Raw genomic sequence first — 72,089 nt, 5'->3', positions numbered from 1 at the left:
ATTAGAATGGGTCAATATTGCTGTTGTGTTAACATTAACGTCACTTGTTGCTTTTAGACATTTCTTCTATGTTGAACTCGAGAAACTAGAGAGAGTTGTATGTGTGTTTATATTTATATTTTACTCATATTTGTATATTTATATATTTTCCATGCATTGCCTTCTTTTTTTCACTGTGGTTGGCATCATGTTCTTTCTGAAGCGTAATGGTGTATGTACACATTACAAACCTCTTAGTCCGGCTTTTTTGTTCTCCGGAGCTGTCCGCGGTTCTGATTTTTGAACGACTACGTGGGAGCCTGTTTGGCTTATTGTCGGGTTTCTGCTTTTTTCTTTGTATTAGCGCTGCCATTGGTCTGCATCTTTTCCATGCGTGGTTATTTTAATTACATCCTTTTAAATATATTTGTTATTGAAGTATATTAAATATATTCATTGATTATTTATTATGCTAAGAGGTTTCTGGATTTTACAAAATGTAAATGTATGCAATTTTTTTACTATATAATTTTTTTACTGCTTTCCATCTCATTCATTAGTGTATTTTAGTAGTATAATGGTGCAATGGTTTGTGTTCACATTACAACCTTTGTTCTTTGATCCGGTTATTTCCCTGTCTCTGAGCTGTCCACGGTTCTGATCCTCGGGCGGCTATGTAGTTGCACAGCTGGTCTTTTACGGGCGCTGCTTTTTTCTCTATAATAATGCAGATATATGTTTCACACATTTTTAGGCTCATGATACTTGTAATTTTAATTTTATTTATTCTAATTGATTCATTGATTATTCATTACACTTACAGGTTTTCGACCTAACTAAATGTACACATAAGTAATTTTCATCTTTAGATCCTATTGATTAATTATTACGTATTTTGTATCGCTTCTTCAGACATTTTCCAGCTGCCCCTACTATAGTAATTGTCTTTTCATTTAACGGGCAACTTTTTTCGGGCATTTCCATGTATGGGCTGTCTTCCCCGATTTTTTTATTTTTTTACTTTTTTCACTTAATTTATGTATTTTAACTAATTTGTTAATATTACTATGTGTCAATTTTAGTGTTTGTTTAAACATTAATGTGATTTGTTATTTTTAGATACCTTTTCTGTTTAACTGGAGATTTGTGTAGTTGATTACGTCATTGTTGCCCCCTGACCCTGATCACATTGGCGGCTTTTTCATCCGGCGTGGTGCTTATAAATCTGCCATGTTTTAACCGCATTTCATATGGCCTGAGGAAGATGCCGGTGCGGCATTGAAACGCGTAGCCTACTAATAAATACTATCATTAATTTCTGCATTTTCATTGAGTAGCAGCGCCGTGGTTATATCCCTCTTTTTTCTACCTCAAAATTGCTTATATTGTTTGGAGGAATGAAAGTTTTCTTTGACAAAACCTGTGACTGGTGGGAATATGTAAGGCTGGGTTCACACGTGGCGGAATTTCACTTAAATTCCGCTGCGGACACTCCGCAGCGGAGCCGTTTGTCCATTGACTTCCACTCTAATTTAGCAGTGTTCGTTTAGACGATGCGTAAAATTCCGCTGCGGAGCATAGGCTGCGGAGCGGAATGTGGTGTCCGCAGCATGCTCTGTCTGTTGCGGACCAGTGGCGGACTGGTTGCGGACTCATTGCGGAAGTTCTCCATTCACTTCAATGGAGATTCTAAATTCCGCAATGAAGTCCGCAGATGTTATGTGTGGTGCGGATTTCGTGTCTGGTGCGGTGCGTATTTCCTGCCGGAGCAGGATATGACATCATTCAGCATAGAAAAGGAAGACGCCATTTTCGGCTTGCAGCCTGCCAGGGATTTTTGAAAAAGTTAAGTGACAACTCTGAACCCAGGCTGCAATGTCCAGGTATAGACGAATGGACATGGAGGTTTCGTCCCTCATAAATCTGGTAAGTACATGTATATGTTTGTGTCATGTTGTTTCAAGATGTCTACTATGTATGGATTAACACTAGCAGCACCTGCAGAATGTCCATATTCTTAAGGCAGATCACCATGTAACAGCTCCACTGTGATTCCAGAGTACCAAGCAAACTGCAATATGCCCTTTTTTTTGTTTTTTATAGGTGCATAGTAGGCCCGAAATATGGGACACCTCTATAGCTGCCTATAGCGACCGCAACGCCCGTGACGAGGGATGGACGTTCGTGTGCCGCGGTCTGTACCCCGAGTGGGACGGGATGCTGGAGAGGGAGCAGGGAGTGATTGGTAAGTTTGCATTTAGTTTGTAATGCAGAGAGGTGAAAACACTGTTTGCAAAGGTTGTTTAGCATCATTAGCATGCTGCCAAAAATCTGCACTAATTTCCTTTCCTGCCTTGCTAAACCATACCCAAACTAAATCCTGCCTTACACACTCCATTTAACGACCTCAAGTACCTTTTGCAAGCGTGGACAACCATATGCACATTTAAATGCATGGCCAGATGTTTGCCAGCGTATTGGCGGCGTCGTGGCATGCGGTGTAAAATAGGCGTGAAAAGCCTATTTTTGGCATGGCAAGAGGTCGTGGGAACACAGCCGTAGCCATAGCTGCTGGCTACTCAAGTTCTGCCCCAATGATGTGGTTGCATTGATGATATCTCCTCACGACAGGCCAGAGGACGCAATTGATCTGTATACACCTGACTTCATCCCCTATGCCCTAATTTTAAAAACATCCTTCCTTTTCCAGAAAATGATGTGCGCAATAGGTGGAGGACAGTACGCGACCGCTTCCGCAAACAGGTCTCAAAGACACCTGCAAGTGGCTCCTCTCCTTCACGGGGCCCTGCGATAGCCCACTACGAAGAACTGGCTTTCCTGATTCCCTGCAGGGAGCTACGAAGGTAAGTCTCTATTCGCACACACACCTGGGTTAAAAGGGAGCGCATGAACCATGTGATTCAAAACTAACGGAATGCCATTTCTATTCAGTGCAGATTACATTCCACATGTTTGTTTTCCTTTTGCCAGTGTTGTCACGAAAATGTCCCTTGACCGTACACATTATCACATATCACTCTGTGTTGCTTATGTAACTCATTCTCTTCATGACGAGAGTGCGTCTTTAGTTCCCCCCCCCCCAAGATTGGTGTCAGATCGTGTGTGTGTGTGTGTGTGTGTGTGTGTGTGTGTGTGTGTGTGTGTGTGTGTGTGTGTGTGTGTAGAATGGCAAAAGGATATGTTAACGAGATTAGCGACTGACAAACTGTCTGAGAAATGTCTTCTGAATCCCCCAAGTCAATGAGCGTTTTTTTCCCTGCAGAACTCACGGGAATGTACCACCCCGGACGCCACAAGGGAGTGCACGTGGCCAGGTGCAGCAGCAGCCCGTGGCAGACTCGTCAGCAAATGTGGCTGAGGAAGATGCGCCCTACCAGGCAACCCCGGCCCCAGCAACTCCTCGTGGCGACACCTCTCCAGCCCCCACGGCAGGAACTTCCCGACCGCGCCAAAGAGTGGGTGGCCGAAAGCGCCTGACACCAGCGGAACAAAGCGACACGGTAGAGGGCCAAGCCTTACGCATGATTCGGAGGGTGGAGGCCGAAGACGAATATCACAGTTTCGGTAATGCCGTTGGTGGCCGCTGTCGCGGGATGGAAACTACTCGCAGGGCGGCATATATGACGTGTGTCTTCGCCCTGGCTGATATCTTTGAGGCCCCCCAGCCCCTACCCGATGTGGGAGATCTAATTTTCCATATGCGCACATTAACTGGCCGTAGGGCTGACACGTCTGCCGCTGTGCCGCACGCCCCACCTCCTGCCTCTGCACCCTCCCTGCAGCCCGATCCCTATTTTTCCCCCTGGACTCATGGACATCCCTCTGGTTCCACTTTCCGCCCATACCCCAATGTCCCAAACCCTTTGCCCACCCCATACTCGTCCACTCTCCCACCTCTTCATATCCATCCTCCCACCTCTGCGGCATACATGCCTCCTACCTCAACCTCCTCCTCTGCCCCCTCCTCGCATCCCCAATTAAGCCCCCCTCGCTTCCACATCTTGTAGTAGGTTTGTGTTTTTGTTTGGTCGCTATTGTACCAGGGATTGAATGTATGTTACAAGTTGTTCCGTGATTCTACTCAGGGCGTATATAGTTGTGATGTGCATACGTTCCATAAAAGTTCCGTTTAATTGATGACTCTGACTTGTGTATTTGTTGTTTTTGATGGGAGGAGGCCAAAATGTGGAAGGGCATCAAGGGGACGATAGAGATTGTTCACGGTGTGGGCGTTTTCATGTAGTAAATACTGTGTGGTTTGATATGCTATGGTGTGCTCAACCAAGAAAGGCAACCTATACATCATACTCCCTATTCAGACATGTGATTACTCAAATACACACACTTAGGCCAAATCCAAGTAATAGTGCATTATTTTATTGCAAAGGAAGCACATCCAACACACAATTTTCCATTCCATAGGAGTATCATTGACAGAATTGCCTACTGTTTGGACATGAAACGGATTACTGCTGGGTAGGCTGCACCCCGCCAACACAGGAGTATTGCCAAGGTACGGCCCCTTCAGAAGTCATGAAATAATCCGAGTAAATATCTCGTACTCGTACACCACTACTGGCCTGACCAACAGAACCCCAGTTAATGGCACTGCCAACATAGGACAGAAGTGAGTCCCCCTCAATTTCTTGACGGTATTCCTGGAGGTAGTTATGGAGGACACAACATGCCTTGATAACCGCATCAATGGTGGTTTCCTCCAATTGCATGGCCGAGGTAAAGACCCGCCACTGATTTGCCATGATGCCAAACGTGCACTCGACGAAACGTCGTGCCCTGCTCAGCCTATAATTAAAAATCCGACGACGGACATTCAGTCCCCTTCGTGGGTATGGGCACAGCAGGTTAGGGCTCAAAGGAAATGCCTCATCCGATACCATAACGAAGGGGACTGGACGCGTGGTTCCTGGAAGAGGTGTCGGAGGTGGTAGAGACACGTTATCCAGGAGAATTTGGAGGCCAATCTGGGATGCTCGCAGCACCCGTGAGTCCCCAGTACTACCATAGGCACCAACAGCAATGGCAACAAATTTGTAATGTGCATCAGCCACCGCCATCAGGACGACCGAAAAATACTTCTTGTAATTAAAGAAGCGTGATCCTGAGTGCGGTGGCTGCTGCACCCTTACATGCTTGCCATCAACTGCGCCTATGCAGTTTGGGAAATTGGTGACATTTTGAAAGCCAGCTGCGACATTTAACCAAATCTCTGGAGTGGGGCAAGGCATGACAATGGGCTGCAACTCTTCCCACAGAACTTTGCATGTGCTCTTCACAATTTGTGAAATGGTGGATTTGCCCACACGAAATTGGAGGTGCAGGGATGCATACGTCTCGCCTGTGGCCAAAAATCTGAAAAAAATAAACATCAGTCATTACATTACATCCCACTATTTAGGAAGAACAACATGTAGGGAGACTATAATACATATGTTTGGGGAAACAAGAAACGTCCCCAATCTCGCAAAATGCACAATAGGGAAATTGATTGTATGTTAGATGACACGCAGAAATGTGGCAACTTACCGCAAGGTGATGAGCAACCTTTCCTCAGCAGCAATCGCCATCCTCATCACGGTATTCTGCTTGGTAATGTGTGGCCTGACAATTTCGAGCAGCCTGTCAAATGCTTGGATGCTCAGCCGGCAGAATCCCGTAAATTTGTCAGGATATCTAGACCAAACCACAAAGAAGATTAACCTAAATGCGGGGTAAACAGCCTAAGTGGGAAACACATGCCAGCATTTACACACACCATGTGGTGTGCACGAATGAAACCCTTCGTCCGTCTGTCCTACTTTTACGGAGGTTTGCCCCAGGTGTGGTCCAGACACCAGTAATGAATGTGGTATGCTCAGGATAGGCCATCAATATATCATCCCTCTGGGTCCTCCACACGAGACCGTCAGCAAATAGCTGTTTGGAAGCACACGCTGTGCTCGGACGACTGCTACTACCCCTTGATTTCCTTGACTTGATTAGACTGTCAATCGCCAATACACATGTAGTGTATGTAGTGACTATGCAATCTTTCTCAGATGCACTTCAATGGGATAGGCTTTGAATTCGTGGGATTGTCCAATGCAGCTGTGTGAGCTATTGAATTGTGAGTAACTTAAGCCAAAGAAGGGTATCCGAACACTATGGACCCTTCACAGCAACTGATCGGTGACAGGGACGACTGTCCGAGGCCAAGCGCTGATAAATCAATGGCCTATCCACTGCACAGAACAGCGCGTTTGCAAGCCGGGCCAACACTTTACTCTACACCCTACTCTCACATATAGCAGCCAGGTGAGTAGAGGTGAGCAGAGACTCATTCCAAAACATATGAAGCATGTTCTGTTAAGTTACCCAACAGAACAACAGGGGCAGTGACAATGAAAGATTGTATCCCAAATATATACCTTCTTAGATCGCAGTAAAGAAGTGCAAAATGACCTTTGGTTGATCTTTCAGCAAACAACGGGTGAACCCACAGTCGGACACGGCCTCGTTCTTCAGCCTGTGTGCAAATAATGATTGTGAAATCCAAGAAACATGTTACTATATCATTAGCAGACAGAAACATATACTTTTGCATAGGACGTGTGTAGGTGACTAAATATTACTTACACGTTGCCTTTGCCGACGACGGACAATGCTGACTATGGTGCGCAGCAGCAGAATCAAATATTGTCGGCGTAATTGAAGTGGTCGCTCCTGGATGTCAGGCATTATCCCACACTTCGGACTAGGATACTTCTCCTGCCAGATTGACTTCTCTTTCTGGCCACACTTATACATGCCATGGGTGTGTCCAGCACGTCGTCATAGGAACTGAACTCACAAATGATGTCAGTTCCCTTTTTGGAAGACTTGCCTTTGAAATCCGCACCTAAATCCGCAACTAAATCCGCAACGCAATCCGCAGCACTTTGGCAAAATCCGCAGCGTAATCCGCAATGCGGATTATGTGCGGCATTGATGCGGACAGTGTCTGCAGAAATCCGCCACGTGTGGTCATGCCCTTAAAGTTGAATTTCGTTGTTTCTTTCAGGCAAAAAGTCGTCAACAGGCGTGTTAGAGGAAGAGAGACTTCAGAGAGATGCAGCGTCAGCTGCAATCCCTACAAGACCTTTAATGTGGCTGGGACGTCAGGAAGGAGCTGGAGGAAGCAAAAAGGGCCTGAAAAGGCACTGAGGAGGAATCCAAGCGAATTGTCTTTCGTTCCAAGGTGGAGAAAATTACTTGGAGAAGGGTGAGAAATGTAACTCGTTCTTTTTCCGGAAACTCCATGCCGGCCACACGCCCCTGAAGGAACTCCGAGATGAGAACGGAAACATGCATTCTGGGAAGGAGGTGGTGTTGGGAGTCGTCACAGACTACTACCGAAGCCTCTATTCCCCGAAAACCACTGACCCCGAAGCCGCCGATAAATTCCTGTCAGGTATCACTAATCATCTTGATCCTGCAGGTACGGAGGCTATGGATGTTCCCCTGATGGTGGATGAACTGCTTTCTGCCGCTAAATCCTTCAGACCCGGCAGGACCCCGGGCAGTGATGGTCTCCCAGCAGAGCTCTATGTAGCGCTGGGAGACTTGATCTGTCCAGACCTGCTGGAGCTCTATGAGGAGATTGTGGTGGAGGGAAGAATGCCACCGTCCTTGAGAGAAGGCATGATCACAATTTTGTATAAACAGAAGGGGGAGAGATGTGACCTGAAAAACTGGCATCCCATCTCTCTCCTGAACGTGGACTACAAGATCCTCGTCAAAGTATTGGCCAACAGACTGAAGGTTGTCATCGGACGGATCATCGGACCGGACCAAAACTGCGGAATCCCTGGCCGTAGGGTGGCCGACAGTCTTGCCCTTGTGAGGGACATGGTGCATTACATGCCAAGCTGCCATACACATGCGGCCCTGGTCAGTCTTGATCAGGAGAAGGCTTTTGACCGGGTCTCTCACGAATTCATGGTTAAGGCTCTGTGTAGGCTACGGCTTGTCAGGATGTTCGGTTTGTATGTTAACCTGCTGTATTCTGACATTTACAGCTCGGTGTTGGTGAACGGCTGGAAAACGGACCCCTTCCCTGTCCTTTCAGGGATTAGACAAGGCTGTCCTCTTTCACCTCTCCTTTTTGTTTGTGTTCTAGAGCTCTTTGCAGAGGCTATCCGGCAGAATGAAAAGATCAGAGGGATCACCGCACCAGGTCCAGGACAATTCGACGTCAAATGCTTTCTGTACATGGATGATGTGTCGGTCTTTTGCGCTAACCAGAGTTCGGTGACTGCACTCGTCCAGATCTGCGAGGAGTTTGGACGCGCTTCAGGGGCAAAAGTCAACTGCGGCAAGTCAGAAGCCATGCTCTTCGGAAAATGGTACCTGCCTTCTCCTGCCTCCTTCCCATTTACCATCAAGCCAGACTTAATCAAAATACTGGGAGTCTGGCTCGGGAAGGAAGGTGCAGCCCTAAAGTCGTGGGAAGAACGCTTGGCCAAAGTCAACAAAAGAATCGGACTGTGGAGCCTCAGACAACTCACTATTGAGGGCAAAGCAATGGTCCTGCGTAACGAAGTCTTGCCTGTGCTACAATACACTGCACAGGCATGGCCCCCCTCTTGCCACTGTCTCGAGGGCCATTACCAGGACTTTGTTTCACTTAATCTGGGGCTCGAAAATGGACAGAGTAAAGCGGACTGTTATGTACAAGGAGCCCCGCAAGGGTGGGAAGGGTATACCCGACATCCCCACTCTGCTGCGGATCGCTTTTGTATGTGACTGTGTTCGTAGGACTCTGAGGACAGCAAACGGCTCTGCGGGCAAGGTCATGTCCCGCTACTTCCTCCATCCCCTCTGGCGAGGTTTTGGCTGGGACAAGTGGGACAGGTCCTTCCCTTACAACTGGCACACTCCCTGGTTCTACGGAGATGTTGACCGGTTTGTGAGGGAGCATTAGCTTGAGGGTCTTAAGCCCAACTTGTGGAAACCTAAGACGATCCACAGGAACATCAGAGCAAAGGACTTGCCGGAGTCTGTTCCAGGGCTTCATGCCGACACGTTGGAGACTGTTTGAACTAACGTGTCATCTGGCAGGTTGACCAATGGGCACAAGGACCTTTCATGGATGGCCCTCCAGGGAGCACTGCCTCTTATGTCATTCATGCATGCCCGCAACCTGTGCAAGACCCAATACTGCCCCAGGTGCCCCTTCACGGAGGAAACATCTTTGCACACTTTCTGGCAGTGCCCCTTTGCACAGGGTCTGTTGAAAGCCTTGGAACACGAACTCAAGGACTCAGTACCCAGGAACAGACTGTCGTACCGCTCGGTACTTTATGGACTATTTTCTGGGAGTAATACGGATGGAGCAATCCAGGAGGCCTGGCGCCTTATGAACTGTTTTAAGGACGCTGTATGGTTTGCCAGGAATCGTCTGATTTTGCGGAGAGAGAGTGTGTCCATCTAGGACTGCCGCAGGCTGATCCACAGCCTGCTCAGAGACTATTCCACCTGGGACAGCCCGGACGTCGGAGGAAGAGGACTGATACTCCCCTTACCCCCCACTCTCCCTTCTTGTGTGGTGTCTTTCAATAAAACTTTGGGCCTGTGATTCCGCCCCTATCCCTTCCTACCCACTCCCCCACCCCATCACTTCTCTGTTCTGCTTTGTTGTTTGGCTTTAGTGAATGCAAGAATGTTAGTGTAGCATGTGGTGTGATGTATAGCATAGCCTGTACTATTTATTATACTGTCATGTTATGTTTGGCGACTTATTTATTATTTCCTGCTTCATGGCTTACGCTGCGTCGCAGTACTGTTTGTATGATGACGATTGATTGTCAATAAAGCTTTTGCAATTAAAAAAATCTGTTCTTAGTTTAATATCTGATACGTCCCCTATCTGGGGACCATATATTAAATGGATTTTTAGAACAGGAAGATCGAAATAGAGCTTGCTTTGTCCACTCCACGCATTGACCTGGTATTGCAGTACCTCCAGGACCGATGCACTCCTTCCTAAAAGAGTGACTAAAATTAGATTTGAAAAGTGCTTTTTGTTTTTGTTTCTTTCTTGCTGATTATATCTGTCCTTTAATCCCATTATTTTGCCTGTTATACAATGCATTTATACAATGCATGTTTTGTAATGTGTGATAATGAATGACCCAATTATTAAATTACTTCATTAATAGTAGTGATGTTTATTCGTATCAGTACTGCCTTGGTCTTGGTTGGGATGTGCTCTGGTACCCTCTCTCTCGGCCTGGGGGGGGGGATCGTTCCTCCTTGTGAAGGACTTCACCCCCCGCTGCTATTTGGGAGAGAGGCTTAGTCCAGAGCAACAGGCTGCGATCCCTATACCCCTGTGTAGGTTTTGGCAGATAAGGGGAGTTGTGTTCAACGTTACGTCAGCAACTACTTTCCAAAAATTTGCCATGGATTAAAGTCCTGGCGAAATACCGGCTTATGCGTGGATAAAAAACTTTATATGGATTATCCTATCAGAGGATAAAGCGATGACCTGCGGCTTGAAGCTCGTGGTGGAGACCGTACTGGTTGACATTTTCAACATCCAAAAGGGGGAGATCCTAGCGGTACAGGACTATCCAAGGAGAAGGATTTATGATATTACGTTTATATAGAATGGAGTGCTCCAAGATCTGCTGGCGGCTTACATGGTAAAAAATTACCCGAGACTGGACGGTGTTCATTTTGTTGAACATGTTTTGGACATCACTAAAATTATTGTTGTAAAAATGTAGTGCCCTTTCACCGAGCTAAAAGAAGTGATGTCCTTTATTTCCCCCTATTTTAAGAGCGTTATATGTCTTGGCAAAATTATGAATGAGGTCGGTGTATGGACCTCAAAATGGTTATTCCTTGTTACGTGTTTTAGAGATGCCAGCACTTCAGGGGTGATATTATTGCCGCCAGCACGTTTTAAATTAGGTGACACAGCAGGTGACTTATTTTTCACGGACGCCTCCATTCTGTAAGAAGTGTCAAAAGTACGGTCACACCAAAGAGTTCGGCGAGAGCACATGTAGGAACTGCGGCAGCTCTGAGCACGACAAAACTTGCCCTCTGGGGAAAAGGTGTCGTTACTGTAGCCGAGTTGGTCATCTTTTTGCATTTTGTCCCCACAGATCGTTATAACCCGAGGTCCGGCCGAGGCGTCCCGAGCAGAGAGCAGGCCAGACCGCCCCCCAAAAGGGAGGGGAACTGCAAGGAGAGCAACAAAATGAGATGGACACTTCAAGCAGACCCCCCCAAACAGGTGACCCGAAGGAACAGAGAAAAAACAAGCAGCGTGCCAGTTATCAGCAGACGAATGAGCCCCCCCAGGAAACTGGGGTGCAGGGTAGTTCGGATGATGCTGATCCTACTTGGCCGCAAGCGATACATGGTCAGCCTGTACCTGAGGCAGAGGACCCGGGCAGAGCAGCAGCAAAAATGAAAAGACGTAGGGCATACTCGAAGGTTGCAGCGGGGGCACCGAAGGGAATACCTGTGGATGCAGGGAAACCTCTTGACGTGCCCCTGAAAGTACCAGCACAAGGTCCCCCCCCCCTCCTAGCCAGTGGAGGGATATCGGGACGGCGACCTCCGAGGTAACGAGAGCCCCTGAGACGTCTGAGAGCAAGGTTCCTGCCCCTATGTTAAAGGAGGACACTGCAAAAAACGCTCCTGAAAGAGTAATATTGCCCGTGGGGTCCGTCTGGGATCCTCTCTCAATAAGGGCCTCAAGTATGGTGGGGGGTAGGCTGAGTGATGGAAGTTCCTCTCCTACCTCCTCCTTGCCCACGTTTGACTCTAAAGCAGGGGGCTACGCGAGTTCCAGTGGGGTCTCTGGCAATGCTGAGGACTGCTGAGGCCACCTCGGGTAAGATTACAAAGACTGTCTCTCTCTTTTCCTCATGGCAGATTTATGTGGCTTGTCCTTTAACGTGAGAAGTGTGCATTCCCAGACAAGAAGAGCTGCCGTGTTTGATTACCTTTCTATTTTTACTGCGACAGTTTTTTTCCTACAGGAGTGCTGCATACCACACCGCACAAACTATAAAAAAATATGAAGATTGGAGACTCGGGCCTTCGGTGTGTTCCGGGTCTAACGAATCTAGAACCCAGGTGTCGCTATTTTTTTTAAAGGAAACGTTTTAATTGACAGTTTTAAAGACATTTTACCAGGCAGAATTTTAATGGTAAAAGCTTTTATAGACGGTATTAGATATCAGTTTTTACATTTTTATGGTAACCCCGACAAAAATGAAAGAGCAAAAATGCTAGAGATTTTACCCCTTTTTATTAACGATGCAGAACTAGATTTTAGCAGGTAATTTTAATTGTTTTTTAAACGGGGGAACGCCCGTTCTCTAACGCAGTAAGTAGGAATTATGATAAACCCTCGTCAATTTCAAAAGATCTTACTGTTGATTTTAAACTTACCGATGTTTTTAAAAAATACAATATTAATTTACCAGAAGAGGACAGCGTCACCTGGAGCAATGTGAACTGTAGCTCCAGGATTGATTTTTTTGTTCTTATCAAGTAATGCCTTTTAAATGTGATACTAATTTTAACGTCTCTTCGGACCATAAATTATTATATTTTAAAGCCAAATGTAATAATCAAAAGAGCACGGGGAAAAAAGCCTGGAAAATGAACGTTTCCTTTTTATCAGATCCGCAAGTTATATCTGATTTTATCACCTTTTATAAGGGCTACAGATGGGTAAGACATCCCAATATGCCCATCGCCACCTGGTGGGAGAAAATGAACATAAAAATAAGGCATTTTATTAATTAAAATTGGGATGGAAAAAGCCAAGGAGAAACGTGATGTTTATGCAATTTGAAATACTCGTCCTCAGACCCAATACAAGTTCAGAGAACAGGGTATGCTGGTGGACAAGGACATCATGGAGATTAAGAAAGAGATCTCCCAGTGCCTGGAGCAGAGAGGTAAAGAAATGATCTTTTGCTCTAAGGTGAAACACCTCGACGAGAATGAGACCTGCTCCAGGTACTTTTTTAAGAAAATCACAGACAAGCATACCCTGTTAGATAATATAGACCGTAAAACTGACACAAATAATATTTTAAAAAAGGTGCACAGATTTTATGCAGATCTTAATAATAAAAATGTTGCTTTTATGGAAGACTCATTGAAGGAGGTTGACACGGTTTTAGATCCGGTTTCTCAAGAATTCATATAACAGGAAATTTCAGAACAGCAGATTTTAGAAACCATCAAGAGTTTTAAAACGGGTAAAGTCCCTGGTCCGGACGGTATACCCCTAGAATTTTATGGCACATTTTATGGAGTTTTAAAGGAGGATCTACACTCTCTTTTTACTCAGGTTTTTAGATCAAAAGCCCTCCCGGGATCCTAGAACAAAGGAGAAGTGTCCCTGCCATATAAAAAGGGGGACAAGACAGACATACAAAACTGGAGGCCTATTACACTATTGAACTGCGATTATAAAACCATGACAAAGATATGCGCTAACAGGCTAAAAACAGTGGTGGATAAAATCATACACTCCAGCGAGGTCTGTGGGATTCCCGGGAGGAGTATATGGGGCAACTTAAACCTTTTAAAAGATACTATTAGCGACATGAAAGCAAGAGAAGGTAAAATGGTGGTTTTAACTATAGACTTCGAAAAAGCCTTTGATAGGGTGTCACATTTTTATCTTTTTAACCCCTTAAGGACGCAGCCTTGTTTTGGCTTTAAGGCTCAGAGCCCATTTTTTAAATCTGACATATTTCACTTTATGTGGTAATAACGTCGGAATTCTTAAACCTATCAAAGCGATTCTGAGACTGTTTTCTCGTGACACCTTAGGCTTTATGTTAGTGGTAAAATTTGGCATATATATTCAGTGTTTATTGGTGAAAAATTGCAAAATGTCGAGAAAATGTATAAAAAATAGAATTTTTCAGAATTTAAATGCATCTGCTTGTAAAACAGATGGTTATACCACCCAAAATAGTCACTAGCTCACATTTCCCATATGTCTACTTTAGATTGGAATCGTTTCTTGAACACTCTTTTATTTTTCTTGGACGTTACAAGGCTTAGAACATAAACAGCAATTTCTCATATTTTTAAGAAAATTTCAAAAGCCTTTTTCTTAAGGTACCTGTTCAGTACCGAAGTGGCTTTGAGGGGCCTATGTATTAGAAACCCCCATAAAATACCCCATTTTGAAAACTAGACCCCTCAAAGTATTCAGAACAGCATTTAGAAAGTTTATTTAACCCTTCAGGCATTTCACAGAAATTAAAAAATAGTAGAAGTGAAATTTGCAAATGTAACTTTTCTTGCTGAATTTCAATTGTATTAAAAAAAATTCTGTAACACAGAAACACTACTAAATATGTATTGTCCAGATTCTGCAGTTTTTAGAAATGTCCCACGTGTCTCTAGTGCGCTCGTGGACCGAAACACAAGCCCCAGAAGCAAAGAAGCACCTAGTGCATTTTGAGGCCTCATTTTTATTAGAATATATTTTAGGCAGCATGCAAGGTTTGAAGAGGTGTTGAGGTGCCAAAAATGTAGGAATCCCCCAAAAGTTACCCCATTTCGGAAACTACACCCCTCAAGGAATTCATTTATGGTTGTTGTTACCATTTTGACACCACAGTTTTTACACAGCACGTATTTGAATTGGGCTGTGAAATTAAAAAAATGTAGTTTTTTCCAATAAGATGTCATTTTTTATCAAAATTTCTTATTTTCACAGGGAACCAAACACCCCATTTTGTTGCCCAATTTGTCCTGAGTGCGGCAATACCCCATTTGTGGTGATAAACTGCCGTTTGGGCCCATAGGAGGGCTGAGAAGTAAAGGAGCGCTATTTGTTCTTTGGAGTCCAGATTTTGCTGGATTGGTTTTCGGGTGCCATGTCGCATTTGCAGAGCCCCAGAGGTATCAAAGCAATGGAAACCCACCAGAAGTGACCCCATTTGGAAACTACAGTTCTCAAGGAATTCATTTATTGGGGTTATGACCATTTTGACCCCATAGTTTTTCCACATAACTTATTTGAATTGGGCTGGGAATTCAAACAAAATAAAATTTTTCCAATATGTCGTTTTGGCGGAAAATTTCTTATTTTCACAAGAAATAAAATACCACATTTTTTTGCCCAATTTGTGGTGATAAACTGATGCTTGGGCCCATGGGAGGGCTCAGAAGGAAAGGACCACCATTTGGCCTACTGGAGATTTTCTGGTGCGAAGTCATGTATGCAGAAGGCCCTGAGGTACCAGTACAGTTGAAACCCCCAAGAAGTGACCCCGTTTTAAAAACTACACCCCTTAAGGCATTAATTTAGAGGTGTAGTGAGCATTTTGACCGGAGACATACACCCTATAAACAGTAATGTGTGTTCCCACGGGTATGGCAATACCCTACATGTGGCTGTTATCAGCTGCCTGGGCACGCAGCAGGGCTTAGAGGGGAAAGACGAGGGGGGATAAGCTGTGCGGAGTGCATCAGAGTAAGTAAAACTGGGGTAGATTAAAAATCAAGGGATGTATGATACATTTTGAAGCACTCTTTCATACGGAGCCTTAGTTTTTCCGGACACGTGTCACATTGATATATTGTGTCCTTCCTTATCCCCCTCTTATAGCAGACTTTGTACCTCTTTTGACTTTTTCCTTTCTTGCCAGTGTGGGGAACTTCTCCTGGAAAGTGTTGCCCTGGTACGATGCATGTAGCCCCGCTTCCAGAAGTACTGGGTGCCCCCCCTTCTTGGTCCCTAAAGATTAGGTTCTTGATAACCACCTCTTGAAATTTCAGGAAAGTTCCCCTCTGGCCTGTACATCGACGTAGCACGTACACATTGTACAATGCCATCGGTATGATGTGCACGGCCAGCTTCTTATACCACACCGCATGAAATAAGCCTGCAAAGAGTTTCCATTGAGTTCAATGAGAAATACACTGTGCTGTTCAGCTGAGGCTTTGGGTTTGTCCACACAACTTGTTTTCAGCTGTTTTTCGGGCTGTAAACGCCCCGAAAAATGGCAAAAAATACGGAGGTTGAACGCCTTTGTGAAAGTGATTAGAATATGTTTAAAAGATGACATTTTGCATGGACTCCATCTTGTCTGATAGGCATCTATTTTGGATCGTTGGAATCCATCTTGTGGCCTGAAGGAGCCATCTTGAGATTAATAAGTAAAAACTAATATATTAATCTAAGTCAGCAGTTGTCTTGAAACAATTCTATATGTTCTTGAGTTGAATGTTTTTATTATTCTTGTAAGGAGAAGATAAATCATCCTTGGTAGAATGGAGAAGGACATTGTTTACCATAAGGGAGGGGGTCAGCCTTAAAGAAGGGCTTTGTTTAAATTATTTAATGTTGCGTATCAGCCATCTTATCTGCAGTCTCCATTCTCTAGTGAGATAAGAAGTAGAGACACTTTAACTTGTGCATCTGAAGTGTGTCTCCCCCATGTAACAAGGGAGAGGCCACCTGGGAGACCTTGAAGGGTGAAGAATCATTATAATGCATTAAAATATTGTCATTGGCTGAATCAGAGTCATTATCATATTGTAGATGATTGGCTGAAATCAAAGACAACACCTTTTCTGTCATCATACTTATATACTTGCTTGGATCAATAAAGATCAGAGGAGTATTTTGAGCATACCAGCAGTGTCTGTTTTATTTCTCCTCCACTATATATCGATAACCAATAACCACTGAGATTATTTGGACCTGAACAGGTGTACTGATACAGGTGTTGATTGACAAACCTACCTAAATCTTCAGTCTAATATACTTTTGGCCGAACCTGAATCGACAGCTTTGGTCCCCTAAAACTGTGATCGGTACATAAGGTCATTGGTACATAAGTGAAACATCAAAACTGGTGAGTAAGGAGCTTATTCTTACAAATGTTTCACTCATATCTTTGACGCCTCGTATTAGCTATTATTGACGATTCAACCTCCTGGACGCAGTCACCTGTTCAGAGGTATGTTGGTAATTTTTAAAAGTTTTGTGTGATGAATGATTGCAGACATAGCATAAGTGAGTTGATGGTATGAATGTTGTAAGAGGATGGTGCAGGCAATGCAAGTGTTCTGTGAGAGCCAGAAGTGAGGGTGCACAGAATTGTGAGATTGTTTCAGTGTATGAGGACTGTCAGAAACGCAGTGTAGGCGTCTATCGTACTGAGCGCAGGTTTGATATGAGTTATAACCAACACAAGCGTTTTTGAGGTTGTGAAAGGATTACAGCTGAGCCAGTTGGAAAAAATTGTACAGATAAAGAGACCTAATTTCAGAGGTCCACTTGTGTGTTCTTCAAGTGTGGTCCCTTATACTTGGTGGGAAGGTGAAGAAGATGAAGGCTTTGTAGAATAACGCTGCAATTAATTGGTGGTTGCTGGATTTTTGTTGTATTGTTATAGGTGTGGTGTTGGTGATTTTATTTGTTTGGCTGATGTGGAAAATTGTTAAGGATCAAAGAGAATGTCACCCGGTTGCCCGTTTGTTCTTTGACTGCGGAGTGTCGGGGACGCCCGACGAAACGTACAGTACATGTCCGTAGGCAACACAATCTGCAAGTAAGTGACAGAATGCGTCCGTAGGTCACCGGTTCGATATTTGTAGGTAATATCCTGTGGTACGGCAAGGACTTCTGCGGTTAAGTCTTGATCATGGGAAACTCAGGGACAAGAGCAACAGGGGCAACATAGTGGCATACAGCCAAGGAAATTGTGACAACTAAGGCAGGGAAAGACGCTATAACAAACAGTGGAAAATGTTTAAAAAGACAGGCATGTTGAAGGATGTTGTTTGGATGTGCAAAAGAGTAAAGATTTCATAAAAATGAATAAAGGTTGGTTTAGCAACCATGGGTTAACTGACAAAGCAGACACATGGCTTAAGATGGCAGAGGTGGTGATTACTGGGGGATGTAAAGAAGTTGACCAGAATGGACATTATATTTATCAATGTTTTAATGACGGAACAGACGGTGACTGTAAGTTGAGCGGGGAAATTGCTGGCGCACCCCCTCCTTATCAGACACCAGGTGCTCCCAATGAATCTGGGGGGCCAGTGAGCTGGACCTGTCCTCATTGTGGACAGCAAAACCCGCCCACAGTTGAATATTGCAGCAGCTGTGGGAGCCAGAGACTGGATAGGTTACAAAATGTGTAGGGGTGTTTCCTATGCAGACTAGAACCCACCGTTTCCAGATACCTGACCCCAATAACGCCGGACAGCAAGTGATAGTGCAACACAATTATGACCAGTACATGCTGTGGTCACCTAGTGATCAGTTGTCAATGAGTAACAGTCTCCCCGACCCAAGAAAACAGTCAGTGATGTTTTCCAGACGACTTGCAGGTATCCAACGTACATACCGTTGCACATGGGACGGCTTAGAGGGATTGGTTATTGTAAAGGGGGGGGGGATTCACTAAAAATGCAGATTAGGGGACAGAATGGAGCCCCTCATGACAGACAGACTAAGGCGAGTGGACGAGAATACTTTGCACTTTCACAAGTCTGGCCAGGACTAGAACGAGACAAGATACTTGATTCATGGATGGCTATACAACAACAACAACCAGATCAGGGGGTAGAATAGTTTTGTTGTGAGATGGAGATCAAGTGGCAGGACCAGGGGTATAGAAATTACGTCAATATTCTCAGAGAAGCTATAATGGGGGGGAATTAAGAAGGAAATCAGGGAGATCATTACTGCTAGACCGCAGCTTTGAAGGTGGTGGCTTTGGGGCAAAGCAGGAGATGAGGAAGATTACTAAAATCATGGTGAACCAGCCTCACAGAGGCAGAGGTAGAGGCAGAGGTGGTTTCAGAGGAGGAAGAGGGGGAGGTGGAAAAACAGATTACAGTAACGTAGAGTGCTAGCGTTGTGGCGAAAAGGGACACTTTTCCGCCCAGTGCCAGGCAAAGGCTACAGAGGCATCTGACTTGCCAGCTTCCACGGAAAAGGAAGCTGGCAATCTGGATGTCAGCCTCTGCCCAATGTATGTGATATCAGACAGTGGGCCCACACCAATGGCAGAGGCAGAAGTGAATGGTACTACCCTTCAATTCTTAGTAGACACCAAAGCAGCCAAATCTGTTCTGCAGACCACGCTGATATCACCGGACCTAATTTCTGCTGATTATCTTACATGTGTTGGGGTTGAGGGGACATCTATCAGTAATCCCCTGACTCTGCCCCTTAGAATAAGACTACATGACACACGGGAACTAGTCACTCGGTTCTTGGTATCAGACTCTGTGCCTTACAATCTCCTGGGCACAGACATATTAGGAGCAATAGGTGCCTGTGTTGAATTTACATCTGAAGGGATACAAGTAGTGAGACCCCTGGTGGACAATCTGTCTATGATAGCAACTTGTATGGTACAACTCCCTGAAACCTTCGCAGATGCATTTCTAGAGGAACTAGAGGTTGTCCCATGGAAATAATGGGCGAGGGGGAAACAGGATGTGGGCAGGCTGCAGGTCTCACCTGTGCAGATTAAACTCAAACCAGGGTGTGTGCCCCCATCTGTAAAACAGTACCCCCTTAGCCAGGCCCAGAAAAATTCAATAGCTAAAGACATTCAGGAGGTCCTCAAGGTGGGGGCCATAAGATGTACCTCGCACTAATACACCCTTGTACCCAGTAAAGGAAAAAACTGAAAATGGAGAACCAGTGACATACCTTATGGTACATGACTTGCGGGCTTTGAATGCTGTAACTGTGAAAGACACCCCCCTAATGCCAAATCCACACACACTGCTGGCACAAATACAGTTTTCCTGTGATAGATCTGGCAAATGCATTCTTTTCTGTTCCATTAGCCGAGGACTCCCAGTTATTGTCTGCATTTACACATAAGGGACAACAATATTGCTGGGTTGTGCTACCACAGGGGGCCTGCAACTCACCCACCCAATTATCCCAGTCCATGAAAGCAGTCTTAGACGACTGGGCTCCCTCAGATCCAGGTACTGTCCTCCTACAATATGTGGATGACCTCTTGCTGTGCTGCAGAGACAAACAAACCCGTCAAAAAGAAACTGTATCTCTCCTGATATTCCTGGCAGACAGTACTTGTGTGTGTTCACCTGTTCTCTGGTTGGCCGGAAGCCTGGCCGGGTAAGACAGCAAATGCTAAAAACACTGCCAAGAAACTGATGAGTGAGGTAGTCTGCAGGTATGTGGTACCTGAGGTGATAGTCAGACAGGGGTACACACTTCACAGGAGAACTGATGCAGGAGGTAATGGCAAGCCTAGGAGTTGAACAGGCATTCCACACACCATATCATCCACAGAGCAGTGGGAGGGTGGAAAGACTGAATGGCACACTTAAGTTGAAAATTCTAAAAGCTATGGAGGAGACTGGCAAGCCATAGAAAGAATGCCTTCCCATAGCACTCTACTCTGTGAGAGTTACCCCTAACAGAAAGACAGGTTTATCTCCTTATGAAATATTGTTTGGTGGCCCCCCCAAAGACAGGCTGATATTTTCCACAACAATTGCAGGCCCAACATGGCAGTCCGACCGCCTATCTCACCCAGCTACATAAGTGTTTGACTGAGACTCATAAACATGTGTTCTCCTCACACAGGTTTGATGGTCCCTACCAAATCTAGTTGGTAACCTCGACTTCAGTCAAAGTAGAAGGGAAACCCACCTGGATACACGCCAGCCACTGAAAGTAAGTTTTAAATTCTGAAGCCAAGGATGTTGTATTTTCTGCTGGACTGTTTTCTGGTGATGTTGCCCTTAGCAGGAACTCTACATGACGTTTTAAAGGAACATTGGGACAATAAGTTCATTAAACATCACCAGAAGATAGTGGAACTGACTAATTTGATTGCTGGATCTCTACTCATTCTCCTATATCTGCTAAATCCATGCCCTACCTTGCAGTTCCTGTTCCAGAAGAAGAGCTGTTTGCATCTTGGTGTTGGGACATGAACCAATTGTACCTAGGAGGAACCTATGGTAAAACTTCGGTGGCACTGCCAGTAGCAGGGTGGGTGCAAGACCTCTGGTGGCAGGTTAACTTGACAAATCGGGTTGGGAATTGGTTTGATTTAAAAAAAGTAGATGGGATATGGCGTGTTGTACCCATAAATTCAATGCAACAGGTGGATTAGAAGTTAGTTTTTCTGCTCAAGGTAGGAATGCACTGGGAGTGAGGGAATGGCATGGAACTTGTTCTCCGCGACATATCCATGATCCCATGTGGTCCAAGATATCTAACTTTTTACCAGTTAATGAAACCTATTGTGAATCTATTGGAGCTTATGTGTGGCGTGTGGCAGGTTTAGAGGAGGTTGAAAATTGTGGACCATTCCATTATTATAGTCCCATGGCTCCCAATACAAATGATTCTTGGTGTTTCTTTAATGATTCTACACTTTTGATGCATATGGTACATGTACTAACCAATGATATATTTGTAGTATGTGGAGATAGATGGATCCCTCAGGGAGCTGAGGGAACGTGTACTTTGGCCAGACTTGAGCCTGCTACGTGGGTATGGGAGGATGAAAACTTCCCATATGATAATCTCCCGAGGCACATGTTAGCTAAACGGGAAGCGAGACCAGAAAAAGCATAGCCCCTTATTCATGTGCCGTGGCAGTAAAAGTTTGGCTTATCGCTAACAATAGTAGGCTTATCAGTAAAGAACGCGCATAATATTGAAAAATTAGCTGAAATATTTGACAATGTAACGGATTATGTGTTTGATGCTTTGAATATAACCTCTGCATTTACTAGGCAATTAATATTAGTAACTAATCAACATACAATAGTACTAGATTATACATGTGCCAAGTAGTTGGCCCAGCATGTTGTCATTAAATAGACCCTACTGGCATTATGCAGGTCAAGCATGATATAGAACAAGCTAAGAAAATAAAGGAAGAGTTCAGGAAAGCCAATTCTAAAGATGATTGGAACCTGGAGTAGCTTGATGGTGGTCGTCATGGCTCTATCCCTCTAACTGGTTTAACCCCTTCAGGACGCAGCCTGTTTTGGCCTTGTGGCACAACCAATTTTTTCAAATCTGACATGTGTCACTTTTTGTGGTAATAACTTGGGAATGCTTTTACCGATCCATGCGATTCTGAGATTGTTTTCTCGTGACATATTGTATTTTATGTTAGTGTAAAAATTTGGTCGATAAATTCCATATTTATTAGTGAAAAACAACAAAATTTAGAGAAAATGTGCAAAAATTTGCATTTTTAAAAATTTTAATGTATCCGCTTGAAAAAAAAGATAGTAATACCACACAAAATAGTCACTAGTTAACATTTCCCATATGTCTACTTTATATTTGCATCATTTTTTTGAACGTCTTTATTTTTCTAGGATGTTACAAGGCTTAGAACTTTAGCAGAAATTTCTCACATTTTTAAGAACATTTCTAAAGGCCATTTTTTTCAGGGACCAGTTGAGTTCTGAAGTGGCTTTGAGGGCATTCTATATTAGAAAGTCCCCATAAAGGACCCCATTTTGAAAATTTAACCCCCTCAAAGTATTCAAAACAGCATTCAGAAAGTATTTTAACCCTTTAGGCATTTCACAGGAATTAAGGCAAAGTAGAGGTGAAATTTACAAATATTTTTTTTGCCGAAATTCATTTGTAATAAAAAAAACAATCTAACACAGGTTTTACCAGAGAAACGCAACTCAATATTTATTGCCCAGATTCTCCAGTTTGACCCCATTTTGGAAACTACACCCCTCAAGGAATTTATCTAGGGGTATAGTTAGCATTTTGACCCCACAGGTTTTTTTTTCAGAATTTAGTGGAATTAGTCTGTGAAGATGAAAATCACCTTTTTTTCTGTGGAAACATAGAATTTTTTAATTTTTACAAGGAATAAAGGAGAAAAAGCCGCCCAACATATGTAAAGCAATTGTTCCCGATTATGGCAATACCTTGTAGAAGGAATTTTTCTAGTTAGTGAGCATTTTGACCCCACAGGATCTTTTTTTTAGAGCCAAGGTGACCAAAAAAAACAGCGATTTTGGCGCTTTAAATTCTCTATTTCTTACAGCGTTCACCGTGCGCAATAAATTGTGTTACTTTATTCTGCAGGTCGGTACGATTATGGCGATACCATATGTGTAAAGTTTTTTCAAGTTTTGCAGCGTTTGCACAATAAAATTACGTTTCTATAAAATAATATATTTTCTGAGACACCCTATTCTAGGCCGTAACTTTTTTATTTTTTAGTAAAAAAAAAGCTGTGGGAGGTCTTGTTTTTTGCGGGACGGGTTGTAGTTTTTATTGGTACTATTTTGGGGTAAATGCGACTTTTTGATCACTTTTTATTCCATATCTTGGGAGGGGTGGTGACCAAGAAATAGCGATGCTGACATAGTTTGCCGTTTATTTTGTTTGCGGCATTCACCATGCGGGAAAAATAACATTATAGTTTCATAGTTTGGATCGTTACGAACACGGTGATACCAAATATGTGTACTTTTTTTTTACGGTTTCATTTTTTTTCCTATAATAAATGACTTATTATAGGAAAACAAACTTTTATTTTTAAACTTTTATAAAACATTTTTATCAACATTTTTTTTTACTTTTTACACTTTGTTTTTTGACCTGCAGCTTTGATCGCTGCTAGAATACATTACACTGCCTGGGTAGTGTAATGTATTCCAACCGTCAGTGTGACGTCACAGTCACAATGACTAAGTCTACGAGGACCAGCAGAGGCTGGTCCTCATAGGCTGACATACATGGCAGACCCGGAGGTGTTGCCTGGCCTCCGGATGCCATCACAAGAATCAGCAACCCCCACAATTGCATGGGGGCTGATGATGTGCTACAATCCCCCAAAATGTGATCGCAATCTAGCACCACATTTAACGGGTTAATTCCCGAAATCAGCGGCGATGAGACGCTGATCGGCAACACTGGAGTGTCAGCTGTCGGGGACAGCTGATCTCCCAGTTCCCAACGCACACCTTTGACGCCGACCGTGTACATTGGGAACGACACGGACTTCCTGTCACTGACAGGAAGCCTAATGCTATAAACCCCTAAAATTCGGCCATTGCAACCGATCACCAAATTTAAGGGGTTAATTTGCCGAAATCAGCGGCAAAGGACCGCTGGCCGGCAAGAGTAGAGTGTCAGCGATAGCTGACCTCCCGGTTCCCGGTGCACACCATCGCCGACAGTGTGCACCGGAAACAACACAGTAACTGTACGTCCTCGTGCGGGTAGGGGTCAATAATAGCAAGCGATATATCGGGTATATCCCACCAGATATGATACAGCAGCCAGCTGCACACATTAGTGTAATAAAGTACCACAGACAACAAACTGAATGGTCAGTGGCAATCTGACAATGATTTCCACAGCAAGGTGAAGCAGGACCTGTGATGCACTTTATGTCAGTAACATCTGAGATTTATTAGGAATGTCTTGCAGCGGAGCTGATATTCAGCTATGAATTATAGGAAACAGTCAGCAGGAGCAGTATTGTTGGAGAGCATGTTGCCAAGCTGGGGACTGTTCAGATCGCTGCTCACACGCTATGCAAGTGCTGCTATTCAGCTGTGAGCAGGAATCCCTCCTATACATGTGCATGGAGCTCAGCTTCACAAAGAGCTGCCTTTCCCTCCACTCCACGTAAGCAGCTGTGCTGCTATTCAGCTGGAACTTAGACTCTCTCCTGCGTCTGTAGCTCAGCAATAATAGGAACAGCTCGGGAGAAAGCTGCCCCTCTCCCCACTACACGTGGTTGCCAAGCAACAAGCCAGAGACGCAGACAGCAGGTCTGCTGTGTGAATTACTGCTCACACGCTGTTTGTGAGCTGCTGCTGATGATATTCAGCTGTGCCTCAAGATCGCACTGGTCTCTGAGCATGTAGTCACGTGAGCGGGGCCAGTTACCCTGCTTGGTGACCGCTCTGCGGCAGCTATTACCAATAACTTTCCCTTCAGGTTGCTATTGTCTTTCCCTGCTCTAAGACCGGATGTGCCCCGACGCGCGTTCTGGTGACGTCAGTCAGCTTCATCTAGGGGGAGGGGCGCTCAGTTTCTCGCGTCCTTTATGTGAGGAGTTGTGATTGACAGCTATCACAGCCAACCACAACTCAGTTAAATAAAGATAGTGTTTAATTGATAAAAAAAATAACTCCTATAGGTTGGAACGAATAGTGTCAAAAAAATAAAATAAAGAGGATTATTATCCTATGGTGTCTTACCGCATTTTCACGTTACTGTACGTGATGGAGATGAAGCTGGCTCAGGAGCTGAGCCAGCTACATCACCACCGGGTGACAGCTGTATGTTACAGCTGGCACCCTGAGCTATCGGCCAGGACAGGAGCGAGCCTCCGATCCGACCGATTAACCCCTCACATGCTGCGTTCAATAGAGATCGCAGCATGTGAGGACTTTATAGCCACCGGCACCCCAGCAACGTGATCGCTGGGTTGCCGGTGGCTGCAAAGGCGATCGGAGGGCTAATGCTTACCTCCCGGTCCGCCAGTAACGGAATCCTATGCCTAGTCGTCGGCGGGGCCCAGGAGGCTTCCGGTACCATCGGCAAGATGGCGCCGGGTCAGCTTCTGGCACAGAAGCTGAGCCGGCGTCATCAGCAGTGGGTGTCCGCTGTATGTTACAGCGGACACCCCGATCTATCGCCAGCTCCGATTCCTGGCATTAACCCCTTCGATGCAGGGATCCATTGTGATCGCTGCATCCTAGAGGTTTGTAGCAAATCGGCAGCCTTGCCATGCAATGGCAAGGCTGGCGACTGTTACTATGGCAGCAGGAGCCCTAACAATGGCTTCCTATCTGCCATTACGTAAGCTGATTAGGCCCCGCCCATAGGCGGAGCCTGATCGGCTTGCTGTCAGTGAACAACTGACAGTTCCAATACATTGCACTACATAGGTAGTGCAATGTATTAGAACATCAAACAAACAGTTGGACATTCAAGTCCCCTAGTGGGACTAAAGAAAAGTGTAAAAAAAAAAGTGTAAAAAAAGTAAAAAAAAGTAAAAAAAAAAGTTGTAACACATACAATAAAAGTTTCAAGTAATAAAATAAAACACAATCGCCCTTTTTCCCTTATCAAGTCATTTATTATAGAAAAAAATAATAAAGCCATACATATTTGGTATCGCTGCGACCGTAACGACCTGAACTATAAAAATATTATGTTATTTATCCAGCGCAGTGAACGCCGTAAAAAAAAACCTCAAAAACACTGCCATAATTACTGTTTTTATGGTCACTGTCTTCCAAAAATTGAAATAAAAAGTGATAAAAAAGTCGCATGTACCCAAAAATGGTACCTATAAAAACTATAACTCGTCTCGCAAAAAACAAGCCCTCACACAGGTCCATCAACGAAAAAATGTAAAAGTTATGGCTCTCACAACTTGGCGACAGAAAAAATACATTCTCTTTCCAAAAGTAATTTTATTATACAAAAAGTTATAAAAAAGTTCTATAAATTAGGTATCGCCGGAATCGTACTGACCCGCAGAATAAAGGTAACATGTAGTTTATAACGCATGGTGAACGCTGTATATGAAAAAAAAACTATTGCAGAATTGCTGTTTTTTTGTCACCTTGCCTCGCAAAAAAAGGATAACAAGTGTTCAAAAAGTCGCATGTACCCCAATATTGTACCAATAAAAGATACAGCTCGTCCCGTAAAAAAGAGCCCTCATACCACTACGTCTATGAAAAAATAAAATAAGTTAAGGCTCCAATAATTCAGAAAAGAAAAATATCCAGTTGTGCCGGCCCGAGGGGCACATTTCTTCTGTTTCAAAAGGCGATGTATCAAGGCACTAAAATTAGGGAACCAGGAAGGGGGGCCCAAACATATCTGCTGGAAGCGAGGGCGCCCGTATTATACCAGGACAACACTTTCCCGGCAAAATTCCCTAAACTGGAAAGGTGCGGAATGTGGACCAAAAGGGGGATAAGGAAGGACATTTATCAGTGCGACACCGGCCTGTGCAGAAAGGATCGATCACAGCGTAACACACATCTTTGGATCATTTTATTATTTTCTTTACCTTATTACTATACCACCTGACTATGCCCCTAATATACTCTGCCGAGCTCACATATGCCCCACATTATAAACGGAAACACCAGTGATACTCCAAACAAAACTATTACCAAGCAAATTCCACGCTCCAAAACTCAAATGGCGCTCCCACCCATCTGAGCCCTACAGTGTGCCCAAACAGCAGTTTACTTCCACATATATGGCATCACCATACCCGGGAGAATCCTTTTAAAAAAAATTGGGTGTGTGTCCCCAGTGGCACAAGCTGGGCACGACATATTTGACACAGAATTTGCATATCTAGGGAAAAATTTTAATTTGTACCTTCCGCAGCGCAATCATTTATGGAAAAGACACGTGGGGTGAAAATGCTCACTACACCCCTTAATAAATGCCTTGAGGGGTGCAGTTTCCAAAATGGGGTCACTTCTCAGGGGTTTCTTTTATTATTTCACATCAAAGCCTCTGCAATTGTGAACCAATACTTTATATGTCGCCAAATTAGGCCTCAATTTTACATGGTACTCTTTCACTCCTGAGCCCTGTCGAATGTCCAGGCAAAAGATTAGTGCCACATGTAGGGTGATTCTAAAACAGGGAAACACCGCATAATAATTGAGAGCTGTCTTGTTATGGTGGCACAAGCCGGGCACCACATATTGGCGTATCTAAGGAAAAATTCCCATTTTCACTCTCCCACATCGTGTGCACACGAATTTCTGCAAAACACCTGTGGGGTTAACATGCTCACTACACCCCTAGGTGAATACCTTGAGGGTGTTGTTTACAAAATGGGGTCACTTCTGGGGGGGATCCACTGTTTTGGTCCTACAGGGACTTTGCAAATGCAACATAGAGACCAGAAACCAAATGCAGAAAAATCTGTACACCAAAAGCAAATGGCGCTCCTTCCCTCCTACCGTGTGCCCAAACAGCAGTTTATGACCACGTGTGGGGTATTGCCGTACTCCAGAGAAGTTGCTTTACAAATGTTGGGGTTCTTTTTTTCCTTTATTTTTTGAGAAAATTAAAAATGTGGAGCTAAAGCTACGTCTTATTGAAGAAAAAGGATTTTTTTTATTTTCACTGCCCAATTCTAATAAAATCTATGAAACACCTGTGGGGGCAAAATGCTCACTACACCCCTAGATGAATTCCTCAAGGGGTGTAGTTTCCTCAATGGAGTTACTTTTTTGGCGTTTTCACTGTTTTGGTCCCTTAGGGGCTTTGCAAATTCGACATGGCCTCTGCAAACCATTCCTGCTAAATTTGAGCTCCAAAAGCCAAATAGCGCTCTTTCCCTTCTAAGCCCTGCCGTGTGTCCAAACAGCCATTTATTACCACATGTGAGGTATTGTTTTACTCGGGAGAAATTGCTTTACAAATGTTGTGGTGCTTTTTCTCCTTTAGTCCTTGTGGAAATGAGAAAAAATTAGCTAAACCTACATTTTCTTTGAAAGAATGTAGATTTTCATTTTCATGGCCCATTTTCAATAATTTCTGCAAAAAACCTGCGGGGTCAAAATGCTCACTACACCCCTAGATGGATTCCTCAAGGGGTGTAGTTTTCTCAATGGAGTAACTTTTAGGGTGTTTTCACTGTTTTGGTCCCTTAGGGGCTTTGCAAATGCGACATGGCCTCCGCAAACCATTCCTGCTAAATTTGAGCTCCAAAAGCCAAATAGTGCTCTTTCCCTTCTAAGCCCTGCCGTGTGTCCAAACAGCCATTTATTACCACATGTGAGGTATTGTTTTACTCGGGAGAAATTGCTTTACAAATGTTGTGGTGCTTTTTCTCCTTTAGTCCTTGTGGAAATGAGAAAAAATTAGCTAAACCTACACTACCGTTCAAAAGTTTGGGGTCACCCAGACAATTTTGTGTTTTCCATGAAAACTCACACTTATATTTATCAAATGAGTTGCAAAATGACTAGAAAATATAGTCAAGACATTGACAAGGTTAGAAATAATGATTTTTATTTGAAATAAAAATTTTCTCCTTCGAACTTTGCTTTCGTCAAAGAATGCTCCATTTGCAGCAATTACAGCATTGCAGAACTTTTGCATTCTAGCTGTTAATTTGCTGAGGTAATCCGGAGAAATTTCACCCCATTCTTCCAGAAGACCCTCCCACAAGTTGGATTGGCTTGATGGGCACTTCTTGCGTACCATACGGTCAAGCTGCTCCCACAACAGCTCTATGGGGTTGAGATCTGGTGACTGCGCTGGCCACTCCATTACAGATAGAATACCAGCTGCCTGCTTCTTCCCTAAATAGTGTGCTTTGGGTCATTGTCCTATTGTAGGATGAAATTGGCTCCAATCAAGCGCTGTCCACAGGGTATAGCATGGCGTTGCAAAAGTGGAGTGATAGCCTTCCTTATTCAAAATCCCTTTTACCTTGTACAAATCTCCCACTTTACCAGCACCAAAGCAACCCCAGACCATCACATTACCTCCACCATGCTTGACAGATGGCGTCAGGCACTCTTCCAGCATCTTTTCAGTTGTTCTGCATCTCACAAATGTTCTTCTGTGTGATCCAAACACCTCAAACTTCGATTCGTCTGTCCATAACTCTTTTTTCCAATCTTCCTCTGTCCAATGTCTGTGTACTTTTGCCCATATTAAACTTTTCCTTTTAATAGCCAGTCGCAGATATGGCTTTTTCTTTGCCACTCTGCCCTGAAGGCCAGCATCCCGGAGTCGCCTCTTCACTGTAGACGTTGACACTGGCGTTTTGCGGGTACTATTTAATGAAGCTGCCAGTTGAGGACCTGTGAGGCGTCTATTTCTCAAACTAGAGACTCTAATGTACTTGTCTTGTTGCTCAGTTGTGCAGCGGGGCCTCCCACTTCTCTTTCTACTCTGGTTAGAGCCTGTTTGTGCTGTCCTCTGAAGGGCACACCGTTGTAGGAAATCTTCAGTTTCTTGGCAATTTCTCACATGGAATAGCCTTCATTTCTAAGAACATAGCCTTCATTTCTAAGAACAAGAATAGATTGTCGAGTTTCACATGAAAGCTCTCTTTTTCTAGCCATTTTGACAGTTTAATCGAACCCACAAATGTAATGCTCCAGATTCTCAACTAGCTCAAAGGAAGGTTAGTTTTATAGCTCCTCTAAACAGCAAAACTGTTTACAGCGGTGCTAACATAATTGCACAAGGGTTTTCATGTGTTTTCTAATCATCCATTAGCCTTCTAACACAGTTAGCAAACACAATGTACCATTAGAACACTGGAGTGATGGTTGCTGGAAATGGGCCTCTATACACCTATGTAGATATTGCATTAAAAACCAGACATTTGCAGCTAGAATAGTCATTTAGCACATTAACAGTGTATAGAGTGTATTTCTGATTCATTTAATGTTATCTTCATTGAAAAAAACTGTGCTTTTCTTTCAAAAATAAGGAAATTTCTAAGTGACCCTAAACTTTTGAACGGTAGTGTACATTTTCTTTGAAAGAATGTAGATTTTCATTTTCATGGCCCATTTTCAATAATTTCTGCAAAAAACCTGCGGGGTCAAAATGCTCACTACACCCCTAGATGGATTCCTCAAGGGGTGTCGTTTTCTCAATGGAGTAACTTTTTGGGCGTTTTCACTGTTTTGGTCCCTTAGGGGCTTTGCAAATGCGACATGGCCTCCGCAAACAATTTCTGCTAAATTTGAGCTCCAAAAGCCAAATGGCGCTCTTTCCCTTCTAAGCTCCGCCGTGTGTCCAAACATCCGTTTATAACCACATGTGGGGAATTGTTTTACTCGGGAGAAATTGCTTTACAAATGTTGTGGTCCTTTTTTTCCTTTAGTCCTCGTGGAAATTATAAAAAATTAGCTAAACCTACATTTTCTTTGAAAGAATGTCGATTTTCATTTTCACGGTCTACTTCCAATAATTTCTGTAAAAAACCTGCGGGGTCAAAATGCTCACTATACCCCTAGATCAGTGGCGTAACTACCGCCGTAGCAGCCGTAGCGGCTGCTACGGGGCCCACGGCATGAGGGGGCCCGTGTCGCCCGCCGGCACGGGCCCCCACCATGGCCGGAGGCTCTGCTAGCAGCCGCTATGGCTGCTACAGCGCGACGCCACTGAACAGTACGGCAGAGCAGGGAGGTATCTCCCCCCTCTGCCATTAAACAAAAGACATGTATCCCCTATCCACAGGATAGGGGATACATGTGTGATCGCTGGCAGCGATAAGGAGAACGGGGGACTGAAAGTCCCCTGAAGTTCTCCATCACAAACCTCGGACTTCCGGGGTCTGTGTCGGCAGCTCCGTAGAAATGAATGGAGCGCCGGTCGCGCTTGTGCGCATGCGTGACCAGCGCTCCTTTCATTTTTAGTGAGCTGCGCAGATGCCGGAAGTCAGAGGTTAGTCATGGAGATCTTCGGTAGACTTTCAGTCCCCCGTTCTCCCCATCAATGCCAGCGATCACACATGTATCCCCTATCCTGTGGATAGGGGATACATGTCTTTTATTAGGACACACTGTAGGTCTCATTTTTTTTGGGAGGGGGGACGCTGTATGGCGTTCCCTACAGGGGGGGGCTGTATGGCGTTCCCTACAGGGGGGGCTGTATGGCGTTCCCTACAGGGGGGGCTGTATGGCGTTCCCTACAGGGGGGGCTGTATGGCATTCTCTACGGGGGGGCTGTGTGGCGTTCCCTACAGGGGGGACGCTGTGTGGCGTTCCCTACAGGGGGGACGCTGTGTGGCGTTCCCTACAAGGGGGAAACTCTGTATGGCGTTCCCTACGGGGAGGGATGTATAGCGTTCCCTACAGGGGGGCTGTATGGCGTTCCCTACAGACCCCCCCTGTAGGGAACGCCATACAGACTCCCTGTAGTTAACGCTATACAGCCCCCCTGTAGGTAACGCCATACAGTCCCCCCTGTAGATAACGCCATACAGACCCCCTGTAGGAAACGCCATACAGCCCCCCCGTAGGGAACACCATACAGACTCCCTGTAGGTAACGCTATACAGCCCCCCTGTAGATAACGCCATACAGTTCCCCCTCTAGATAACGCCATACAGCCCCCTCTGTAGATAGCGCCATACAGTCCCCCCTTTTGATAACGCCATACAGCCCCCTCTGTAGATAGCGCCATAGAGCCCCCTCTGTAGATATCTACAAAGGGGGCTGTATGGCGTTATCTACAGGGGGGCTGTATGGCGTTATCTACAGGGGGGCTGTATGGCGTTATCAAAAGGGGGGGTTTGTAAAAAAGGCACTATCTACAAGGGGGGGGGGGTTGGGTGACACCCGGGGAGGGGGGCCCCAGTCAAAAGTTTGCTATGGGGCCCAGTCTTTCCTAGTTACACCCCTGCCCTAGATAATTTCCTCAAGGGGTGTAGTTTCCCAAATGGGGTCACTTTTGGTGGATTTCCACTGTTTTGGCACCGAAAGAGTCCTTGAAACCTGACATGGTGCCTAAAATATTTTCTAATAAAAAGGAGGCCCCAAAATCCACTATGTGCTCCTTTGCTTCTGAAGCCGGTACTTCAGTCCAGTAGCACACTAGGGCCACATGTGGGATATTTCTAAAAACTGCAGAATCTGGGCAATAAATATTGAGTTGCGTTTCTCTGGTAAAAACTTCTGTGTTACAAAAAAAATAGATTAAAAATTCATTTCTGCAAAAAAAAATGAAATTTGAAAATGTCACCTCTACGTTGCTTTAATTCCTGTGAAACGTTTAAAGGGTTAAGAAACTTTCTAAATGCTGTTTTGAATACTTTGAGGGGTGAAGATTTTAAAATGGGGTGACTTTTTGGCGGTTTCTAATATATAAGGCCCTAAAAGCCGCTTCACAACTGAACTGGCCCCTGTAAAAATAGCCTTTTTGAAATTTTCTTGAAAATGTGAGAAATTGCTGCTAAAGTTCTAAGCCTTGTGACGTCATAGAAAAATAAAAGGACGTTCAAAAAACGATGGCAATCTAAAGTAGACATGTGGGGGATGTTAATTAGCAACAATTTTGTGTGGTATAACTGCCTGTCTTACAAGCAGATACATTTACATTTAGAAAAATGCTAATTTTTCACACAATTTTGGTGTTTTTCACTGGTAAATATTGAATTTATCGACCACATTTTTCCACTATCATAAAATCCAATGTGTCACGAGAAAACAATCTCAGAATCTCTTTGATAGGTAAAAGCATTCCGGAGTTTATTACCACATAAAGTGAAATATGTCAGATTTTAAAAAATGGGTCTGGTCCTGAAGGCCAAAATGAGCTTGGTCCTGAAGGGGTTAATTATTAATTTTTCACAAAGTTTATCAACAAATATTGTATTTTAACCCCTTCCCGACATTTGTCGTACGTATACGACATGGAGAGCCAGTGCTTCCCGCAAAATGTCGTATACTTACGCCAAATGCTTGGCACCGGCTCAGAAGCTGAGTCGGCGCCATCATCGCCGGGTATCTGACAGCTGACATCCGGCTGTAATGGCGGGGACCGAAATTAGCTTTGATCCCCGCCATTAACCCCTTCAATGCAGCGTTCAAACGTGATCGCTACATTTAAGGTGTTTGCAGCTCATCGGAACCTTAGCAATGAAATTGCCGGGGTTTCCGGTGGCTGCAATGGCAACCGGAGGCCTAATACTGGCCTCCCGGTCTGCCTAGCACTGAAGCCGGTCAAGATCTGCCCGGCGGCGGAGCCTGATCGGTTTCCGTAGCCGCCGGCAAGATGGCGCCAGCTCAGGAGCTGATCCGGCGTCATCAGCGGTGGAAGTCAGCTGTATGTTACAGCTGACATCCACCTGTAACGGCAGGAACCGGAGCTAGCTCCGATCCCTGCCATTAACCCCTTCGATGCAGCAATCAAAAGCGATTGCTGCATCGTAGCGGTTACTAGCAGATCTCCAGCCCTGACAGGCAACCAGGACTGGCGACTGCTGCTATGGCAACAGGAGACACTATGGCCTCCTGCTCTGCCATTACGGAGGCCGATTAGGCCCCGCCGGGAGGCGAAGCCTAATCGGCTTGCTGTCAGTGAATAACTGACAGAGCTAATACATTCCACTACGTAGCTAGTGAAATGTATTAGAAAATAAATAAATCTGACAGTTGAACCGTCAAGTGTAAAAAAAAAAGTATAAAAAAGTGAAAAAAATAAAAGTTTGAAAACAATAAAGGTTTTAAGTAATAAAATAAAACGCAATCACCCTTTTGGTCTTATCAAGTCCTTTATTATTGAAAAATAATAATAAACCATACGTATTTTTATTATCGCCATGACCATAACGACCAGAGTTATTAAAATATTATATTATTTATTGCACGCGGTGAACAGTGTCAAAAAAAAAAGTTAAAAACTTTACCAGAGTTTTTGTTTTTTGGTCACTTTGCCCTACAAATATTGGAATAAAAAGTGATCAAAAAGTTTCACATATCCAAAAATGGTACCTATAAAAACTTTAGCTTGTCTCGCAAAAAACAAGCCCTCATATAGCTCCGTTGACAAAAAAGTTAAAAAGTTATGATTCTCACAACTTGGTGACAGAAAAAATACGTTCTTTTTACAAAAGTAATTTTATTGTGCAAAAAGTTGTAAAACATAAAAAAGTGCCATAAATTAGGTATCGCCGGAATCGTACTGACCCGCAGAATAAAGTTAACATTTATAACGCGTGGTGAACGCTGTATAACAAAAAATTAAAAAAACGATGCCAGAATTGCGTTTTTTTTGTTTACCTGGCCTCCCAAAAAATAGGATAACAGATGATCAAAAAGTTGCATGTACCCCAAAATGGTACCAATAGTAACTACAGCTCGTCCCGCAAAAAAAAGCCCTCATACCACTACGTCTATGAAAAAATAAAATTAGTTCTGGCTCCAATAAGTCAGGAAATAAAAAATATGCAGTTGTGCCGGCCCGAGGGGAACATTTCTTCTGTTTCAAGAGGCGATTTATCAATGACCTAAAATTAGGGAACCAGGAAGGGGTCGACTCAAACATATCTGCTAGAAGCGAGGGCGCCCGTATTATACCAGGACAACACTTTCCCAGCAAAATTCCCCAAACTGCAAAGGTGCGGAGTGTGGACCAAAAGGGGGATAAAAAAAGGACGCCATATATCAGTGCGACACCGACCTGTGCAGAAAGGATTGTTTCACAGCGTAACACACATCTATGGATCATTTTATTGTTTTTTTACCCCATTATTATGCCTCCTGACTATGCCCCTGATTTACTCTGCCCAACTTACATGTACCCCCACTTAATAAATGGAAACACCAGCAATACTCAAACGAATCTACTACCAAGCAAAATCTGCTCTCCAAAAGCCAAATGGCGCTCCCTCCTCTCTGAACCCTACAATGTGCCCAAGCAGCAGTTTCCTTCCACATATATGGCATTGTCATACCCGGGAGAACCCTTTTAACACTTTTTGGAGTGTGTGTCTCCAGCGTCATAAGCTGGGCATGACATATTTGCCACTGAAATGGCATATTTAGGGAAAAATATAACTTTTTAATTTGCATCATCCGCAGTGCAATAATTTATGGAAAAGACACGTGGGGTGAAAATGCTCACTACACCTCTTAATAAATGCCTTGAGGGGTGTCGTTTCCAAATGGGGACACTTCTCAGGGGTTTCTTTTTATTATTTCACATCTAAAGCCTCTGCAGTTGTGAACCAATACTTTGTAAATCGACAAATTAGGCCTCAATTTTAAATGGTACTCTCTCACTCCTGAGCCTGGTCGAATGTCCAGGCAAAAGATTATTGCCGGGCTCCTAGCATCATAGTTATGTACGATGCTAGGAGTCCCTGACTCTCTGCAGGACAACTGTCCCGTACTGTAATCATGTTTTCAGTACGGGACAGTAGTTCCACGGAGAGGCAGGGACTCCTAGCATCGTACATAACTATGATGCTAGGAGCCCGGCTCCCTGCACTGAGTTCGGTCCGGGACTTCCGGCCGAAATACGTCCGTCCATTACGGACGTTAATGTGGTCGTGTGAACCCAGCCTAAGCCCTGCCGTGTGTTCAAACAGCCGGATATTACCACATATGGGGTATTGTTTTACTCGGGAGAAATTGCTTTACAAATTTTGTGGTGCTTTTTCTCCTTCAGTCCTTGTGGAAATGAGAAAAAATTAGCTAAACCTATATTTTCTTTGAAAAAATTTAGATTTTTATTTTCAGGGCCTATTTCCAATAATTTCTGCAAAAAAAATTGTGGGGTCAAATCGCTCACTCTACCCCTAGATAATTTCCTCAATGGGTGTAGTTTCCTCAATGGAGTCACTTGTGGGGGGGTTTCCACTGTTTTGTCCCCTCAGGGGCTTTGTAAATGTGACATGGCCTCCGCAAACCATTCCTGCTAAATTTGAGCTCCAAAAGCCAAATAGCGCTCTTTCCCTTCTAAGCCCTGCCGTGTCTCCAAACAGCCATTTATTACCACATGTGGGGTATTGTTTCACTCGGGAGAAATTGCTTTACAAATTTTGTGGTGCTTTTTCTCCTTTAGTCCTTGTGGAAATGAGAAAATAAATCGCTAAACCTACATTTTCTTTGAAAAAATGTTGATTTTAATTTTCACGGCCGACTTCCAATAATTTCTGTAAAAAACCTGTGCAGTCAAAATGCTCACTATACCCCTAGATAATTTCCTTGAGGTGTGGAGTTTCCCAGATGGGGTCACTTTTGGGGGATTTTGGCACCGCAAAAGCCCTTCAAACCAGACATGGTGCCTAAAATATATTCTAACAAAAATAAGGCCCCAAAATCCTCTAGGTGCTCCTTTGCTTCTGAGGCCGGTGATTCAGTCCAGTAGCACGCTACAGCCACATGTGGGATATTTCCTAAAACTGCAGAAACTGGGCAACAAATATTGAGTTGCATTTCTCTGGTAAAACCTTCTGTGTTATAAAAAAAATTGTATTAAAAATGTATTTCTGCAAGAAAATATGAAATTTGTAAATTTCACCTCTACTTTGCTTTCATTTCTGTAAAATGTGTAAAGGGTTAAGACATTTTGTAAATGCTGTTTTGAATACTTTGAGGGATGAAGTTTTTAAAATGGGGTAACTTTTTGGGGGTTTCTAATATATAAGGCCCTCAAAGCCACTTCACAACTGAACTGGCCCCTGTAAAATAGCCTTTTGAAATTTTCTTGAAAATGTGAGAAATTGCTGCTAAAGTTCTAAGCTTTGTGATGTCATATAATAATAAAAGGATGTTCAAAAAACGATGCCAATCTAAAGTAGACATATGGGGGATGTTAATTAATAACAATTTTGTGTGGTATGGCTGCCTGTCTTACAAGCAGATACATTTAAATTGAGAGAAATTATAATTTTTGCAATTTTTCGCAAAATTTGGGTGTTTTTCACAATTAAATACTGAACATATCGAGCACATTTTGCCAGTAACTTAAAGTGCAATGTGTCACGAGAAAACAATCTCAGAATCGCTTGGATAGGGGAAAGCATTCCGACGTTATTACCACATAAAGTGACACGTCAGATTTGAAAAATGAGGCTCTGTCAGGAAGGTCAAAAGTGGCTAAAGAGGGAAGGGGTTAAATGGATTTTTAGAACAGGGAGATGGAAATAGAGCTTGCTCTGTCCACTCCACGCATTGACCTGGTATTGCAGTATCTCCAGGACCGGTGCACCCTTTCCTAAACCAGTCACTAAAATCAGATTTGAAAAGTGCTTTTTGCATTTGCCATTGTTTGTTTCTTGCACATTGGATCTCTCCTTTAATCCCATTATTTGAACGCCTGTTGTACAATGCATTTTTGTCATGTGTGCTAATGAATGACCTAATTATTAAATGACTTCATTAACAGATTTCCACCTCTTGTGTTGTGTGTGTTTCCAGCATTTGAATTTGGAATAGCTCATTCACCTTAAAGAGCTGCACCTAAGCAAGCCAGTCACTCAGTCAACCCACAGCCACTGATTGATGCAGCAGCACCGTCAACTAGTGGAATAGTGGAGTGGAGTAGGGGAGCAGCCATTAAAGCAGCCGCCACAATGGACCTACCTGTGTATACTATATGGATGTGATGGAATGAGCTCTCCTCCCTACATTTCAAAGAAGTAAGAATTGAAGTTGCAACAAACCCTTGCCTACAAAGAGACCACCAATTTGGATTTGTTACTATGTTACCAGGAAGAATAACAAACTGTGCAAGGATGGAGGTTGTAGGAGGAAGGAGAAGAAGGTGTCCATAAAGTTTGGGGATGATGCCTATTTGCCATTTCGCAGTCCCCTGTCTCCCTCTTGTGGCCTCCTGGAGGCAGCTAGCTAGCTGTGCAGACAACACGGGGGGCACATGTTGCAGTGTAGCCCTCCTAGGCAACACTGAGTGACTGACTGAGCAGCAACGTCTAATATAAGTTTCTGACGGAACTTTGCGCGTGTCATAGTGGGGCCCTAAGAAGTGAGAGCAAGCTTTATGACATCATAATGGGACCTCAGACAGACAAGCCTGGGCTCAGGCAGTGTTGGTCAGCAAGCACTGTATTGCAGGTGATCGAAGGCGTGAAGGGAGAAGGGGTGGCTGTGGGCATGCAATTGCTGCTGCTGCTAGCGTTTGTCTGCACGGCAGGAGGGCATCTGGGCATTGCCAGGAAGGCGTTTTTATGTAGATTCCTCCGCTTTCCGCACAGCATTGTGGTGCAAGCAAAAGAAGCAAAGCCTGTCTAGCTTCCTCTCTGGCCTTTTTTCACCTCCCGCCTGCCTGCCTGGCTGCTTGTGTGAGTGTGTGAGCCGGCAGGGCCCCATGGAGGTGCCTAGGAGTAGGCTGAATCGCTGCAAGGGGGTGAACAGCAGTATTGGCCAGGCTCTGCCAACACGCGCCACTTTCGGGTTATCGCTTCTCGGCCTTTTGGCTAAGATCAAGTGTAGTACCTGCTAAAGCTGAGGTTAGTAATCATCCCTGCCGGTGGTTGATGGGCCATCGTAGGAGGGATGACAGAACGCCGAGGTGAGGGCAGGGAACCACAACGGTCATCGCTCTGGTGTACGCACTTCGTTTAAAGGTATCATTTGTAGGTGACCAGGCGACCGCCGGATCGAGGTCAGGAGGTCGGGTAGTTTGGAAGCCCGAGTTGCTATGTGCCCCAGGGCTGGTGACCCTGGGGTGCCCTAACTCACTAGGGGTGGGATCCCACTGAGTAAAGGCACATTTGCACGCACTCCTCTTTCACACTTCTGAGCACAACTCTTTATTCTCCCGGCTGGGAGATGAGCAATTTTTTTTTATACCTGGCGGATGTCCAGGCTGTATCACAGCGCACATCCACTTATTTAATTTTGTTTTTTCACTGTGTGTTTGTCACAAGGATTTTGGGATGCGGTGCCCTTTTGGGACCCTCCTGAGGTCTAAGGGGAAAATGTGTGGCCATCTGGTTCCGTTTTCCCCTGCAACCCGGCCTCCCTTCTTCGGAGGGGAGGTGCAACCTGTATGCAGGCTCCTAGGTGGACACTGGGGTGGCAGCCCAGGTAGAAGCCTAGGAGTGTGTTTGGGTCTCCCTAAGCTTCGGCGGGGGGAGATCATCGATCCTTGATCCTCTAGGCCTATGGTTTGGAGGGTCGGGGAATGGTTATGCGGGGCCTCTCTCTTTTAAGAGAAGGGCTGCGATAGACCGCATCCTTGTGCACTTTTTGTGTGGCTCCTCTGCACTTTTTATGCACTTGGGTGATAGAAAGCACGGCTTGGGCTTTCAAAAAAAATAAAAATATAAAATCTGTTCTTATTAGTTTAATATCTTATACGTTTCCTATCTGGGGACCACATATTAAATGGATTTTTAGAACAGGGTGATGGAAATAGAGCTTGCTCTGTCCACTTCGCGCATTGACCTGGTATTGCAGTATCTCCAGGACCAGTGCACCCTTTCCTAAACCAGTCACTAAAATCAGATTTGAAAAGTGCCTTTTACATTTGCCATTGTTTGTTTCTTGCACATTGGATATCTCCTTAAATTCCATTATTTGAACGCCTGTTGTACAATGCATTTTTGTCATGTGTGCTAATGAATGACCTAATTATTAAATGACTTCATTAACAGATTGCCACCTCTTGTGTTGTGTGTGTTTCTGTGTTCCAGCATTTCAATTTGGAACAGCTCATTCACCTTCCACCAAGTTAAAGAGCTGCACCTGAGCCAGCCAGTCACTCAGTCAACCCACAGCCACTGATTGATGCAGCACCACAGTCAAGTAGTGGAATAGTGGAAGAGTGGAGTAGGGGAACAGCAAGCAGCTATTGCAGCCGCCACAATGGACCTAACTGTGTACACTATATGGATGTGATGGAATGAGCTGTCCTCCCTACATTTCAAAGAAGTAAGAATTGAAGTTGCAACAAACCCTTGCTTGCCTACAAAGAGAGCAGCAATTTGGATTTGTTACTATGTTACCTGGAAGAATAACAAACTGTGCAAGGATGGAGGTTGTAGGAGGAAGGAGAAGAAGGTGTCTGTAAAGTTGGAGGATGCCTATTTGCCATTTTGCAGTCCCCTGTCTCCCTCTTGTGGCCTCCTGGAGGCAGCTAGCTAGCTGTGCAGACAACACGGGGGGCACATGTTGCAGTGTTGCCCTCCTAGGCAACACTGAGTGACTGACTGAGCAGCAACATCTAATATAAGGTTGTGATGGAACTTTGCGTGTGTCATAGTGGAGCCCTAAGAACTGAGAGCAAGCTTTATGACCTCATAATGGGACCTCAGACAGACAAGCCTGGGCCCAGGCAGTGTTGGTCAGTGCTGGTCAGCAGGCACTGTATTGCAGGTGATCGAAGGCGTGAAGGGAGAAGGGGTGGCTGTGGGCAAGCACTTACTGCTGCTGCTGCTAGCGTTTGTCTGCACGACAGGAGGGCACTTGGGCGTTGCCAGGAAGGCGTTTTTATGTAGATTCCCCTGCTTTCGGCACAGCATTGTGGTGCAAGCAAAAGAAGCAAAGCCTGTCTAGCTTCCTCTGTGGCCTATTTTCACCTTCCGCCTGGCTGCCTGTGTGAGTCGGCAGGGCCCCATGGAAGTGCCTAGGAGTAGGCTGAATCGCTGCAAGGGGTGAACAGCAGTATTGGGCAGGCTCTGTCAAGGCGCGCCACATTCGGGTTATCGCTTCTCGGCCTTTTGGCTACGATCAAGGTTCGTCCTGATGTAGCTGGGGGTGCGAGTTCTTGGGCGACTTCCGGAGCAGGAGGAATTTCTATTTCTGTGGTCTACGACTGACAGGTGCATCATGGCTGGAAAGAATACTATTCGTTTGGAGGTGAGTCCCACGGACATGCTAATGAACAATGTCGTATACCTGATTCGGGATATCATGATGAGGAAGATCGGAGTCCATAAGGAGGAAATCTTCAGTGTGAATGAGTTCCCACGGAGAGGTATTTACGAAGTCACTTTTGAAAATGGGGGAAGGTGTCTACATGTTTTTGAATAGCTGAGAACTTATGCAAATGACTCATTGCTGGCCGGGATAAAAGTAACACCGTTGTTTGGGCTGCAGGAGAAGATGGTAGTTGTCCATGTATACAACCCCTATATAAGTGTGGACCTGATTGAGAACTTTCTGAAACACTTTTGTGAACATGTGCGTGGTGGGGACAAACTCACTAATGTGTTGTGCATTTACAATTGTAAGCTCAGGTTTTTTGTCCGCTTCAGAATGGACTCTACTTGTGTGGGAGGCTTCATGCACCCTCCTGCAAATTTCTCTGTTGCAGGGTTCAGGGGCTATATCACCTATGCTGGACAGCCAACCTTTTGCCGCAATTGTTTTCAGTTTGGCCACACAAAAGATAGTTGTGAGAAAGGCCAGGTGTGCAGAAACTGCAAGAAAGTTGGACACCATGCTGGAAGTTGCACCCAAGGCAGAGTGTGTGATTTGTGTGGAGCCGACACCCACCTGTACAGAGATTGCCCAGCTGTCATACAAAGGAGGGAGGAGGCGTGGAGCAGAAGTATGCAAATTGGAAGGGAGGCGGCCTCCAGACAGAGTGAGGCTGAAGTGGAAAGAGAAATGGAGAGAGTCCAGAGAGAAGTGGCCAGAGAGGAAAATGCAGCCCAGGATGTTGCAGCAGCGGTAGAACCTGCAGTGCCCAGTCTTGTGGAGGAAACACAAATGGAGGACGTTATCCGCCAACTGGAGGAGGTAATTGAGGGAGTAGTGAGTCCAGTTCACCCCTCGGATCCGGCGAACATTGAGATGTTCTCATCAAGCAATGAGACTAGTTTGTGTCACAGGGAGGGTGGTGGGAAACAAAAAAATGAGATCGAAGACAGTGATGAGTTTGTACAAGTGGAGACCAAAAGAAGAAGAAGATCCGCCCAAAAAAATGGTGGTGAGACGAGTTCGGAGGCGGTCTCTGAAGCTGACAAAAACCCGTTTGATGCGTTACAGGCACAGGACCCAGATTCTGATTAAAGTGGCTAAAAGTTATGCAACTGTATAAGCTTTTTGTTATGTTTAAGTTTTGGTGTTTAATATGCCTGTAAAGTTTATTTTTCCTCAGAGTCTTGCAGGAAGTGAGGAAGTCAGAGCCTGGGTATGGTAAGGCAATAACTGGGAACTGCTGACTTTTTGGTGCAATGGGTTTTATTATTTGTTCACAGAATGTGAGGGTCTTTAAGAACAAGGCTAGGAGAACTGCAATTTTAAGTTTTCTTAGGCAGGAAAATGCGTCTATTTTTTGTTTGCAGGAGTGTGGCATTGAATGTGCGATAAGTCCTGACGAATGGCAATGTGGGAGTGCGGTGTGGTCTGGAAGTGTGAGTAATAAAAATGATGGGGTGGGAATTTTGATAAAATCTGAAGAAATTATTCTAGATAGTTACATTATAGTAGAGGAGGGGAGGTGTGTATCCGCAATATTAAAATATAATAATGTGAAATTTAAATTAATTAATGTTTATGCGTCCGCAAATAAAAATGAAAGGGCAGCATTATTTGAAAAAATGTAATTTTATGTTCAGGGTAGAATGCCTGTTATCATTATTGGGGATATGAATTGTGATCTGTCTAAACGTTCTTTTGATGTGTCTGGGAAAATTTTGTCTGATTTAATTTGTGATTTTAGGTTGGGGGATATTCAGAATCTGTGTAGAATTGACCCAGAATTAAAACATATCATTCTGATAGAGGGGGTATTCATTCCAAATTAGATTATTGTTTACTGTCTGAAAATGTGAAGTCGGTAAGCTATAGGCAGAAGCCTGTAATGTATTCGAACCATGATGCATTGTTCTGTGGGGTTGATGTGGTACGTATGGGAAAGGATTGTGGAAGCTCAACATAAGTCATTTAGATGTTAGGGAGCAGTATGAACGTTTGTATGCAGTGTGGTGTGAAAAACAAAGTGAATTTGGGGATATACTTTTGTGGTGGGAGTGGGTGAAATGTAAGACAAAGTCTTTTTTCAAAACTGTTGGGTATAAGGCAAGTACAATTAGAAGGAGAAATTATGTTAAACTGAATGCGAGATTGAGGTTTCTATATAGAATGAGAGAGGAAGGAATGGATGTTGAGGATGAAATTGTGGGTGTGAGAAGGGAAATTAAAAAAAAATTGTCTGAAAAGGGGAGGAATATTATTTTCAGAGCAAAGTTGGGAAAAATGGAACAGGATGAGAAGTGTTCGCGTTTCTTCTTTAACTCCTTAATGACCGGGCATGTTTGTACCTTAATGACCAAGCCAGATTTGTCAAATCTGGTATGTCTGACTTTATCAGAGAATAACTCTGTGAAAGTTTTGAATATCCAAGTAATTCTGACATTGTTTTTTCGTCACATGTTGTACTTTATTTTAGTGGTAAAAGTAGACTGATACGATTTGCGGAAATTAATTAAAAAATAGAGAAATTGAAGAAATTTTGTAAAAATTATCATTTTTCCCTAATTTTAACTGCAATATGTCACATATGTACACACATACTGCACAATTTTTTTAATTAAATATATATTTCCATCTCTTTACTCTATTTTGTCAGCACTTTTGAAAAAAAAAAATATTTTTTTGAGCAATTTGGAAGACTTACAAATTTAGTAATCATTTTATACATTTTGAAGTACATTTTGTTTTCCTGCACCAAACCAGGTTTTCAGAGGCTCATAGGTGTCAGAATGGTGGAAACCCCCACAAGTGACCCCATTTTGAAAACTACACCCCTTAAGGTATTTATTAAGGGGTGTTGTAAGTATTTTGACCCCACAGTTTTTTTGTAAGAATTCATGCAAATCAGGTGTAAAAAAATATAATTTCACTTTTTTCATAAAAGTATCACTTTGAATACCGATTTCTGTGTAAAGTGACCATGAGAATGAAGAAACACACCCCAAAATATATCACACGGTTTCTCCTGTTTTCAAAAATGCCCCCATTGTGACCCTAATGCATTGCTTGGACACACGACAGGGCCCGAAAGGGAGGGAACACCCGGAGGCTTTCAGGACTCATATTTTGCTTGAAAATGTTTTAGGCCCCACTGTACATTTGGAGAGGTTTTGAGCTACCAGAGCAATAGAATCTCCCCATAAACGACCCCATTTAGAAAACTAGACCTCTTAAGGTATTTTTCTAGGGGTGTAGTGCGTACTTTGACCCCACAGTTTTTTGCTAAATTTAATGCATAGCAGGTGAAAAAAAAACAAAAAACACTTTTTTCATAAAAGTATCACTTTGAAGACCGATTTCTGTGTAAAGCGACCATGAGAATGAAGAAACACACCCCAAAATATATCACCCTGTTTCTCCTGTTTTCAAAAATGCCCCCATTGTGACCCTAATGCATTGCTTGGACACACGACAGGGCCCGAAAGGGAGGGAGCACCCGGAGGCTTTCAGGACTCATATTTTGCTTGAAAATGTTTTAGGCCCCACTGTACATTTGGAGAGGCTTTGAGCTACCAGAATGATAGAAACTCCCCATAAACTACCCCATTTCGAAAACTAGACCCCATAACGTAATTATTTAGGTTTATAGTAATTATTTTTACCCCACAGTTCTTGGCTAAATTTAATGCATATCAGGTGAAAAAAAAAAAAATTTCACTTTTTTCATAAAAGTATTTGTTTGAAGACCGATTTCTTTGTAAAGCGAACATGAAAATGAAGAAACACACCCCGAAATCTATCACCCTCTTTCTCCTGTTTTCAAAAATACCCACATTGTGGCCCTAATGCGTTGTTTGGACACACGGCAGGGCCCCAAAAGAAAGGAGCACCCGGAGGCTTTCAGGACTCATATTTTGCTTGAAAATGTTTTAGGCCCCACTGTACATTTGGAGAAGCTTTGAGCTGCCAGAACGATAGAAACTGCCCATAAATGACCCCATTTCGAAAACTAGACCCCTTAAGGTATTTATCTAGGGGCATAGTTAGCATTTTGACCACACAGGTTTTTCGCTAAATATATTGGAATTAGTCTGTAAAAATTAAAATGTACTTTTTTTCTGAAACATAGAAATTTTTATTATTTACAAGGAATAACGAAGAAAATGCACCCCAACATTTGTAAAGCAATGTCTCCCGATTACGACAATACCCCATATGTGGTAATAAACTGCTGTTTGGACCCACAGCAGGGCTCAGAAGGGAAGGAGCGAGATTTGGATTTATGATATTGCTGGAATGGTTTTCGGTGCCATGTCGCATCTGCAATGCACTGGAGGGACCAAAACAGTGGAAACCCCCCAAAAGTGACCCCATTTTGGAAAAACCTTCAAGGAATTTTTCTAGGGGTATAGTGAGCATTTACACCCCACGGGTCTTTTGCAGAGTTTATTAGAATTAGGGCGCGAAAATTAATATCAAAATTTTTTCCACTAAAATGTTGCATTTTCTCATTTTCACAAGGGATAAAGGAGGAAAAAAACAACCATTTTTTATAAAGCAATTTCTCCCGAGTACGGAAATACCCCACATGGGGTCATACATTTTTTCATTAGAAATGAATTAACCCTTTCAGGACTGATCCAGTTTTTGCTTTCTTATTTTAGATTTTCCCTCCCCGCTTTCCAAGAGCCATAACTTTTTTATTTTTCCATCAATAGAGTGGTGTGAGGGCTTATTTCTTGCGGGAGGAGCTGCAGTTTTTATTGGTACCATTTTTTGGTACATAAAAAGTGATTCAAAAGTTGTATTACATTTTTTTTTTAGAGCGAAGGTGACAAAAAAAAAAAAAATGCGATTTTGGCGGTTTCAATTATTACATTTTTTTAAGGTGTGCACTGTGCAAATTAAATATTGGTCTATTGTAATAGTTCAGACTTTTACGGACGTAGCAATACCAATTTTGTTCAATTTTTTTTACATTACTTTAGAAGAAAAATGCGAAAAGGTGTTTTGTTTTTTTAACTTTAAAAAAAAAAATTCTCACTACTAATAACTATAATTCTTCTACACATTTTATTAATCAATCCCCTTAGGGGACTTGATCCAGCGATCATTGGATCACTGGTACAATACACTGCAATACTAATGTATTGCAGTATATTGTTATTCTTACAGGCTTCTGTAACAGAGCGATCGCTGTACCTGTCCGTTACTACCGAGGGGGCCTGCTGTAATACACAGCCGACACCCGCAGCGTATGGAGCGGGCTCAGAACGTGAGCCGGCTCCATACATCAACCGCCGCACCATGACGGGCAATTAAGTCATAGTGCGCAAAGGGGTTAATGCACAGCGGATAGTTCAAAGTGAAAATTGCAATTTTCCACTGATATGCCATTTTAGTGCATAATATGTTGTGCCCAGTTTGTGCCACAGAAGACAAATACCTCATAAAACGTTAAGCGGGTTCTCTCGGGTATGGCGACGCCGTATGTGTGGGCGCAAACTGCTGCTTTGGCACGCTGCAGGGCTCAGAAGGGAGGGACGCCATTTTGCTTTTGGAGCGCAGATTTTGCTTGGTAGTTTTTCTGATTTGGGTTTCGCTGGTATTTCAGTTTATAATGTGGGGGGCATGTGTAATCTGTGCGGGGTACATCAGGGTATATGTAATCTGTGCGGGGTACATCAGGGTATATGTAATCTGTGCGGGGTACATCAGGGTATAATAAGAGGGTATAATAATGGGGTAAATAAATAATATTTCATAGATATGTGGCCAGTGTCGCACTGATAAATGGCACCCGATCTTATCCGCTTTTGGAACATTTTGCATCGCCATATTCTGAAAGCCAGAACTTTTTTATTTTTTCACCACCGGAGTCATGTGAGGGCTTATTTGTTGCGGGACAATGCGACAACTGCAATCCGTCGCCGCACTTAAGGGGTTAACTGCCGAAAGCAGCGGCGATGGTCCGCTGTCCGGCGAGACTGATGTCTCAGCTGTCTAGGACAGCTGTCAGCGCGGGTCTGTCACTCTGTGTTTACACAGAGTGACAGTTTGAAATGCGGACGAAAATGCACGTCCTGGTGCGGGAACTAGCAGCCGACCAGGACGTGCATTTTCGTCCTTGGTCGTGAAAGGGTTAAAGGAACAGTGTCACCACAATTTTTTTTTTAATATGTTAAAGATGTTAGTGCTTTATTAAAAACGTTTGGATTAATTTGTGTGTTTGTGTGTTACTTTTTTTTATTTTTACACTTTTTCTTCCCTATGGGGGCTGCCATTTTTTTTTCCATTTCTGTATGTGTCGATTAACGACACATACAGACATGGAATACGGCAGCTCCAGTCCCAAAGGGACTGCGAACGGGGCCCGTTCAATACACTTTCGTGTACGCCGCTGTGTGGGAACGGCGCATGCGCCGCTCCCACACAGTTCAATTTGAAATGCGCGCCGTCCGGCGCCATTTTCCTGTGGACCGGAAGTCGCGGCCGGACAGTAAGATTACTACTTCCGGTCGCGGCTTCCGGACTTGTGCACATGGAGCAGCGGCAGCAGACGGAGCGGATGGAGCGGATGGACCGGAGGGAGAGGCGGCGACTGGAGCAGGTAAGTTATTTCTATGTATGTTCGTGTTTCAGTGTGTGTTTACTACTGTATGTTAACCTTCTACACTGTGTGTTAGCTCAAAAAATGGCGACACACAGTGTAGGAGGTTAGACCGTTCAAACCCCTCGTTTATCCCGGCACTAGCCAGGATAAAGGAGGGGGGGATTCTGAGAGCTCACTAGAGCGAGGGATTTTTACCCAATTTTGCAGCATAAAGCAATGTGGTTGCTTTACCACATGCAATGCTGCAATTTTGGGAATGGCTCCATCTAGTGACCAGTGCTGGGAAATATTATAAATTGAATCCAATTTATAATATTTCCTGACTCGTGAAAAAAATAAAATAAATTAGAACAATGTTTAATCACCTATACACTAACTGTTTAATTTAAAAAAAAAAAACATGTTTTGCTGGCAACACATTCCCTTTAAGAAAGTTTTTTCAAAGAAACTAGCAATTGAGGTTGTTTTGAAAGAAGATGGAAGTGAAGTGTGCGGTGATGAGGTGAGTGAGGAGATTGCAAAATTTTATGAAGATTTGTATGCGGTGAAATGGAGGGATGAGAATTTGGAGAGTGAAGTTTTGAGTGTGTTAGAAAATAAGCTTGGGGAGAGTGAGAAAGAGATGATTATGCGTAAGGTGTCTAGTGAGGAAGTATGGGAAGTGGTGGAGAGAATGGCAGCAAATAAGACGCCTGGAGAGGATGGTTTGCCAATAGAATTTTATCGTGTGATGTGGAAGGTCATAGGGAAGGATGTTGTGAGAGTGTGTGAATATATGTGGGAGCATATGGAAATTGCAAAGTGTATGAAGAGTGGTGTGGTGGTCTTGATCCCAAAGAAAGGGGGTATAAGAAACTTGAAAAATTGGCGTCCAATAAGTCTACTTAAAGAGGCTCTGTCACCAGAATTTGCAACCCCTATCTGCTATTGCAGCAGATAGGCGCTGCAATGTAGATTACAGTAGCATTTTCATTTTTAAAAAACGAGCATTTTTGGCCAAGTTATGACCATTTTTGTAGTTATGCAAATGAGGCTTGCAAAAGTCCAAGTGGGTGTGTTTAAAAGTAAAAGTCCAAGTGGGCGTGTATTATGTGCGTACATCGGGGCGTTTTTAATACTTTTACTAGCTGGGCGTTCTGATGAGAAGTATCATCCACTTCTCTTCAGAACGCCCAGCTTCTGCCAGATCACGCTGTGACGTCACTCACAGGTCCTGCATCGTGTCAGACGAGCGAGGACACATCGGCACCAGAGGCTACAGTTGATTCTGCAGCAGCATCAGCGTTTGCAGGTAAGTAGCTACATCGACTTACCTGCAAATGCCGATGCTGCTGCAGAATCAAATGTAGCCTCTGGTGCCGATGTGTCCTCGCTCGTCTGACACGATGCAGGACCTGTGAGTGATGACACAGCGTGATCTCTCGATAACACGGCTGTGTCTGCACTGCCAGAAGCTGGGCGTTCTGAAGAGAAGTGGATGATACTTCTCGTCAGAGCGCCCAGCTAGTAAAAGTATTAAAAACGCCCCGATGTACGCACATAATACACGCCCACTTGGACTTTTAGTTTTAAACACACCCAATTGGACTTTTGCAAGCCTCATTTGCATAACTACAAAAATGGTCATAACTTGGCCAAAAATGCTAGTTTTTTAAAAATAAAAACGTTACTGTAATCTACATTGCAGCGCCTATCTGCTGCAATAGCAGATAGGGGTTGCAAAATCTGGTGACAGAGCCTCTTTAATTGTGACTATAAAATATATGCAAAAATGATTGCAAATAGGATGAAGTGTTGTTGAGAGTTTAGTGGGGGATGATCAGTTCTGTGCTGTGCCGGGGCGTCGTATCCAAGAGTGTCTGTGTTTGTTGAGAGATTGTCTGTGGGATTGTAAGAGTAGAAAGAAGTATGTGTTTGTCCTGTCTCTAGATTTTGAGAAGGCGTACGATAGGTTGGCACATAGTTTTTTGTTCAGAGTGTTGTTACGTATGGGGTTTCCAAGTGATTTTGTCGGAAGAGTGAGAAGTTTGTATCAGTGAATATATAGTAGTGTGCTTGTAAATGGAAGTTTAGGAAGGAGAGTGAATGTTTGCTCTGGTGTTAGACAGGGATGTCCACTGTCACCTGTTGTCTTTATTTGCGCAATAGAGCCATTGCTTTGTCTTATTAGGCGTGACAAAGTAGTAAGGGGAGTTTTTTTGCCCGGTAGTGATGGAAGACAAGTAAAGGTGAGTGGTTATATGGATGATGTGTGTGTGGTGTGTGATTCTGAATGTTCGGTGAAGAGAGTTAAGTTGTTAGTGTCTATTTTTTGTAGAGCATCTGCCTTTAAGGTAAATTGGTTGAAGAGTGAATGTAAATGTTTAGGTAGCAGGGAGATGTCAGATGATGTGGGAGTTAATAAAGTGAGTGGTCCTATTAAGATTTTGGGGGTTAAATTTGATGATAAATTAGATGGGAGGGAAAGTTGGGAGGATTCAAAAAAGAAAGTAGAGGTCAGGTTAAATTTTTGGAAGTTGAGAAGCCTTTCTTTCATAGGGAAAATTGTGGTGATCAAAAGTGTGGTATTGCCTATTATCTTGTATATTGCAATGATTTTTCCACCAGATTATATGTGCCTGAGGAGAGTAAATAGAGTTTTTTGGTTTTTTTCTGGGGTTCCAAAATGGAACGGTTGAGGAGAGAGGTGGTAGTGAAAAGTTGGAAAAATAGTGGGATGAGTTTTCCAAATTTAGAAGTATATTTTGAAGTTAATATGTTGGTATTTTTATTGGTAATAATTGATAGGGATCGGAAGGTGTCTTGTATGTCTAAGTATTTGGCGGGAAGAATTTTTGTTAGGCTGAAATGGTATCAGCCTGGTTTGAATAAACCTGTGTCTGGGGAAATTCCCAAATGGTATGAGTGGGTGGTGAAGTTCTTGGAGAAGTTTGAGTTGCGAGAAGTTGAAAAAAATGTGGTGAAAAATAAACGGGTGGTTTTGAGAATGATTGAGAGTAAGGAAGTAGTGAGCGGGATAAATACTGTGAGAGGTGGTGATGTGCAAAGGGTGTGGAAGAAAATTAGAATGGATGGTATGTCAAATAAACAGAGAGAAATAGTATGGAAGAGTTTGCATGGTGTGTTGCCTGTGCTTGAATTTAAGAGAAATAGGGGTCTTGTGAGAGAAGAAAAATGTCCAAGAGAGAATTATAATGGGTGTGAAAATATAGTCCATTTGTTTTGGAACTGTAAGTTTGCGAGAGATGTTATTAAGAGGTTGGGGCCTTTTATGTAAAGAACTAACGGGGGTTAATTTCATGACTTTTGAGTGTTAGATGTTTGGGTTGAGTGTATGTGGTGGTGTGAAGGAGAGAGTACTGTGGCTGTTTTTGGCGCGTATTAAAGAAGTTTTGTGGGATGTGAGGAATGTCTATGTGTATAGGAGAAAGGAATTGAGTGTGAATGACAGTGTTAGGATGATGTTAGGTAAACTTTGTTTTTTTTTTGTGGGATAAAATAAAGGGTGGGATGGATGCAGAGGGAATCTAGAAGGTCAAAATATGGCTAGATGTTGTTGACCTGTATTGATTTTTTTCATGTCTGTATTATGTATGTTATAAATGTTATGTAATTAATGTATATGGCAACACCGTGAGCAATAAGAGTAGTGAACGAGCCGAGTCAAACCAGGAGTGTACGAGGTACAAAACGCAGAGCAGGAGAGTAGTGAACAAGCCGAGTCAAACCAGGAGTGTACGAGGTACCAAACGCAGAGCAGGAGAGTAGTCAGTAAGCCAGGGTCAATATGAAGTAGGGTCAAATAGTTCAAGAAGCTGCAGCAGGGCCAGGAAACCAAACGAGAAGAATCACAAGCAAGGAGGAACAGGAAAGGCAGGTATAAATAGCCAGTGGGCGGGAGCTAGCTCCGTCTGGCCAGGCTGTGATAGGCTCTCCCACTCCTAAGCCTGCCATCCTGAGTGGTGGAAGATGGAGTCAGTCTCACAGACATAGAAGCAGGTGCAGACTGATTACCTATGGGCGTTGACACAGAAGCTGTGCCTGGCAGATCCTTTACAGTACCCCCCCTTTTATGAGGGGCCACCGGACCCTTTCTAGGTGGACCTGGTTTATTGGGGAAACTAAGGTGGAACCTCCTGACCAATACCCCAGCGTGAACATCCCGGGCGGGTACCCAAGTCCTCTCCTCAGGCCCGTATCCTCTCCAATGGACCAGGTACTGGAGGGAGCCTTGGACCATCTTGCTGTCCACAATTTTGGCCACCTTGAATTCTACCCCCTCAGGGGTGAGAACGGGGACAGGAGGTTTCCTCGAGGGAGCCAAGGACGGGGAGCAGCGTTTAAGGAGGGAGGCATGAAACACGTCGTGTACTCGAAAAGATGGGGCCAACTTCAGTCGGAAGGAGACAGGATTGAGGACTTCAATTACCTTGTACGGCCCAATAAACCGGGGAGCAAACTTCTTGGACGGGACTTTAAGGCGCAAGTTCTTTGACGATAGCCACACCAGATCCCCGACCATAAACAAGGGGTTAGTAGAACGTCTTCTATCTGCCTGAGTTTTTTGTATGCTCTGGGACGCCTCTAGGTTCTTCTGAACCTGGGCCCAGACTGTGCACAGTTCCCGATGAACGACCTCTACCTTGGGATTGTTGGAACTACCAGGTGAAACAGAGGAGAACCGTGGATTAAACCCAAAATTACAGAAAAAGGGGGAGACCCCTGACGAGTTACTGACCCAGTTATTAAGGGAAAATTCGGTGAGGGGAATGAATGAGACCCAATCATATTGACAGTCAGAGATAAAACACCTTAAATATTGTTCTAGAGACTGATTAGTCCTCTCAGTTTGGCCAATAGTTTCAGGATGGAAGGCAGAGGAGAAGGACAGATCAATCTCCAACTTTTTACAGAAGGCTCTCCAAAACAATGAAACAAATTGTACCCCTCTGTCAGAAACAATATTGACAGGGACCCCATGGAGACGCAGGATGTGTTTGACAAACAAGGTAGCTAACGTCTTAGCATTGGGTAGTTTCTTGAGGGGCACAAAGTGGCACATCTTACTGAAGCGGTCTACTACAACCCATACCACCAACTTGCCTTGAGATGGAGGCAAATCGGTGATAAAATCCATGGAGATATAGGTCCAAGGTCTCTGGAGAATGGGCAAAGAACGTAGTAAGCCCGCTGGTCGGGACCTGGGAGTCTTGGACCTAGCACAAACCTCACAAGCGGCGACGTAGGCCTTAACGTCTTTAGGCAACCCAGGCCACCAATAGTTTCTGGCAATGAGATGCTTGGTACCCAGGATGCCTGGATGACCAGATAGTGCGGGGTCATGATTTTCCCTAAGTACCCTTAGCCGGAATTGCAGGGGAACAAACAGCTTGTTCTCAGGAAGGTTCCCGGGAGCTGAACCTTGATCAGCCGCAATTTCAGAGACTAAATCAGAATCAATAGAGGAAATGATTATACATGGAGGCAAAATACAAGCAGGATCTTCCTCCGAAGGAGGGCTGGCCATGAAGCTACGCGACAGTGCATCAGCCTTAATATTTTTAGACCCAGCCCTATAGGTATAACACAGAGAGACAATTCAAGAGCCTTTGACGCCCATGTATCAATATAAAAATTATTAATTTTATTAGACAAACATCATATAAAGTTAAAAGTGAACAAACAAATACCGTATATGGCGGCGTATAAGACGACTGGGCGTATAAGACGACCTCCAACTTTTACCCTTAAAATATAGAATTTAAGATATACTTACCATTTCGTGCATGAGCGCTCCACTATGGCCATCGGCGGCAGGACCCAGGACTCTGTCTCTTTGAACTCACGCATGCGCAGATAGGCTGCTTCATCGCGCGAGATCTGAGAGGCAGGGAATGAGAGGAAAGGGCGGGCCAGAGGATCTTACAGAGATGTTCCCTGGCGGCTAATACCGGCTTCCCTCAGATCCGTGGCGGATTCCGTGCATCCCGGGAGCCTGTGTACCGGACTGCAGGCTCACAAGGTAACACACAACCTGTGTGTAGACAATATGTAGACTAGGGATGTCACGATACCAGAATTTGGACTTCGATACCGATACTTCGTTTAGTATTGCGATTTCGATACCAATTTCGATACTTTTGCCAACAGTAATAAAAAAAAAATTCTTCCGTTTTCTGATGTGAGGCGCGACGTGTGATGAATTTTGAACGCGCCTCACATTAATAGTAATTAATCCCATCATGTTTCTCAGTCATATTGGGTTAATGTGCGAGGTACATGATGGGGTTAATTACTATTAATGTGAGGAACATGGAGGGTAAATTCATCGCACCTCGCGCCTCACATTAATAAGTGAATGAAAGCCGTGTTTATTTCATTTTTTTACAGCGTACACATCATAAATGATGCAAAAACATTGTTGTCCGCACCATTACTGAATGTGTATATTTTATGTATTGAGACTTATTTTAATGTTTATTGTAAAAAAGGTGAATGTGTATTTTTTTTAAAATTTAACAATACTTTGTTTTTACTTTATTTTTAAACTTTAATGTACTGACATATATCAGATATGTGCCAGTACATTAACCTGTGGACGGATAATACACAGGCAGTTGTTAGGACATACTTGGGTATGTCCTAACAACATGAAATATGGTAAGACAGCCCTGGGGTCCGTCAATAGACCCTGGGCTGTCTGCCCATATATGGTATGGCCCTCGATCGCGTCACAGGAATTCCCTGTGACGCGATCCAGGGGCATCCCCCCTTCTCACTTTCCCCTGAATGCTGCAGTCAGCTGTGATCGCAGCATTCAGGGGAATAACGGCGGAGATGAGCGGTTTCTCTGATCTCCGCCGTTATAGAGCGGGGCTGCGGCTGTGTAATACAGCCATTGCCCCGCTCCTGACAGGAAGTGCGCGCGCGGTCAGCATGAGGTGATGCGGCCGGCGCTGCACTAATGAGCGGCAGTTCAGGCACTGAAGACAGAACATGGGGGTGTTTTGTAGCGCGCCCGCCATGTTCTGTCTCCAGTGCCGCCGCTCATTAGTGCAGCGCTGGCCGCATTGCATCATCCTGACCCCGCGAACTTATCATGACTCAGGAGCGGGGCTGTGGCTGAATTACACAGCCGCAGCCGCGCTCCCATACATTCATGTGTTACTATACTGAGCTGTGCGGCTGCGCAGCTCAGTATCGAAATACAGGAAATAGCGGTATCGAACCGTTTAGGGATGCACAGTATCGAAACAGTATCGAAGTTTCGATGCACCGTGCATCCCTAATGTAGACAATATCCGGCATATAAGACGACCCCACACTTTTGACATTTTTTTAAGGGTGTAAAAAGTCGTCTTGTACGCCGATATATACGGTATGACTCTAGTAAAATGCCGGAGACCGCACTCACAAAATGTTACTGACTGTAGTAAATAGGCAAGCATGTAAACATCATTATATTAACCACCTTCAAACATAATCCAAGACAGTGCATTGCATAGAGTTAGCTGGTCAGGTCAATGAACTTACCCATATAAGTAACAAGAGGTAGAAAGAGTGTCTGCTCCGCCGTATAAGCCCCGACGCGCGTTTCGCCACGAATTGCTTACTCAAGCAGACCTACCACCAAAAGAGACCTGAAAGGGAAGCAAGATTTTATTACGTTTCAAATTTACGGGAAATTAGTATATGGAGTCGCCTAGATGATATGGGGGAACAGTAGTGGTTAAACAGTCTCCAGCCGCTAATATAATTTTGTTTGGAGTCTATATATTGATTCCAGCCCTATAGGTAACCAAAAAGTTGAATCTGGTAAAAAATAACGCCCATCGAGCTTGTCTCGGGTTTAGCCTCCGGGCAGATTCTAGGAAAACCAGATTCTTGTGGTCGGTAAGGACAGTTACCTGGTGCCTAGCCCCTCCAGGAAGTGGCGCCACTCTTCAAATGCCCATTTAATGGCTAAGAGTTCGCGGTTGCCAATATCATAGTTACCCTCAGTGGGCGAAAACTTCCTGGAGAAGTAGGCACAGGGACGGAGATGGGTGAGGGACCTGGTACCCTGGGACAAGACAGCCCCCACTCCCACCTCGGATGCGTCAACCTCCACGATAAATGGCTCCATTTGGTTGGGCTGAACCAGCACCGGGGCCGAGATGAAGCACTTCTTATTGAGCTCAAAAGCCTGGACAGCCTCAGGAGGCCAGTGGAGGATATCAGCACCTTTGCGAGTGAGATCCATTAGAGGCTTAGCGATGACCGAGAAGTTAGCAGTAAATCTCCTGTAATAATTAGCGAACCCCAGGAAGCACTGTAACGCCTTCAGGGAGGCAGGTTGGACCAATTCCGCCACAGCCTGGACCTTGGCGGGGTCCATGCGGAATTCATGAGGAGTGAGGATTTGACCCAAAAATGGTATCTCCTGCACCCCAAACACACATTTTTCGGTCTTCGCAAACAGTTTGTTTTCCCGAAGGACCTGGAGCACCTTCCTGACATGCTCAATGTGGGAGGACCAGTCCTTGGAAAAGTATGTCATCAAGGTACACTAAAAGAAATACCCCCAGGTAATGTCTTAAAATCTCATTTATGAAATTCTGGAAGACCGCGGGAGCATTACACAACCCAAAAGGCATGACGAGGTATTCGAAATGACCTTCGGGCGTGTTAAACGCAGTCTTCCACTCATCCCCCTCTTTGATGCGGATAAGGTTATACGCCCCCCGTAGATCAAACTTAGAGAACCATTGAGCCCCCTGAACCTGATTAAAGAGATCAGAAATCAAAGGAAGGGGATACTGGTTCCTTACAGTGACCTTATTCAAGTTAGGGTAGTCAATGCATGGCCTAAGACCACCATCCTTCTTCCCTACGAAGAAGAAGCCAGCACCTACCGGAGAAGTAGAGGGGCGAATGTAACCCTTGGCCAGGCATTCCTGGATATACTCTCTCATGGCTTCACGTTCGGGACAAGAGAGATTAAATATCCTACCCTTAGGGAGCTTAGCTCCTGGTACCAAATCGATAGCGCAATCGTATTCTCTATGAGGAGGTAACACTTCGGAGGCCTCCTTAGAGAAAACATCAGTGAAGTCCTGAACAAACTCAGGTAGCGTGTTCACCTCCTCAGGGGGAGAAATAGAATTAACAGAAAAACATGACGTCAAGCATTCATTACCCCATTTGGTAAGAGCCCTAGTATTCCAGTCAAACGTGGGATTATGCAAATGCAACCAGGGAAGGCCTAAAACCAAATCGGACGATAATCCCTGCATCAACAGTACAGAGCACTGCTCCAAATGCATGGAGCCAACAAGGAGTTCAAAAACAGGGGTATGCTGTGTAAAATAACCATTAGCAAGAGGAGTGGAGTCGATACCCACTACCGGGACAGGTTTAGGCAAATCAATCAAAGGCATAGCTAGAGACATAGCAAATTCCACAGACATGATATTAGCAGAAGACCCTGAATCCACGAAGGCACTGCCAGTAGCAGACCTACCACCAAAAGAGACCTGAAAGGGAAGCAAGATTTTATTACGTTTCATATTTATGGGAAATACCTGTGCGCCCAAGTGACCTCCCCGATGGTCACTTAGGCACGGAAGTTTTCCGGCTGCTTATTCTTATGCCTAGGACAGTTGTTCACTTGATGCTTGTCATCCCCACAATAGAAGCAGAGACCATTCTTCCTGCAGAACTCTCTACGTTGTTGGGGGGACACGGAGGCCCCGAGTTGCATAGGTACCTCCGAGTCTTCCGTGGAAGAACGAAGCAACGGAACCTTGGGAGGCATCATGGGGGAGTCAGAGGAGAACCACCGAGAAGCTACGCACCACTTCCTAAAGTCAGAACAATACTCCTCAATAGGTCTCTTACCCTGACGTAAGGTCACCAGCTGACTCTCGGCAAAGGCAGTCTTGTCAGTCTCGTCATAAATGAGTCCGAGAGCAGAAAAGAAAAGATCAACGGAGGAAAGTTCAGGGGCGTCAGGAGCCAAGGAGAAGGCCCATTCTTGGGGCCCTTCCTGGAGCCGGGACATAATTATACCCACCCGCTGACTCTCAGAACCTGAGGAGTGGGGCTTTAAGCGAAAATAGAGCCTACAACTCTCCCGAAAGGAGAGAAAAGTCTTCCGGTCCCCTGAGAACCGGTCAGGCAACTTGAGGTGGGGTTCAAGAGGTGAGGTGAGGGGCACTACCATGGTAGCATCAGGCTGGTTGACCCTCTGAGCCAGGGCCTGGACCTGTAGGGAGAGACCCTGCATTTGCTGAGCCAGGGTCTCAAGGGGGTCCATAGTAGTGTCAGGGACCAGGGTACACTAGGTATATGGGCTTGTGATTATGTAATGACCGGGGTAGGGAAACAGACAAGTGAGCCCTAATTTACCCGCCACTGAGTCCCTGCCTACTTGCAACGACACACCCTAGGCGACGGGGTACAACTGGGCGACGGTCCCTACACTCAATAAGTGCACGACAGACAAACAGACAAGGGTACACAGAAGCAAAGGGAAATGGGGCAGTTGCCCACGGCAACACCGTGAGCAATAAGAGTAGTGAACGAGCCGAGTCAAACCAGGAGTGTACGAGGTACAAAAAGCAGAGCAGGAGAGTAATGAACAAGCCGAGTCAAACCAGGAGTGTACGAGGTACCAAACGCAGAGCAGGAGAGTAGTCAGTAAGCCAGGGTCAATATGAAGCGGGGTCAAATAGTTCAAGAAGCTGCAGCAGGGCCAGGAAACCAAACGAGAAGAATCACAAGCAAAGAGGAACTGGAAAGGCAGGTATAAATAGCCAGACGGCGGGAGCTAGCTCCATCTGGCCAGGCTGTCATAGGCTCTCCCACTCCTAAGCCTGCCATCCTGAGTGGTGGAAGATGGAGTCAGTCTCACAGACATAGAAGCAGGTGCAGACTGATTACCTATGGGCGTTGACACAGAAGCTGTGCCTGGCAGATCCTTTACACACACTTTCTGGCAGTGCCCCTTTGCACAGGGTCTGTTGAAAGCCTTGGGACACGAACTCAAGGACTCAGTTCCCAGGAACAGACTGTCGTACCGCTCGGTACTTTATGGACTATTTCCTGGGAATAACATGGATGGAGCAATCCAGGAAGCCTGGCGCCTTATGAACTGTTTTAAGGATGCCATATGGTTTGCCAGGAATCGTCTAATTTTGCGGAGAGATAGTGTGTCCGTCCAGGACTGCCGCAGGCTGATCTACAGCCTGCTCAGAGACTATTCCACCTGGGACAGCCCGGACGTCGATCAGGAAGAGGACTGATACTCCCCTTCCCCCCACTCTCCCTTCTTGTGTGTTGTCTTTCAATAAAGCTTCGGGCCTGTGATCCCCCTTTCCCTATCCCCTCCTACCCACTCCCCCACCCCATCACTTGTCTGTAATGTTTTGTTGTTTGGCTTTAGTGAATGCAAGAATATTAGTGTAGCATGTGGTGTAATGTATAGCATAGGTTAACCTGTACTGTGTATTATACTGTCATGTTATGTTTGGCGACTGTTTTTATTTATTATTTGCTGTTTCATAGCTTGCGCTGCGTCGCAGTAATGTTTGTATGATGACGATTGATTGTCAATAAAGTATTTTTCAATCAAAAATCTGTTCTTATCAGTTTAATATCTGATACGTCCCCTATCTGGGGACCATATATTAAATGGATTTTTAGAACAGGGAGATGGAAATAGAGCTTGCTCTGTCCACTCCACGCATTGACCTGGTATTGCAGTATCTCCAGGACCGATGCACCCTTTCCTTATAGGTTTACTAAAATCAGATGTGAAAGTGCTTTTGACTTTTGCCATTGTTTCTAAAGAACTCCAAGGCATCAGGGATGTTGAAATATCTTGCCGGAACGGTTATTCGGCGGTTAAAATGGCAAAATATAGATTTGTGTAGACCAATTGTTTTTTACTGTACGGATGGGTACTTATATATGGAAAAATTCATTAAAAAATTTCAGTTAGAAAATGTGAAAATGGAGAAGTTTGTGAGTGATAAGAATGGTGTGAAAAGTATGTGTATAAATAATATGATGTGTTCAATTAATGGTTTGAATTCGAGTGAGTCTAAGACGGTCTAAGAAGATTCTGTTTGTTGGACACATCATACTTTACAAAGACTTGTTATGGATGTCGGTGCATGGAGTTTTGCCTGTGAGAAGTGTTCAGAAGAGAAGAGGTCTGGTTGCGTCTGAAAGTTGTCCGAGAGAAGGTTGTGGGGATGATGAGGATGTGAGTCATGTTTTTTGGTCGTGTATGCATGCAAAGAAAGTTTGGAGAAAGTTGTGTGGTTTGTGTGAAGAATTGACTGGTTTGAGGAAACCTACGTATGAAATTGTTTTGTTTGGTTTGTGTAGTTTGGGTAGTGAAAAAGACACAGTGTTGTGGATTTTTTGGACTTGTGTGAAAGAGGTATTGTGGGAGACGAGAAATTTGAATGTGTATAGAAGGGAAGTGTTTGAGGTGGATGAAGTGGCAAGAATGGTATTAGCAAAATTTTATTTTTATTATAAATGGGATTTAGAAAGAGGAATGGATGCGGAAGGGATATGGAGAATGTTGAAGTGGAGATATTTAGTTTGAGGATTATTTTGTTTGTTCTTTATGTATTATGATGGAAAATAAATAAACAAACCAATATAATGAGTTTTTTGAATAATAGAGAGATAGTTGTTCAAAATTGAGCAGCTATAATTCTCGGTTTTATTTAAAAAAACCCTGAATGGTTTAATAAAAAAATAAAAATAAATCTGTTCTTATCAGTTTAATATCTGATACGTCGCCTATCTAGGGACCATATATTAAATGGATTTTTAGAACAGGGAGATGGAAATAGAGCTTGCTCTGTCCACTCCACGCATTGACCTGGTATTGCAGTATCTCGAGGACCGGTGCACCCTTTCCTTATAGGTTTACTAAAATCAGATGTGAAAAGTGCTTTTGACTTTTGCCACTGTTTTTTTCTTGCTGATTGGATCTCTCCTTTAATCCCATTATTTGAACGCCTGTTGTACAATGCCTTTATACAATGCAGGTTGTGTAATGTGTGATAATGACCTCATTATTAAATGCAATTAATTAATAGATTGCCTGCCACCTCTTGTGTTGTGTCTGTGTTTCTGTGTTTCCAGCATTTGAATTTGGAACAGCTCATTCACCTTCCCTTTTCCTCTCTCCCTCCCTCTTCCTAGGTAAGTGAAAGAGCTGCACCTGAGCCAGTCTATCTGTCAACCAGCCCACAACCACTGATTGATGCAGCCAGCAGCACAGTCAAATAGTGGAATAGTGGAGTAGGGGAACAGCAAGCAGCCATTAAATCAGCCGCCACAATGGACCTACCTGTGTGCACTAGATTGATGTGATGGAATGAACTCTCCTCCCTACATTTCAAAGAAGTAAGAATTGAAGTTGCAACAAACCCTTGACTACAAAGACACCACCAATTTGGATTTGTTACCTGGAAAAATATGGAGGTTGTAGGAGGAAGGACAAGAAGGTGTCTGTAAAGTTGGTGGATGCCTATTTGCCATTTTGCAGTCCCCTGTCTCCCTCTTCTGGCCTCCTGGAGGCAGCTAGCTAGCTGTGCAGACTGTTGGTTAGTGCTGCTCAGCAGGCAGCACTGGATTGCAGGTGATTGAAGACGTGAAGGGAGAAGGGGTGGCTGTGGGCATGCACTTGCTGCTGCTGCTAGCGTTTGTCTGCACGGCAGGAGGGCATTTGGGCGTTACCAGGAAGGTGTTTTTATGTCGATTCCTCCGCTTTCTGCATTGTGGTGCAAGCAAAAGAAGCAAAGCATGTGTAGCTTCCTCTCGGGCCTTTTTTCACCTGCCGCCTGGCTGCTTGTGTGAGTGTGTGAGCCGACAGGGCCCCATGGAGCTGCCTAGGAGTAGGCTGAATCGCTGCAAGGGGTGAACAGCAGTATTGGGCAGGCTCTGCCAACGTGCGCCACTTTCGGGTTATCGCTTCTCTGCCTTTTGGCTCAGATCAGGGTTTATTGCCTTGGTCTGGGCCGGGGGTCGGTTTTTCGTGGGGTTTACTCCAGCGATTTCGAGGGCGATCACCGTGCCGTGGGCATTTGGAAAACGGCAGCAGTACGCAACACAATAATTTTCGTGGTGGAAGATCAAAGGAAGGAGGAAGTCGGACCAGGACATATTATTGAAGGTATATCTATGGTTGTGTTCAGATAGCACCGGTATCTTTGGGTGCTCGAGGTAGGGTCCACACCTTGCTAACAACACGCGGTGGAACGCACGGCCATTTTGACCGATGCGTTCCACCCAACTAGACACGCCCCCCCCCTCACAGCACTTAAAACCAGGAAGTGACCAGGGATTATCAGCGCCCATGAAGAGCGGTAAGCCGCCGAACACGATTCATAGCAGCGCTACAACGCATTATAGATTCATATCGATCCAGTCCCCAGTACGGCTCAGGTAAGGAACATATCATCAGAGTTTATGGAGGTGTCTACACTCCATTGTATACCCCCCCTTCTTTGGACTAGTGGAACTTCGCTTGTACAGCTAATCCTTGTCTGTTTCGTTTGTCATACTTATACTGCATGCCTTGAACCTATTTCTGTGATGCTTTCTAGTCTGCGATGTTTATGATATATAAGATTTATAAAATGTACCTATGTGACAGCTCTCCAAACTCATGATATGCTATAATTATATGTACATATTTTGCTAGTGCCCGACGAAGGTCTTACGACCGAAACGTTGACGTCGCACATATAGCCTCTGGCATTTATCCTGAGAATCTAATAAATATATTTTATGAAACACAAGCAAGGTGTGCCGACTACAATTCTTAACCTACATCCAGGTTGGGACCCTACCTCGAGCACCCAAAGATACCGGTGCTATCTGAACACAACCATAGATGTACCTCCTCTTCAGACAAGCACGGTAAATATGTCCAATCCGACCTTCTCTTACAACAAGGAGGAGACAGACAGTATCCTATCTACAGATACCACATCCAGGGAGTTTCTCCAGATCCCACCGACAGAAATCCGGAATAGAGATCACGAGAGGAACAAGAGGAAACTCATCAACTAGGAGCTACACAGTGCCACATTGGCCGAGTATATCAAAGTCCAACGCATTCCTCGAGGACTACGCGTACCAATCAAGCCAACTATCTTCAAAGAAGATCCAGATTACTGTACGCAATTCGAACACATCCTCAACAAATGTTCCTTTGACCTTATGACACTCACCGTATCATACTTACAAAAGAATATCGCAGAGATTCAGGTGAAAATCACAGCCTCTGAATAGAAATTGAAAGCTACCCTATCCACTTCAGAGTTCACTGAGTTTGACAACAAACTGAGAATGAATCTCAGTACCCATCGGAGCGAGGTTAAAGCTCTCAAGAGAAGCAAATTTCAAAGAGACCAAGAAGACTATCTGAGGAATAGAGTGTACAGATGGCAAGAGGGATTTACATCTACACGACCACAACGCAGAACACCATACCAGTCATCGGGCTCATCACAGTCCGGATCGGGTGGAGAAGGATCGGACTACCACTATCCTGGCTACTCAAATCAAGGCAGACACCATTTTTTAGACCAACGCAGGGGGCAGATGCCCAAGAAGAGGATGAGGAGAGGCGGCATCAGAAGACGCAAGTCGACTGATGACAACAAGGTCACAGGTATGACTAGCACCCCACAATCACTGGTAGTGAATATTTCTTCCAAATCACTAAGTCCAGCTGAACTCCTCCTGCTACAGAAGGGCCTTTCCTTCTGCCCTACTTATAGGTATGATCTATTCCAGCTGGACATGGATCTAAACCGCTTCTACAGAACCTTGCGTCTACGGGTCTTTTTTTCCAACAAGGGGGAAACCCGAGGACCGGAGGGTCCCATAACGACGAGCGTGACCTCCACGATTACCTCGAAAGACCTGGGTCTGAAGAACAAAAGCTTGTTCGCTCCCCCAAAAAATTCACCCCCATTGGAAACATTCATTGGACTGGTCCAGAGAGACGTGGAGATTTTCCGCCACGACTTTGATCTAGGCCTCTTCAAATGCCAGACCAACATGGACAATGTTGAGAGGCAAGCCCTACTCTCCCTTACTAACGATAGGGATCTAATTATCAAACCCGCAGACAAAGGCGGGGCTATAGTAGTCATGGATAGGAACACATATATGGAGGAAGTGTATTGACAGCTGAGTGACGCGTCAGTCTATAGACCCATTGACCATGACCCAACAAGTAGAATCATGACTAGGGCCACCGACATTCTGGATAGATACGTAGCCAAAGGCACCATAGATCAGGAGACATCATCATTCCTGACCAATAGACATCCCATCACACCGGTATTCTATGTTCTCCCAAAAATCCACAAAAGACTTGATAAACCCCCAGGCCGGCCAATAGTTGCATCCACTGATTCTATCTTTTCACCTATCTCTAAATTCTTAGAAAAAATACTTACACCTCTAGTCAGGAAAACAAAATCTTATCTGCTAGACACCACAGAATTTCTTGCACATATCAGAAGATTAGACAAAGTATCCACGGAGACCATTCTGGTAACATTAGATGTCTGTAGCCTATACACATCTATCGAACACACGAAGGGCACAAGAGCAGTACACAAAATACTAACTAATACGAATACAAACCCGGACGTCGTAAACCTCTGTGACGACCTACTCAATCTTGTACTGACTGATAACTTCTTCCTCTTTGAGGACAAATTTTACATACAGTTACAAGGCACGGCAATGGGCTCTAATGTTGCCCCTCCATACGCCAATTGCTACATGGCCCATCTGGAAGAACATTACATTTATCCTAATAACCTTTTCAGACAACACGCCCGAATGTGTAAAAGGTATATAGATGACATCTTTTGCCTTTGGGAAGGCACAACCACTAGCCTTCTCAACTTCACGACATATCTGAACAGCATCTGGCCAGAGTTACAATTTACTCTGAGCCATGACATATTCAAAATTAACTTAATCGATACAACCATTATAAAAGATACACATGGCAAACTCAGCAGTGATCTTTACACCAAAGAGACAGACAAGAATGGCCTCTTGCACTACTCCAGCCGCCATCCACTGGCAACCAGAAATTCTCTACCTAGACCACAGTATACACGGGTAAACCGTATTGTAGACAACCCATCACTGCTGAGAGAGAGAGAACTGAGAACATGACTAAGAAGTTTTTAGAAAGAGGCTATCCCAGTAGAGTCTTGGAGTCAGCCCAAATACCGAGTGTTCCCCACACCCGGGCCAAACCAAAACGCATCCGCTTCGTACATGTCTATCACCCATGTACCTATAAGATCCATCATGTCATCAGGAAGCATTGGCCCTTACTACAAGAAGCCTACCCACAAATCACGGAATTTAAATCCCCCTTCTTACCCTGTTTAAAAAAAACTAAAAATCTAAAAGACAAGATTGTCAGGGCAGATATTGGATCATCCTGAAAAATATCTAGACAGACGTTCCTGAGCACACCTAAGAGGGGTACCTTCCCCTGCAGAAGCTGTCTCCAATGTTCCCATATTATTAGAGGGGATAAAATCCATCATCCGGTCAGAGTATTCCGATTAGAGAATATTTTGATTGCAACACCAATTACGTGGTCTATATGATCAAATGTCCCTGTGGATTAGCCTATGTAGGTGAAACCACGCAACGGATCAAAGACAGAATCAGCCAACACAAGTCCAATATTAGATGCGGCAAAATATTACTTCCCATCCCTGCACACTTCCAAACACAATATTTCCCAACTTATGTTCCAAGTCATTGAACACGTTCCAGCACATAGACGAGGGGGCGACAGGATCAATCTACTGAAACGCAGAGAGGCCTACTGGATACATAAACTCCAGACACTAGAACCAAGGGGTCTGAATAGGGAGTACGAGATCAGCAGCTTCCTATAAACAGTATTAGAAAACTTGACGTTTCACCACCTACTAGCTAGTTAACAAAGATGTTATACCTCAACTGTAACTCTGCTTATCCATCTCAATGTGTCACCCTTCCTGATTCTATGTATATATCCCATTGTCCAGGTATAAATGTATTATACAGCTATTTTATAATTGGCATTAACACAACCTGCATCTGTTTTTATCCCAGACTCGATGATTCCCTCTGAGCCTGCATGTACTACAAGGGATCCTTACTCCAACTACCTACGCATCATCTCTATTGACACGGTATCCTTTTACAATAGGGCGTACTAGAGCCAACCAGTTCATTATCTATCTAATACTGAAAATTGCACTGTCTAAAACTGCACTACCAGGCACATACACAAGATGGCGCCATAGTACAATTTAGCATTACTCTGCTGAACATTTCGTAAAATAGAGTCATTTATGATTATGAAGACCCCCACCTAAAAGTCCTTCAATTATCTAGTCCACGACATGGCTTTTGATATCTTTAATGTGCCCAACAAGGAGGCAGTGATCTCCCTTCATTTGAGATATCCATCCACTCTGGGCATGCGGGTGCGTTCCACACCTTGCTAACAACACGCGGTGGAACGCACGGCCATTTTGACCGATGCGTTCCACCCAACTAGACACGCCCCCCCCTCACAGCACTTAAAACCAGGAAGTGACCAGGGATTATCAGCGCCCATGAATAGCGGTAAGCCGCCGAACACGATTCATAGCAGCGCTACAACGCATTATAGATTCATATCGATCCAGTACGGCTCAGGTAAGGAACATATCATCAGAGTTTATGGAGGTGCCTACACTCCATTGTATACCCCCCCCTTCTTTGGACTAGTGGAACTTCGCTTGTACAGCTAATCCTTGTCTGTTTCGTTTGTCATACTTATACTGCATGCCTTGAACCTATTTCTGTGATGCTTTCTAGTCTGCGATGTTTATGATTTATAAGATTTATAAAATGTACCTCCACAATGTTCTTTTAAAGGGACCACCACCTGGAGAGGCGCTCAATGACGGTACTCATGATTACACAATCATGGGTCCCATAAAGACATGTGAACCCCTTGCTTCCACTATTGCTACTCCACCACAATAAGCTCTCCTCTACCATCCCGCTGTATTCGTATTTATGCCTTAACAAGTGACTTAGATCATCATTGACAAATGGTACCCTGTCTATCCAATATACTCACGAAATTATACATACCTGAATGTATACGACTACCTAGAACATCAGCTATCTCCCTATAGTTATCTGGCGCTCCCCCTGGTGTGGTGAATGTACCTGGGGTATATGCAACTGTTTCCTCCCATTGTTTTTAATCTTCATGTCAATTTCATAGTCTTATTTTTGTAAAGAATAACTATGTTAACCTCTTAGTGACCACTAATACGCCTTTTTACGTCGGTCACTAATGGGCTTTAGGCTAGGCTGACGCCTTTTCACGTCAGCCTAGTCTAAGTCCTGCACGGGTCTCCCGTGCAGGCAGGAGCCGGGGCTCTGCTGTCTGATGACAGCTGAGCTCCTGCTCCAACGCCCGCGATCGAAGTTTACTTCGATCGCGGCCGTTTAACCCGTTAAATGCCGCCGTCAATAGCGACCGCGGCATTTAACTTTGTTTACAGAGGGAGTGCGCTCCCTCTGTCACCCATCGGCGGCCCGCGAATGAAATCGCGGGTCTCCGATGGGGTGTCATGGCAGCCGGGGGCCTGATAAAAGCCCCCAGGTCTGCCCTGGACATATGCCTGTTAGGACGCGCCGGAGGCACGTCCTAACAGATTGCCTGTCAGATTTACACTGACAGGCAATAATGCTCTGGTATACGAAGTATACCAGAGCATTATAGCAGCGATCGGAAGATCGCACAGTAAAGTCCCCTAGTGGGACTAATAAAATAAGTCATCAAAGTGAAATAAAGATTATTAATAAAAAGTACAGTAAAAAAATAAATAAAACCATTTTTTCCCATAAAAAGTGGTTTTATTTAGTAAAAGTGTAAAAAAAAAAAAAAAAGTACACATATGTGGTATCGCCGCGACCGTAATTACTCCATTAATAAAGTTAATATGTAATTTAAACCGCAAAGTGAACACCGTAAAAAAAAAACGCAAAAAACCATGGCGAAATTGCAATTTTTTTCCATTGCCCCCCAAAAAAGTCATAATAAAAATGAATCAATAAGTCCCATGCACCCCAAAACAGTACAATTCAAAACTACGTCTCGTCCCGCAGAAAACAAGCCCAAAAAATCACTACATTGATGGAAAAATAAAAAAATTACGGCTCTTGGAAAGCGACGATGCAAAAGTAAATAATTTTAGTTCAAAAGTGTTTTTATTGTGCAAAAGTCGTAAAACATAAAAAAACCTCTACATATGTGGTATCGCCGTAATCGTACCGACCCATAGAATAAAGGTAACATGTTATTTACGTCGCATAGTGAACGGCGTCAATTTAAAAACGCATAGAACAATGGCGGAATTTCAGTTTTTTTTATAATCCCCCCCAAAAAGGTTAATAAAAGTTAATATAAAAATTATATGTACCCAAAAATGGTGCCATTAAAAAGCACAACTAATCCCACAAAAAATAAGTCCTCATACAGCTATGTAGACGAAAAAATAAAAACGTTATAGCTCTTTGAATGTGACTATAGAAAAACGAATAAAATAGCTTGATCATTAGGGCCTAACATGGGCTGGTCACTAAGGGGTTAAGATTGACCCAGTTATATATTCTATACTACATCTAGTAAATATATTACATATTATGTGATGTTATGACGTGAATTATGTGACAGCTCTCCAAACTCATGATATGCTATAATTATATGTACATATTTTTCTAGTGCCCGACGAAGGTCTTACGACCGAAACGTTGACGTCGCACATATAGCCTCTGCCATTTATCCTGAGAATCTAATAAATATAATTTTTGAAACACAAGCAAGGTGTGCCGACTACAATTCTTAACCTATATTATTGAAGGTATTCTGTTGGACTTGGCCGGAGTGAACCTGGATGAGGTATTTTGTTTTCAAGCCTTTTCAAACATTGCCACCTATGATGTCTCATTTTTTGAAGCAGCCTACTGCTTGAATATCTATCAGGTACTTATGAAGAAACTTATGCATGAGGCTCTTAAGAACATTGTGGTACAACCCCTGTTTTCAGCGGTAGAAAAATGTGTGACGGTACATATGTATAATCCTTTTTTGGACCGGAGACTGGTGTGGGCTTTTTTGGCGCACTATTGCACGCATATCAGAGGCGGGGTGGAGAAGAAAAATTTGTGGGGTCTCTTTAATGGTGACATGAAATATTGGGTCAGGCTGAAACCTGACTCCAGTTGCATTGGTGGAGTTATGAGCCCACCAGCAAATTTTTCCATTGGCGGTAATAAAGGTTATCTATATTACCAGGATATGCCATGCTTTTGCAGGTCTTGTTTTTCATATGGACATACAAAAGACGCCTGTAAGGGAAAAGTATGTCGCAATTGTAAAAAATCGGGCATGAAGCCAGCGCCTGTATTTCACCGCGTTTATGTGATATCTGTGGCATTGCTGGGCACTCTTGCAGGAAATGCCCTAAGGTGTATCCTTTTGGAAGGCAGGACAATAGAGAGCGTGGTTGGCAGGTAAGAATGGCAAGTTCTTCTGCCCCAACAACTGAGGCTATTTCTGCATCTTCCAGCAGTATTTCAGAGCCTGCTGCTCAGGTCTCTGGGAAAGCTGGGTGTCAGGAGAAATTATCTGCACCCGAAGGTAACCTGTGTTTGGGTGTGGTCCCTGCTACAGAGCCTGCTAATGTTTTACCTGTTGCTGTGTCGGGGGAGGGTGGAGCAGCAGCGCCACCTATTGGATGTTCATCTCCTGAGATTCAGCCCAGTATGCAAATTCTGGATTTCTCAAGCCCAGAGGAGAAAATGGATGAATCTGCCAAGGTGGAGTGGTCAGTGTCAGAACAGGAGGAAAAGGAGGAAAAGGAGTCTAGAATGCCAAGTGCCTCCATCTTTCACAAGGTGGTTTCTAAAAGAGGGAAAGCTGGGAAGTCAGTGAAAAGGCTAAAAAGAAGTTCATTGGAGGAGTCACTGCCCAGCATCTATGCTCGGCCTAACCTCTATCCTTTACTTGATACGGACTCTAGTGCTAGCCCTGAGTCACATGAGATGTTTGAGGGGGCCCCTAGTTCTCCTAGTGAGGGGTTCCTCAGTGAAGACAATGTGGCTAGCCTTGAGAAGGCTATGAGTTTTCCTGACACTTGAGGTGGAATGTAAATTCTAATTCATTTGCACCAATATGTCTCTGAGGCTCAAAATAATATCTCAGAATGTTCGGGTGTTTACATCTACGTACAAACGTGCTGCTGTCCTGGACTTTCTTGCCTCTAAAGGAGGTGACATTTTTTGTTTGCAGGAATGTGGACTGTCTAAAATGCCAGGGAAGAAGGAATGGAAGAATGGGGAAGCCATTTGGTCCTTCACAAATTCCAATAGGAATGATGGTGTGGGTATCCTGTTGAATAACAAGGATATTGTTGTAAAACAAACGACTATCATAAAGGAAGGAAGATGCATTTTTTGTCTACTTTCATACAGGGGTTGGCGCTTTAAGATCTTTAATATTTATGCCCATGCAGTGAAGAATGAGAGGTTGGCTTTATTTGAAAGTTTAAAGTTTTTTTTGCATGGGAAAATTCCGGTAATAATTGTAGGAGACATCAATTGTGTTCTGGAAAAACAAGCCCGTGCTGGTTCTGTAGAATCAAATGTGGATGTGACCGGGAATTTATGGAAACAAATATTGACTGACTTCTCGTTGCAGGATGCTATTGATAAAAAGCCTGGACCTTTCACATACCATGCTGATGACGGGAGAACAGACTCACGTTTGGATTATTTTTTCTTCTCATTCTCTGCTATAAGATGTGTGAACTATTCACAAGAGAGGGTCTGCTTCTCAGATCTTGAGTGTTTGGAGGGGGTGTTTGAAGTTAATAATTTTTTTCTATGGTAGAGGGGTATGGAGAATGAATGTGAGTTTTTTGGATGAGGTGAGGGTAAGGAGAGCATTTGAGAGAAAATATGTCTGTTGGGTGAGGAAAAAATATGCGTTTGATAATGAATGCGAGTGGTGGGTGTGGGTAAAAATGAAAATTTGTGTTTTTTTCAGGAGATTAGGATATAGGAGAGCTAAAAAGAAGAGAATACAATACTCACAGTTTGAGACAAGGTTATCTTTCTTAAATAGATGCAAATCCTTGGGATTGGATGTCCAGCAGGAACTGGAAAAAAACAGAAAATAAATTAGTACTTGGTATAGGAATAAGGGGAAAGAAATAATTTTTAGGTCAAAGGTGGAGTTTAGGGACAAGAATGAAAAGTGTACCAGGTTTTTCTTTAAGAAAATGTGTGGTGGGAAAAGTGGAATGAATGTGTTATTGAATAAAGATGATAGAGAGGTTGGTGGTATGGATGTGATTGATACGGTGTTTGACTTTTATAATGACTTGTATACTGAGAAAAGATGTGATTTGGGTAAAGGGGAGGAGTTTCTGGATGTGGTGAGAAATTTTGTTTCTGAATGTGACTATTCTGGTTTGCTTGGTGAGATTGGAGAAGTGGAAGTGAAAACTGTGATTGGAAGTATGGCCAAAAACATATAAGAAGGGGGATAGAAGGAGGTTGGAAAACTGGCGGCCGATCACACTTTTGAATTCCGATTATAAAATCTTTGCAAAATTGATGGCTAACCGTATGAGGGATGTAATAAGTAGTGTGATTGAAGAGGATCAGGTATGTGCGGTTCCGAAGAGAAAAATGCATGAGAATGTGGGTTTGGTGCGTGATATGTTGGTGGAAGATTGTAAGTGTCGGAAGAAGAAGGTGATTGTGTGTGCATTGGATTTTGAGAAAGCGTTTGATCGGGTGTCGCATGTGTTTTTGTTTAAAGTTTTAGTGAGAATGGGTTTTCCGTGTCGGTTTGTGAGTTTGTTAGAGAATTTATATGCAAATGCTGAAAGTTGTGTGCAGGTGAATGGGTTTTTTACAAAACCATTTAGAATTTTGTCTGGTG

The 72,089-nt window shown here is 44.0% G+C and overlaps 1 non-coding gene and 5 pseudogenes across 1 annotated transcript; all 6 read left to right on the top strand.

Moving 5' to 3' along the window:
* Positions 1-9,847: 9,847 nt before the first annotated feature.
* LOC142698840 (U2 spliceosomal RNA) lies at positions 9,848-10,019 on the top strand (annotated as a pseudogene).
* A 27,600-nt stretch (positions 10,020-37,619) lies between these two features.
* On the top strand, positions 37,620-37,740 carry LOC142698841 (U2 spliceosomal RNA; annotated as a pseudogene).
* Positions 37,741-38,940: 1,200 nt separating this feature from the next.
* On the top strand, positions 38,941-39,006 carry LOC142698845 (U2 spliceosomal RNA; annotated as a pseudogene).
* A 780-nt stretch (positions 39,007-39,786) lies between these two features.
* LOC142698848 (U2 spliceosomal RNA) lies at positions 39,787-39,970 on the top strand. The gene has a single exon (XR_012865809.1). It is a non-coding gene; the product is annotated as a U2 spliceosomal RNA (small nuclear RNA).
* Positions 39,971-59,621: 19,651 nt separating this feature from the next.
* Positions 59,622-59,792, top strand: LOC142698839 (U2 spliceosomal RNA; annotated as a pseudogene).
* A 944-nt stretch (positions 59,793-60,736) lies between these two features.
* LOC142698849 (U2 spliceosomal RNA) lies at positions 60,737-60,942 on the top strand (annotated as a pseudogene).
* The last annotated feature ends 11,147 nt before the right edge of the window (positions 60,943-72,089 follow it).

The sequence above is a fragment of the Rhinoderma darwinii genome, unplaced genomic scaffold (genome assembly GCF_050947455.1).
Source record: "Rhinoderma darwinii isolate aRhiDar2 unplaced genomic scaffold, aRhiDar2.hap1 Scaffold_1032, whole genome shotgun sequence".
In the NCBI taxonomy this organism is placed as follows: domain Eukaryota; kingdom Metazoa; phylum Chordata; class Amphibia; order Anura; family Rhinodermatidae; genus Rhinoderma; species Rhinoderma darwinii.
This window is presented reverse-complemented; position numbering and strand designations above follow the sequence as displayed.